The 72,089-nt window shown below is 36.7% G+C and overlaps 3 protein-coding genes and 1 long non-coding RNA gene across 5 annotated transcripts; 1 reads left to right on the plus strand and 3 right to left on the minus strand.

Annotated features, from left to right (window-relative positions):
* Window positions 1-9,984: 9,984 nt before the first annotated feature.
* On the minus strand, window positions 9,985-30,943 carry LOC107770048 (SART-1 family protein DOT2). Its single transcript, XM_075224803.1, has 13 exons — window positions 30,805-30,943; window positions 29,170-30,093; window positions 26,406-26,547; window positions 26,253-26,307; window positions 25,660-25,773; window positions 25,451-25,547; window positions 25,303-25,369; window positions 25,101-25,160; window positions 24,392-25,007; window positions 23,204-23,565; window positions 22,157-22,377; window positions 11,910-11,994; window positions 9,985-10,359 (listed from the first exon to the last, which is right to left on the minus strand). Exons 2-13 carry the CDS (start codon window positions 30,036-30,038, stop codon window positions 10,285-10,287), a joined length of 2,763 nt encoding a protein of 920 aa, XP_075080904.1. The 5' UTR covers window positions 30,039-30,093; window positions 30,805-30,943; the 3' UTR covers window positions 9,985-10,284.
* Window positions 30,944-31,866: 923 nt separating this feature from the next.
* Window positions 31,867-33,250, plus strand: LOC107770050 (uncharacterized). Its single transcript, XR_012696415.1, has 2 exons — window positions 31,867-32,078; window positions 32,780-33,250. It is a non-coding gene; the product is annotated as an uncharacterized LOC107770050 (long non-coding RNA).
* A 1,190-nt stretch (window positions 33,251-34,440) lies between these two features.
* Window positions 34,441-38,912, minus strand: LOC107770047 (thioredoxin-like 3-2, chloroplastic). Its single transcript, XM_016589308.2, has 5 exons — window positions 38,472-38,912; window positions 37,062-37,136; window positions 36,370-36,436; window positions 34,922-34,939; window positions 34,441-34,803 (listed from the first exon to the last, which is right to left on the minus strand). Exons 1-5 carry the CDS (start codon window positions 38,780-38,782, stop codon window positions 34,696-34,698), a joined length of 579 nt encoding a protein of 192 aa, XP_016444794.1. The 5' UTR covers window positions 38,783-38,912; the 3' UTR covers window positions 34,441-34,695.
* Window positions 38,913-39,891: 979 nt separating this feature from the next.
* On the minus strand, window positions 39,892-46,907 carry LOC107770046 (amino acid transporter AVT1C). Of its 2 annotated transcripts, none has more exons than XM_075224804.1 (13): window positions 46,691-46,907; window positions 45,558-45,797; window positions 44,096-44,409; window positions 43,792-44,006; window positions 43,508-43,531; window positions 43,218-43,398; window positions 42,559-42,778; window positions 42,201-42,336; window positions 42,095-42,118; window positions 41,643-41,784; window positions 41,272-41,315; window positions 41,104-41,166; window positions 39,892-40,252 (listed from the first exon to the last, which is right to left on the minus strand). In XM_075224804.1, exons 2-13 carry the CDS (start codon window positions 45,764-45,766, stop codon window positions 40,160-40,162), a joined length of 1,665 nt encoding a protein of 554 aa, XP_075080905.1. In that variant the 5' UTR covers window positions 45,767-45,797; window positions 46,691-46,907; the 3' UTR covers window positions 39,892-40,159. The 2 variants fall into 2 exon arrangements, with proteins under 2 accessions (XP_075080905.1, XP_075080906.1); XM_075224805.1 differs by lacking the exon at window positions 46,691-46,907 and adding an exon at window positions 46,515-46,653.
* Window positions 46,908-72,089: the final 25,182 nt, after the last annotated feature.

A 72,089-nucleotide genomic window follows, 5' to 3' on the forward strand; every position in this document is an offset into this window, starting at 1 on the left:
TCCTTTTGGGAGGGGTTTAAAAAAAATTAAAAATAAAATAAATAAAAAATCCTTTCCCTCTTACACGCGAGTTTGGGAGAGTGAAACTACTGTCTTTGCCACGTCACCATTTAGGGTGGTATTAAATTCACCCCAAACAAGAATAGGGGGGACATAGGTTGCCCGTAAAATTAAGGTGTGTAAATGATTTTTCATGACAAGTTGAATGGGGATCTTATGCATTTTCTCGAGGAGAAAAGGTCCCAAAATCAAGAAAAATAGCCAAAAATATGAGAAAATAGAGAAATACAAATCCTGGACTATGAGAGCTTTCACGTCACTTTTTTATTTCCCATATATATATATAGATGCATAACTTATAACTACTCCTTCCAGTCCAAAATAAGTGATTTTTTAGTTGTTTTCACACATATTAAGGAATTCACATTTTAACATTAATTAACCATATTAACCTTTACTATTTCTTCACATAAACACTCTTAACACATACTCCAACATTAATTACTCTAAGGGCAATGTAGGAAAAAAATAATTAATTCATTCTTGAAATTTGGAAAAATCACTTATTTTGGACCGTAAGAAAAAAGCCAAAAAATCACTTATTTTGGATCGGAGGAAGTACAGAATTTGAAAGGACTTTTCAGCACTAAATTTAAAACACCTCTATATATAAATAGAAACGCCATATGCATTCACCATCTTACTTTTTCACAAACCAAATTAAAATCTTGTGCAGTGTGATTGCAGAAATATACAGATACAAGGATAAATGAAGTAAGGGAATCAACGCATTAATAATCTAAGACCATTTGTATTTCCAAGGAATCATCAAAACTCTCATTATCTAGACCTCCAATTGAATATCATGGGGTAAAGGAAAAAGAAGAAAGGGAAAAAATAGTTAGAAGTTTTGCTCATAAACTACAGTTAATTTGATATATTTGTGTGTATGTAATTTTTTTTATCTTGATATCTCTTTTTTCTTCGTTGAAGCACTTTGAATTTAAGTAAGAAACAATGAAGCGAGTATTTTAAGAAAAAACTGACTTTTGAAAGTTTTGCATAATATTAGGAAGAGACTAAGGGGAGCAAAAGAAAAATAAGAACAACAAATGGAAAAGGAAAGAGAAATAGAAAAATTACTAGAAAATGGAATGGTCGGCCGAAATTGGAGCTTAATTTGAGAACGATATTTTATTTTATTATAGAAAGTACTAATAACTAAATCACATTAGTTAATAACCCAGAATATTTAAAAATTAAAATAAAAATATGCTCAAATATAAATTTATTGAACTTTTAAATAGTAATAGATCCACATAAAATAGAATAAGGGGAGTATATATTAATATACATAAAGATGGTAACAAATTCATGCAAACACATCTATCAATATATGCAAATACATTCATGGAAAGTGAAAGTATTTTTTATTTGAAGTAGGAAGATGATAAGTACGACTAAAATAATTTCAAAAGAATTGTCACGATATTTTAATAATAATATTTGCATGTAAAAAATAATTTTATAACCGCGCGAAGCGCGGCCAAATGCATTAGTTTCAAAAATAAATCTTGACAAAACCTTTTCATCTTTTTTGAAAAATGTATTACTATATCTTATTACTACTCAATATAACCTATTTTTTAGAACTAAATCACTGCTTATTAACTTTTTTCTTCGGTAGATATATTTTAGTATTTAAGAAAAGTTGAAGTACTTAAAATACTTATTATATCTCAAACTTTAAAACAATGTATATCGTCTTCGTCTTCACAAATACTAATTTGAGTCTAACCCTCATCACACTTTTTGATCGGTCAAAAGTTGGTAGACAATAACAAAGTGTATATATATTTTTTCTACAGACATGTGTTGATAATTTAATTTCGTCTCTTAATTTGCTAGCCTGGGTCCAACGGCTAAAATTCCTTTTAGTTTTTTATCTCTTAATTTTTTCATTTATTTGAAATACAATCATTTATTTGTTTGCATCTAAAAAAAATCACTTAAACTTTCCCCTTGTGTTCCAAACAAATGCTTTTTTCTTCTTCTTATTTTTGCTGAAATTGTATTCACACATTTCTCTATAATAACTTTTTTGAAGTTAAAATAGTTTTAATGTATTCGTACATATGTAAAAAGCCAGTTTTTCCTTCTTATTCAAATGGATTTTTGGTTTTTCTGTCTTTGAATAGTTAAAAATTCAAATAGAGGTGTCCTCCAAAAAAAATAAAAAATCAAAAGAGGTCAGTAATATCTATTGTGTTTCTCTTTATTACTCGTTAGAAGTTAAAATTTCAGCATGTGTTGAAAAATTCTTTTCTTCACTCAGCATAATTAATAAATATGATAGTCATGTATTGGTAAATAAAGGATCTTCTTTTAGCCACCCTTTTTTCCAGCTTGGATATTTTGGTTTACGGAATACATGACATCTCTTTTTTCTATCTGTTTTGATTTGAGATAAATAAATGTTCCATGAATATTTTTAATCTTAGAAGAGAAACCACAATAAGTCACCATTAGATTTTATAAATTCATAATTGTATATCATCCACTTGCACATAAATAGTATCCTTTAATATGAATTAATGCTTTAATTGAGATTTCTAGAATAAGTTCTGATATGATACCGTCGTATATTCTCGTATCATAAAAAATGCAAGGTTCATGTACAATTGTTCTCATTAGGAAAAACTTATTTATATAATATCAGGATCAGTCATTTGGTAAATGGATCAAATATATTGCAAGATCTTGAGATACAGAATCCAATTTATTGCATTTTATATAACTTCTATACATTTATAAATGTGTGCCTATTTGCAACTCTTTCATTTCAATCCCTTGAAAAATGAAAGTGATGTGAATTTTGTATTTATTTTTATGCTGAATAAAATGACTTTATCCTCTATTTTGTATTTTCACCATTTTCATAGATTATTTATTAGTTAAATATTACAATTTATTTGTTTGTTCTCTATTTTCCTTGAGATTATACAAAACAAAATACAAAAATCTAAAATATTTGCCTTGAACCATTCACTTACTTTAAAATTTGCATCAGACATTAGATATTAGAAATTGTCTATTAAGCATACTCCACTTTATTTGTTATTATCAGAAGCAATACCCTTTTTATCAAAAATATTTAGTGTCATAAAATAGTGGGCATTCAGTTGTCATTAAGTATTGAATGTCTAATTATACATGTCGGATCCACTTAATTTGTTATAGTTAGTGCTTTAATAGGAAAGAGAAACATGTGTATTAGAATTCAGAACTTCAATAAGTTGCAAATTGCTAGCAACGTGTAGAATAAACAGCCAGATGGGGCCCGATATTTAAACCACCAGTGTTGTCAAGTGTCAACCAATGCACAAAAATGAGCCGCAACAACAGAAATTCCTCACAGATGCCAGACAGGCATGTTGATGAAACATGCTAGTGAAGAACCTCAACTGTTGTTTCTATTATAAGAGAACATCATTAAAATTTTGGTTTAATTTATTCTTTTTTTTAGCTTGGGTTTGAAAAATAAAATTCATGAATCACAATTACAAATTCTAATTATCTATCTACAATTTGGTTGACAGACCACAACTTTAAAGAGTAAAACCAAAGTTACCAAACCACACAAATCGAAATCGAAAAGTGAAAACATCATACCAAGTATAGTTCGATACGATATGGGAACCAACTCCCCTCCATTTCCTAATGTCTCCATTTCCCCAAGTTCTCACTTAGATGCATGACATGTGTCTCATCTTACTATCAATGATTTAAATGTAATTAATTAAATTAAGCTCTTAACCATAGTTAGATAATAGATTCTCTCATTTACTTGCTCTCAAAAGATTTGGTAATCTCACAATTGGTAGCAGCAAATTTCCATATTTTTGTAAATGATTTTCCAAATATTTGGATGACGTATTGGAGATCACTATTTTATTTTCCTTCATTGTTTAAATGCTTATTATTTTAGTCTCGCGAACTCATTTCAAATTTAGAGAAATAATATGCTAAACTTTTGTTTTTCAGCTTCTCACAAATAAATATTTAAATCTCTCTAATGTTAAACAATTGACATCTAAAGCACAACATATACGAGCTATAATCAAAAAAAGAAATATTTGCACTTAAGTGAATTTAGCGAGCGCAAAATTCAGTAACTTTCTTTTCGTATATGTTGTTAAGGTTAAAAGAGATATATTCATTGGTTCTTGTCATCCACCGCCACCGTACAAGGATCAAGGGGAAAAAAGCGTATATAGTTGATGATATTTGCTTTTAAATAATTCTTTTGCATTAGATTGTGATTAATTTATAGTCTTATACTATGTATTTTTCCTTTTTCCAATTATGCAGACATGTAATCTATTTTTTTGAACAAAACCTGCTCCAGAATTGTGAGATTACTGCCAAATATTTGGAATATTACGGAAAAAAAGGAAATTTGTAGCTACAATTGTGGGCTTTGTTATAAATATATTATATTATGGATGTTCATTTAGTACTCCGTTGTAAATAATCTTCCTGAAGAAGCTTATCCATATGGGACTCCACCGTAAATATGTTTATCTATTTAGTACTCTATTGGAAATAAGCTTCCTGAAGAAGCTTATCACTTCGGTACCCAGTTATGGATAAACATTACCCTAGGTAGAAAATTATCCATACCGGGTATAATAAGCTTATCCATTCAGTACTCCGTTATGGATAAACATTGTTCTCAGTAGAAGATTATCCATATCTGGTACAGCAGCAGCTTACACAGTAGCTTGTAGTAGCAGCTTACACAACAGCTTGAGTAACATCTTACACAACAACTTCCTTTCTTCTATAAATAGAAGAGATTTCAGTTCATTATGTACATCAGTTTGAATTCGAATAATATATCAGTTTCTCTCTATACTTGTCTTTACTTTACAGTCTTTATTTTGTAACACGTTATCAACACGAGACTCTGCCATCTCGAGCAAATATTTTGAAAGTATTTGAGGTAAGAACTTTCTTTTCCTAAATAATGTCAAATCTTTCTAAACTTGAATTTGTAGCCCTGGATATATCGGGCAAAAGCTACATGTCTTGGGTGCTTGATGCTGAAATTCATCTTGATGCGATGGGTCTGACAGACACCATCAAAGACAAAAATCAGGCATCAAACCAAGACCGTGCCAAAGCAATGATATTCCTACGCCATCACCTTGATGAGGGCCTGAAAATGGAATATCTTACTGTTAAAGATCCAGTCATACTGTGGAATAATTTGAAAGATAGATATGACCACCTGAAGATGGTCGTTCTTCCACAGGCACGATATGATTGGACTCATCTAAGGCTACAAGATTTTAAATCTATCGGTGAGTATAATTCTGCTATGTTCAGAATTATTTCTCAATTGAAATTATGTGGTGATAATATTACTGATCATGATATGTTGGAGAAAACTTTCACCACTTTTCATGCCTCGAATATGCTCCTGCAGCAGCAATATCGAGAGATGGGATTCAAAAGGTATTCTGAACTTATCTCACATCTTCTTATAACTGAGCAACATAATGGGCTATTAATGGAAAATCATGAAAGTCGATCTACTGGTTCTTGTCCATTCCCTGAAGTGAATGAGACGAACTTCCACCAGGCTAAACGTGGAAAAGGTCGTGGCCCCAGTCGTGGTCATGGTCGTGATCGGGGAAGAAACTCTAATCATGGTAATAATAATGCACCAAAGAACCCTCCTTGCCACCAGCAGTGGAAAAGGAAGGAACAAAAGCATGAAGCGGTGCAAGCACCAAATGCAGAAAATGCATGTTATAGATGTGGAGAAAAAGGGCACTGGTCACGTACCTGTCGTACGCCAAAGCACCCGGTTGAGCTTTATCAAGCCTCCCTAAAGAAGACAGAGAAAAATGCTGAAGCAAATTTTATTTCTGAAGATAATTTAGACTTCATGCATTTGGATGTAACTGATTACCTTGCACTCCCAGAAGGAGAAACAAGTCATGTAATCGGTGGTGAATCTGTAGAAATGTAAATATTTTAATTTTTGTTGTTTGTAATAGATAGTATGGTTATGTAATTGTTGTACATAAAGAAAAAAAATATGATTTGATAATGATGTTTACTATAATATATCTTATTTATGTCATTTTGAAGAATATGGATAATATTATTAGATCAACTTAAACTCTAGCAGAGTTTGCAAGAAATATACAACCACCAGAAGTAGTTATATTTCATATATATCATTGTAATTATATTTTGTTAACCACCAGAAGTGGTATATGTCTATGATCACCAGAAGTGATAATTTAGGCTTTCTATGGTTACAATTGAAGATAAGCTACATAAATATTCTCTATATTAAATGCACGCCTCGATTTGCTCATGAAGTAGTAAATATTTTAAAAGAGGTTGAGGCATCACAATTTGATGTGATTAATGCGCATTCAGATAATTATGTTCGATTTCCTGAAGGATGAGAACTTTGGATAATATTAATCCATTCCCTGAAGTGAATGTGACAATATTAATAATCGGGTAAATATGAACACGCTCTTGATGTGAATATGTCACAATTCACCTTCAGAAGAGGTAATATAATTAAGAGAATATATACTCAATATTTCGTAATTTAAATTTGCTCCTGAAGAAGTAACACAATTGAAATTGCCTCATGAAGTAGGAAAATATTATGAAGAAGAGTTTTCTTGTGCTTAAACAATTGTATTACATTGTTTATTTGATTGTGATTTTCTCTCATGATACCAGAAGTGAATGAGAAATATTTGATAGTACAAAATGTATCAACAACTCCTGAAGAGCTAACTGTTTGCCTAAAGGATACATGACACCAGTAGTGCCCGATAAATATTAGATTGTGGATAATTAATGAAGGCTCTCGAAGAGCTTATATACAAATATGTCATTCATATTATATGATTATGGTCAAAACATATGTTGTAGTAAACCTGAAGTTTACTAATACAAATGGCTATCATATTAAGACTACAAATGATTGGAAGATTGATAATTTTCATGTTTCCACAATCATAGGGGGTAAAATAATATGTATGTGAGAAGTTACCCGTCTTATTCTTTAATTTGTACTATATCATGTATCACAGTAAACCAGAAGTTTACTAAAGCAAAAGTTTATGCCATAGTAAACCAGAAGTTTACTAAGAGATAACACATGACATGATAAACTTGAAGTTTTCATTTGCCATTTTTAAATGAGCTATTTGAGAATTCAAATAAGCATATACTAAAGAACTAGAAGATTCTTCAGGAATTCTCATGTGTTGCTTGTTCTCATAATGAATTGATTATACCAGCTAAAGTTGGGACTAAGACCCCTGATTCTGAAATATATAAAAGGTGAATATGGGTCCGTTCACCTATCATGTGAACCACTTATAGGTGCATATATGAGATGGTTACATGTGTAATTATTGTCAACCTGCAGTTTGGCATTTGGAATTGCTTTTCTCGATCAAGAGCATAATTTTCATATTATGAAATTAAGACAGTTCATCTTGATGATGCTGGTTTATATCCAAGCTAGTTTAGCATTGAATACCTCCTATTAATGGCTAAACCATTTCTTATGAGAACAAAACTTCATGTGTTGGTCTAAGATTTTCTGAATTGCATATAACAGCACTTGGATGCATCATATCAACAATATATGATAAGTCCTCCCTTCACAATTGGTTTAGGATCAGAAACCAAATATTGTTACTATCTTTTGTTGCGTGGTATATGATTAATTTCTCTACCATAATACACAAAGATATGTTTCCCAAAGATGATTAGGGATATATGTTAGTTTTTCTAACATTTGGGGGATGGAATAAACAGTTGAAAAATATGCTATATGAATCGAATTATCATGATCCTCACTTAGAAGATAATTCAAGTCGAATGCCAGAAGCATTTGCTGATCCAAAATTAAATATCATATCTTAGCTGCAAATGCTCCTATTAAAATTAAAATCCCTGAAGGATAGAGTTTACTGTACGCATGAAGTGTGGTAGACCAATCGGTTCCAAAGGTAACAATCCTTGAAAAATAGTAGGAGCTAATGATCAAAATGATCATAATGATGAGGAAATAAGCTCTAGAAGAGCCCACGACATAACATTTCATGAAACTCCCGAAAAAGTTACCTGAAAATAAAGAAAATGATGAAATCTCCACAAGTTATGTCGCTTCGGAACTGACACAAAATGATCGTCGATGATATATTTAATACAATATAGTGCACAATATTTTAAAAGATTGTGAGGATCGGACTAGCAGTCCAGACACTTGAAGATGTCATACCATTTAGATACAAGTCTTAACCTATATGACTTATTTGACTAAATCTATATGAAAATCCTTGAAGGATTGAAAATGCCTGAAGCATATAATTCAAAGTCATGAGAAATGTACTCGATCAAATTATAAAGATCTTTGTACGGTTTAAAACAATTTGTGCGTGTGTGGTATAACCGCCTCATTAAATATTTGCTGAAAGAAAGTTACATAAATTATGTTATTTGTCCATGTATTTTTATAAAGAAAATGTCATCAGAATTTGTTACACTTGCTGTTTATGTTGGTGACACAAATTGGAACTCCAGAAGAGCTCCAAGAGGGTCTTAAAAATGCTTTTACATGGACAAAGTGTACCCATTAAGTACACCAATGGATATTCAATCACTTGAAGTGAATAAGGATCCGTTCCAACTTCTAGAAGAGGATGAGGAGCTCCTTGGTCCTGAAATACTCTATCTCGATGTAGATGGTGCACTTATTTATCTTGCTAATGCTAACAAAAGTGGTGCAGATCGTATTGGTAATGCAGATGCAGGTTATTTATCCGATACCCATAAAGTTCGATCTCAAACCGGCAAGCAGAGAGTGAATATGATTGAGATCAGTGATTCATTCGAGAAACATGTGGGTTGGAATGTGATAAAAGACCCACAATATTATACGGAGACAATGTTTCATGCATAGCACTGTTAAAGGGAGGATTTATAAAAGGAGATAGAACGAAGAACATTTCACCAGAATTATTCTACATACATGATCTTCAGGAAAATTGTGACATTGATGTGCATCAAATTAGTTCAAGTGACAATCCAGCAGATTGTCTTTACCAACATCAATTTTTGAGAATATGGTATACAAGATTGGAATGCGGAGACTCAAATATTTGAAATAAGGTTTTCTTCAGGGGGAGTAAAATGCGCGTTGTACTCTTTTTCCCTTACTAAGGTTTTTCCCACAGGGTTTTTCTTATAAGGTTTTTAATGAGGCAACCAGCAATGCGTATTACTAAATATGTGTACTCTTTTTCCTTCACTAGGATTTTTTCCCACGTGGTTTTTCCTAGTAAGATTTTAATGATGCACATTATCTTTTAATGAACATCTAAGGGGGAGTGTTATAAATATATTATATTATGGATGTTCATTTAGTACTCCGTTGTAAATAATCTTCCTGAAGAAGCTCATCCATATGGGACTCCACCGTAAATATGTTTATCTATTTAGTACTCTATTGGAAATAAGCTTCCTGAAGAAGCTTATCACTTCGATACCCGGTTATGGATAAACATTACCCTAGGTAGAAGATTATCCATACCGGATATAATAAGCTTATCCATTCAGTACTCCTTTATGGATAAACATTGCTCTCAGTAGAAGATTATCCATATCTGATACAGTAGCAGCTTCCTTTCTTCTATAAATAGAAGAGATTTCAGTTCATTATGTACATCAGTTTGAATTCGAATAATATATCAATTTCTCTCTATACTTGTCTTTACTTTACAGTCTTTATTTTATAACAGGCTTGCCAATTTTTTTTGGGAGTAATATATGGAAAAATCTATTATCTAACTACGGTTAAGAGCTTGCTTTAATTAATTGAATTTAAACCATTGATATTAAAATGAGGCACATGTCACTCATTCAAGTGAGAACTTGGGGAAAATTTAAACCATTGATATTAAAATGAGGCAGATGTCACTCATTCAAGTGAGAACTTGGGGAAATGGAGAGGAGTTGGATCCATATGATATTGGTCTATCATTTTCAAAACTAAACCTATAATACCGAACCAAAAATCTTTCAAAATTGTACCAAACATGAACACCCCTGATTCACGGAGGTATCAATAATTGAACTTTAGTTCCGTCCGTCTGGACACAGCTTATGTACAATTACAAGAGCTTATGCATAAAAACACCAGTATATCTTTAAGCTAGGAAGTTTACACAATTAAGTTTTGGGCTTCTTTTGTGAAGTCCCCTCTCCTGGCTCAGACTTGCGCTTTATGCCCAAAAAGTGCTCAACCTGAAAGACAAAGCGATAAGAATGATAACCCGAAGAGAACTAGATGAGTGAACAAGCATAAATATAGGCTGCTCAACTGATGGTTATGTGCAAACACTAAAAGCCATAACATCAGAAATAGGATTATTAAACCATCTCAAGTCAATCGGCATGGGAGCCCTACTTTGCTTTACACTTTCAACTCTATTAGGACAATCAACTAATGCACTGTAAGATAAACGCAAAAACCAGAAGCATTTTGACTTGATTAAGGTTCATGGATGGTAAGGAAAAAGGCGCTTTTTTCAATATGTCATGGGCAAATTACACCGTTTCAGTACTAGGCTACATATTTGAAAAAGGTTTACATGGATAAACAAACCACTATTGCTAGTTGCATCAGGCGCGGAGCTAGCCTTGCGGTTGCGGGTTCGGCCGAACCCAGTAGCTTTGGTTCAAACCCTGTGTTTGTCTTGAGAAATCCATTGAATATATACAAATTAGTAATTTAGAACCCAGTAGCTTAAACTGGTTGAAAATCCGAACCCATAAACTCCAAATCCTGGCTCCGCCTCTGAGTTGCATATGTCTAAGCATTGATTAAGCGTCATAAATCATAATAAAACAGAAAAGCAATATCCTCAATAGAACACATGCGCAAGCGCATGCCACATAGCTAAGGAAAGAGACTTTTGAGTCAAATTTTTTTAAGAAGAAGACTTAGTAATCTACTTAGACCTGAAAGAAATCGTTTAGTTGGGAAACAAGTTATCCCAAAATTAATTATCCCAGGGTTGTTATCCCACCCTCCCATAGGGATAAAAATAACACTACAATCCCGGGATTAGTTATACCGCGATTTTATCCTGTGGATAAACTCGTGTCAGATTTAATCCCAAAAAATTATTCCTTATCCCTCGTACCAAACGAGCCAAGGAACAACATATACTGAGAACATTTTCCACAGCTAATTAAGGGTATTTTAACCAAAAATATAACCAAGTTCATCTGCCACTAACCAAATACTACAAAATAGGACATAACTAAGTTCATCTGCCACTAACCAAATACTACAAAACAGGATATAACTAAGTTCATCTGCCACTAACCAAATACTACAGAATAGGACTGTTCATTAGGTAACAACAGTATTCTTACTTATCGAGGGGGGAGGAAAAGCAGGTCCAGCGAAACTAAAGACGACACATTCAAGGACTATATAGCACACAAAATGGTTCAGGTGACATCTCTTCAGGAATGTTACATCCAAATCATGGAGTCCTAGATAACTAAAATTTGCTCCAGTGTTGCGAGTGTGAATCATACAACACAAATATCAACACCACATCAATTATGCTAAATCATGCTACAAGCTAGATAAAAAAGAAAAGCACAATGGTTTGCATCATGAACAAATAGCACATTAGAACACACTGAATCACAAGCACTGAGCATAGCATGAGAATCAATCCACCGCAAATATATGTATTCAGGTGACAGCTAGTGAGCTCTCAAGTAAATCAGCATCCTAGCCACTTATGTAAGTATAATCATCAGCAAAAGATACTGACCTTCTTATCACCGAGCATGGGGGTCAAACCTCCAGGCAGGTCCTTCTCAACAGTAGCAAAACCACTCCTAGGATCACTAGTTTGCCTGGCATAACAAATACTTTACAATTACAAAACCATATAGAATGTGTGGACACATAAAAAAAAAACAAGTTTGTGACATGAAAAATATGCGAGAGTCAGTTATATGTACATATATTTCAATGACATGCATAATCTCAAGGGTTGCAATCATTCAAAGTTAAACGTGATCGAGTAATCTAAAATACACATGCACAAATCTGAACACCCGTGAGATAAAACAAACAACACTGTTAATAAAGACTAATCTTCTCAAGTCATTGAATATGTGTTCTGACTTGAGAGCAAAGACAAAGGAATGCACTGAAGAAGCAAATATCATCGTTCAAATTTAAAAATAAAAAAAGGACAGCCCGGTGCACAAAGCATCCCACGTTCACGCAGAGTTCGTCCAAGTGTAACACTCCTCAAATTTATATAAGTTTCGAGACACGCTATTGTGAAAATATATATATATATATATATATATATACGCGCGCACACATACACTTAAATAATTGGATATACAATTAGAGGAATATTAATAATATATTAATAATTTTAGTGTTATTAATTATGGATAGTGGGTATTATTAATTATTAGTTAAGTTTTTTTTTTAAAAAAAAAACAAACAAAATAAAGGAAAAAAGGATAGTGCACGTGACCTACCTATGAAGTGGGTACAAAAAAAAGGAATACAAAGGGCTTAATGCCCTGAACAAAAACAGAGTCATTCTGTTTTCAAACGCAGGCCTGCGAAACGGAGGCAGCCACGCACGGAAAATTCTAGGTTCTTTACAAGTCACGAATTCTTGAACTCAGGTATATAAAATTCCCTATTGTTAATTACCGTACAGTAGTAATAGGTAAGAATTGAATAGTCAATTCCATTCTTTCTATATATCAACAATAAATTTCATGTTTAGGTGTGAAACTTTAAAATTGATTAAAATACACTGGTTGTTGTAGAATCGATTGTTTGACTGGTGTCAATTAGACTAGGGTCTACGTATTGGCTCGAGAAGTTTTGAGGTGAGTTAATATAACACTTTACTAAAGTGGTTTAACTCACAAAAGCACGCACGCAAGGTGTTTGATTAATTGCATAAAAGAGTTAATATATATTTAATTGGAGTAGTAAGTACCTATTAACTTAGAATTATTTTCTAGCTAAAGTTTAGATGATTATTTGGATATATGTGCATAAATTTCAGATTTTTATGTTATTCTTATATGCCATCTTCATGTTGAAAATTCATGAAGTATCAAGAACCTTTATAAATACTTTTGAATGTTTATTCCATTCTTATGCCATGACTTACATTTAAGGATATCAGTATGAGTATGTATAAAAGATTTAGACTTGCAAAGTCACAAGAAGAAGTTTTAGAAAGAAAAGATTTTTGGAAGTATCCTTTATTCTGAGAAGGGGTCATCGTCCAGGCCTAGGGTCCTGACCAAGGCGTTGACTTCTGAAACTACTTGTGCCAAAGTAGGGAGCACACGAGCCAAGGGTCTCGTTGCTGAGAATTTACTTAGTCATGCTAAGGTATGAGACATGAGCGCTGAGAACTCGTGGATTGGGCCTATTCGATCAGGTTGGGATCGAACCCGTGCCGATCACATGGTGACTGAGGCAGAATTAAGTCAGCATAGTTGGAACTCCCAAAGTATAAAGTGGAGTATATTTTTTTTTAGAAAGAAAAAAAAAAGAATTTCTTTTAGAATATTCAAAAACTGCTATTATGCAATTATTTAGAATTATTCTTATAAGCTTTATGTTTTACATGCATTTAGAACCTTTGCTCACAATATATATGTTATTAAAGTTTCGCCCCCTGTTGTTGAGACTCACTGAGTACAATGGATGGTACTGACGTTCTCTTTTGGGAACCTACGTTGGTCTGCGGTACAACGTAGGAACCGGATTTGCAGGCGAGCAGGCTACGAGTTAGGACTTCCTTCTCTTCCAGTGCTATTGGTGAGCTCCGTTTTTGTTCGTGGAGTATTCCTTAGAGTCATCTTTATTTAGTTATTTCTTTGTTACTTAGATAACTGGCCAGGAAATCTCATGTCCTGAGCAGTGCGTCAGTTTATCAGTAGAGGCTTCATAGACATAGTCAATGGGATAAGATTCAAATGTTTTTTATAATAACTTAGCATAAATTTAGTAGTTATTACGAATAAAGTTTTGGAGTTGATTTATTTAAATATTTACATTAATCAAAAGTATTTGGTTGGAGTATTGCCTTGTTGCATATAAAATTTGGAGTTATAATAGATTTGATAAGCAGAGATGGTTCGCTCGGTCATGTTTAGTGATCGAGTGTCGGTCCCGGCATGTTCAGAAAATAGGTCGGGGCAAACTTGGTATCAGAGCCTCAGGTTTATGGAGTCTTAGGGGTCTATGAAGCCGTGTTAGTAGAGTCTTGTTTATGGGTATGAAGCGCGCCATACTTATAAATATGAGGCTACAAGCATTTAGGAAAAATCTCATTTTTTCATACTTTAGATCGTGCAGTAGATCCTACCTCTAAGAAATTATCTAATGTATTCGTTTTTCCAAAACTCGCAGAAATGGCTCGTACTGGCAACTCTGACACCGACGCTCAGGATGCTGATCAAGAAACTATTGCTACCATTGTGGCTTAAGGTAGAACTAAGAAGGTTTAACTCAGAAAAGGAAGGGTAGATCCACAAAAGGGGTCCAAGTACCCCGAGTTGAATGTGAAGAAGGGGTGGATAATGATGAGCAAGTACCTCAGGATCCAGTACCGCCCCCAACAGCAGCTCCGGCTCAAGCAACTAGATCTCCCGAGGTGGGTCAGATGTTTAATGCTGTCAACAGTGCTATGGAGATGTTTAAAGCCTCTATGGCCAACCAGAACGAGGGAAGAGATGAGATTCCACCTTAATGAAATAGACAGAACAATTCTGAGTCCTCAAGAGTGAATGAATTTTTGAAGTTGAGTCCTCCAGTGTTCCATGGTTCTATAGTTGATGAAGATCCGATGTTGTGGCTGGAGGGTGTCATGAAAGCCCTCCGAGTAATGAAAGCATTTGATGATGAAGCTATGGAGCTAGCTGCTTACCAGCTTAGAGATGTGGCCGACACTTGGTTTGAGATGTGGGAAAAGGAAAGAGATGAAGATGATGGTCCGCCTACTTTGGGAAGAATTTGAAGAGGCCTTCACAGCTAACTTTATCCCAGGAGAGGATAGGGAAGCTAAGGCTACAGAGTTCGAACAACTCAAACAAGGGAATAAAAGTGTGCAAGAGTACTACATGGAATTCATAAGGTTAGCTAAGCATGCTCCTCACATGGTTAAGACAAAAAAAGCAAATATTCGCAAGTTTGTTGGCGGTTTAGCTTACCACATTAAGGATACAACATCAGCTGCAACAGTAGGGATGACAGCCTTCTCCTTTGTTGTGGGATTTGCCAAGCAGTTAGAAAAAGATAGACAACTAAGGAGAGAAGAAAAAGAGCATAACAAGAAAGCCCGGACAACGGGCAGGTTTAATGGTACATCCAGCGAAGGTGGAAGGGATTCCTCTAATAAGGAGTCATTAGCACCAACTCAGTCCAGTCATCAGTCAGGTGGTGTGTCTTCCTTCAGACGTACTCAGAGTTATGGAAATCAGTCTCGCCAGCATCAGAATTTTAGGACATCATCCTCACATAGCCAGAGTCATGCTGAGCAACATTCACACCAGCAAGGTCTTTGTGGAACATGTAAGCGGCAACATTCAGGTCAGTGCAAGCTCGGGTTTCATGGTTGCTACCATTGTGGAGACATTGGTCATATAAAGGCCAACGGCCCAAAGTTGCGACGTAATATCAGTGGTGGATCAACTCGTCCCTCTAGTTCCTCAGCTACTGTAGTTGCACCACCTCAGGCTCGTGGTTCTCATAACCAGACCGGGTATGGAGCAGGCAAAGGTGCAAACCGAGTTACTCAGGGAGGGGGACAACCCCGTTTGTTTGCTACACTTGATCGTCAGAGTGCAGAAGCATCTGCAGAAGTTACTACAGGTATACTTTTAATCTGCTCACATAATGCTTATGCCATAATGGATCCAGGTTCAACGTTTTCATATGTGACTCCATACTTTGCAATTAACCCCGGACTAGAACATGAACAACTTAGTGAGCCATTCCTAGTATCTACTCCAGTTAGCGAGTCAGTGAAAGTCACCAAAGTCTATAGAGGTTGTATAGTTTCAGTCCAAGGTCGCAACACCAAAGCCGATCTCATAGAGTTAGAAATGGTGGATTTCGATGTGATCATGGGTATGGACTGGTTGTCTTCCTGCTATGCCATGTTAGATTGTCATGCCAAGATAGTCAGGTTCCAATTTCCAAATGAAGAAGCCTTAGAGTGGAAGGGTAGTTCAGCATCGCTTGTAGGAAAGTTTATTTCTTATCTTAAGGCACAACGAATGATCGGTAAGAGGTGTCTCGCCTATTTGGCTCACATTATTAATCCAGAATCAGAACCACCAACTCTTCAGTCAGTGCTAGTTGTTCGAGAATTTCCAGAAGTTTTCCCAGATGACCTTCCCGGACTTCCTCCCGAAAGAATCATAGACTTCGGCATTGATCTCATGCCAGGCACTCAGCCCATATCTATACCTCCTTATAGGATAACTCCAGCAAAACTTAATGAGTTGAGAGAACAGTTGAAAGACCTTCTTGACAAGGGTTTCATCAGACCGAGTGTTTCACCGTGGGGTGCCCAGGTCCTGTTTGTCAAGAAGAAAGATGGGTCTCTCAGAATGTGTGTCAACTATCGGTAGCTGAATAAAGTTACCATTAAGAACAAATACCCACTGCCAAGAATTGATGATTTATTTGATCAACTCCAGGGTGCAAAGTACTTTTCAAAAATAGACTTGAGGTCGGGGTACCATCAGTTGAGAATCAGAAAAGAGGATATATCTAAAACAGCCTTTAGAACTCGCTACGGGCACTATGAATTTCTAGTGATGTCCTTCGGGTTGACAAATGCTCTAGCTGCATTCATAGACCTCATAAACAGAGTTTTCAAGCCATTCCTGGATACCTTTATTATTGTGTTTATAGACGATATTTTGGTGTACTCTATGAGCAAGGAAGATCATGCAGAACACCTCAGAATAGCCTTGCAAACCTTGAAGGAGAACGAGTTTTATGCCAAGTTTTCAAAATGTGAGTTCTGGTTGCAGTCAGTGACATTCTTAGGCCACGTGGTATCTAGTGAAGGAATAAAAGTAGACCCTCAGAAGACAGAAGCAGTCAAGAATTGGCCTAGGCCGACAACGCCAACCTAAATCAAGAGTTTCTTGGGGTTAGCTGGCTACTATAGAAGGTTTGTAGAGGGGTTTTCCTCACTTGCAGCTCCATTAACTAAGTTGACTCAGAAAGCAGTTAAGTTCCAATGGTCAGACGCTTGTGAGCAGAGTTTTCAAGAGTTAAAGAAGAGGCTGACCACTGCACCTGTGTTAACCTTGCCGGCAGGTTCGGGTGGGTTCACAGTGTATTGTGATGCCTCTAGAGTGGGCCTTGGTTGTGTTCTTATGCAAAATGGAAAAGTTATTGCTTATGCTTCCAGGCAGTTAAAGAATCATGAAAAGAACTACCACACACACTACTTGGAGCTTGGAGCAGTGGTGTTTGCGTTAAAGATATGGCGCCACTACCTTTATGGCGAGCATTCTGAAGTGTTTACAGATCACAAAAGCCTCCAGTACATTTTCAAGCAAAAAGAATTAAATTTGAGACATAGAAGGTGGCTCAAGCTATTGAAAGATTATGACATCAATATCCTTTATCACCCGGGTAAAGCTAATGTGGTAGCAGATGCACTTAGTAGGAAGTCAATGGGTGTCTTGGCCCATCTTGCAGTACAAAGGCGATCTTTGGGTCGAGAAATTCAAAAACTAGCAAATGATGGAATTAGATTGGATGAGACCGAAGAAGGAAATATAACTGCTTATGCCTTACCGCAATCCTCCCTTGTTGCGCATGTTAAGGCTAAGCAAGACGAAGATCCGTACTTAGTGAAATTAAAAGGAGTCAGAAGCAAAGAAATCACTGCTTTCACTCTAGGAAGTGACGGAGTTTTGAAGTTGAATGATCGATTATGTGTGCCTGATATAGATGGTCTTAGGAAGGCCATAATGGAGGAAGCTCACAGTTCGAGGTACTCTATCCACCCAGGAGCTACCAAAATGTATCTAGATTTGAAAGAGTTGTATTGGTGGAAAGGCATGAAGAAACAAGTAGCAGATCATATGGCTAAATGTTTGAATTGTCAGCAAGTCAAAACCGAGCATCAGAGGCCTGGTGGCCTAGCTCAAGATATAGAGATACCACAGTGGAAGTGGGAGATGATTAATATGGATTTTGTATTAGGTCTACCTCGCACGTACCGTAAATATGATTCAGTTTGGGTTATTGTAGACAGACTGACAAAGTCCGCGCATTTCCTACCAGTAAAGACGACAGATTCCGCAGAGCAGTATGCGCAGTTGTACATCAAAGAAATAGTCCAATCACATGGTACTCCAGTTTCAATCAAATCTGACAGAGGCCCTCAGTTCACAGTGCATTTTTGGCAAGACATTTCAGAAAAGATTAGGCACCAAGGTCAATTTAAGCACCGTTTTCCATCCACAGACCGATGGCCAGGCAGAAAGGACCATTCAGACTCTCGAAGATATGTTGCGTACGTGTGTTATAGATTTTGGAGGTAATTGGGATGATCACTTGCCACTTATAGAATTTGCTTACAATAACAGCTATTAGGCCAGCATTGGTATGGCTCCTTATGAAGCGTTGTATGGGCGGAAATGTAGGTCTCCAGTGGGTTAGTTTGAACCAGTAGAGGTGCCATTGATTGGTCCAGAGTTTGTTTGTGAGGCCTTGGGGAAAGTTCAGCTAATTAGAGAAAGACTTAAAGCGGCTCAGAGTCGTCAAAAGTCTTATTCTAACAAGAGGCATCGTGAGTTAGAGTTCATGGTTGGTGATATGGTGTTTTTGAAAGTTTCACCAATGAAAGGAGTTATGAGGTTTGGTAAGAAAGGGAAACTTAGTCCTAGATTTATCGGACCTTATGAAATTCTAGAAAATAAAGGAAACGTGGCTTATAAGTTAGCGCTACCCGTTGAGTTGTCCTCTGTTCATCCTGTCTTTCATGTGTCTATACTTAGAAAGTACATTCATGATGAATCGCATATAATACCTCCTGATACCATAAAAATTAAAGAAGGCTTGACTTATGAAGAGGTACCTATAGAAATTCTCGATAGGCAAGTAAAAAAGTTGAGAACAAAAGATTTAGCATCGGTAAAAGTTTTGTGGAGTAATCATGATTCAAAAGAGGCTACGTGGGAGGTCGAGGAAGATATGAGAAAGAAATATCCATATTTATTTGAGGAAAAAGGTATGTGAACCTAAATTTGGTTTGACATTTATATTTCATTTATTAAATACAAGTTAGCAAGTGTTTCTGTCCTTCCTAGATTATACTTAGTTGTTGTAATAATTTAGTGCCATGCCAGAGTATATTTAATTCATTGAAGTTATTTACTTTTTGTAAAGTGTTGTGCTTTAGAATTTGGTTGGTTATTATGGTACCTCCTTGCCGGAGTGTGTATAACTAGTTTATGAGCTGTGCATAGTGCCTATGAATGGTCACACACTAGTTTATGAGCTGTGTATAGTGCCTATGAATGGCCTGTTATGATGTATTGGGTTGTTGTTAGGGTATTTGTGACAGGGATATTTTCTGGATAGTCCAATTTACAAGGGAAACTTTGCCGAAATTTTTGAGAATTTAGGGAGTTAGCCAAAATTTTGAGTCCCTTGGAAGAGAGAGTAGTGCTAAGAAAACTTAAGAGGTTCAAGTACTTAAGGAATGATTGTTAGCTTAAGAATAAGGCCTTAGCAACATTCGAGGACGAATGTTTTTAAGGAGGGAAGATTGTAACACTCCTCAAATTTATAAAAGTTTCGAGACACGCTATAGTGAAAATACATATATATATATACACACACACTCTCTTAAATAATTGGATATACAATTAGAGGAATATTAATAATTTTAGTGTTATTAATTATTGATAGTGGGTATCATTAATTATTAGTTAAGTTTTTTTTAAAAAAAAAACAAAACAAACAAACAAAATAAAGGAAAAAAGGATAGTGCACGTGACCTACCCATGAAGTGGGTACAAGAAAAAAAGGAATACAAAGAAGGGCTTAATGCCCTGAACAAAAACAGAGTCATTCTATTTTCAAACGCAGGCCTGCGAAACGGAGGCAGCAACGCACGGAAAATTATAGGTTCTTTACAAGTCACGAATTCTTGAACTCAGGTATATAAAATTCCCTATTGTTAATTACCGTACAATAGTAATAGGTAAGAATTGAATAGTCTTCTCTATATCAACAATAAATTTCATGTTTGGGTGTGAAACTTTAAAATTGATTAAAATGCACTGGTTGTTGTAGAATCGATTGTTTGACCGCTATCAATTAGACTAGGGTCTACGTATTGGCTCGAGAAGTTTTAAGGTGAGTTAATATAACACTTTACTAAAGTGGTTTAACTCACAAAAGCACGCACGCAAGGTGTTTGATGAATTGCATAAAAGAGTTAATATATATTTAATTGGAGTAGTAAGTACCTAATAGCTTAGAATTATTTTCTAGCTAAAGTTTAGATGATTATTTGGATATATGTGCATAAATTCAGATTTTTGTTATTCTTATATGCCATCTTCATGTTGAAAATTCATGAAGGATCAAGAACCTTTATAAATACTTTTGAATGTTTATTCCATTCTTATGCCATGCCTTACATTTAAGGATACCAGTATGAGTATGTATAAAAGATTTAGACTTGCAGAGTCACAAGAAGAAGTTTTAGAAAGAAAAGATTTTTGGGAGTATCCTTTAGTCTGAGAAAGGGTCATCGTCCAGGCCTAGGGTCCTGACCAAGGCGTTGACTTCCTGAAACTACTTGTGCCAAAGTACGGAGCACACGAGCCGAGGGTCTCGTTGCTGAGAATTTACTTAGCCATGCTAAGGTATGAGACATGAGCGCTGAGAACCATGAAGCGAGTGGCACCTCGTGGATTGGGCCTATTCGATCAGGTTGGGATCGAACCCGGGCCGATCACACGGTGACTGAGACAGAATTAAGTCAGCATAGTTGGAACTCCCAAAGTATAAAGTGAAGTATATTTTTTTTTAGAGAAAAAGAAAAGAATTTCTTTTAGAATATTCAAAAACTGCTATTATGCAATTATTTAGAATTATTCTTATAAGCTTTATGTTTTACATGCATTTAGAACCTTTGCTCATAATGTATATGTTATTAAAGTTTCGCCCCCTGTTGTTGAGACTCACTGAGTACAATGGATGGTACTGACGTTCTCTTTTGGGAACCTACGTTGGTCTGCGGTACAGCGTAGGAACCGGTTTGCAGGCGAGCAGGCTACGAGTTAGGACTTCCTTCTCTTCCAGTGCTATTGGTGAGCTCCGCTTTTGTTCGTGGCGTATTCCTTAGAGTCATCTTTATTTAGTTATTTCTTTGTTACTTAGAGAACTGGCCAGGAAATCTCATGTCCTGAGCAGTGCGTCAGGCTTCATAGACATAGTCAATGGGGTAAGATTCAAATTTTTTTATAATAACTTAGCATAAATTTAGTAGTTATTATGAATAAAGTTTTGGAGTTGATTTATTTAAATATTTACATTAATCAAAAGTATTTGGTTGGAGTATTGCCTTGTTGCATATAAAGTTTGGAGTTATAATAGATTTGATAAGCAGAGATGGTTCGCTCGGTCATGTTTAGTGATCGAGTGTCGGTCCCGACTTGTTCAGAAAATGGGTCGTGGCACCAAGAAAGGGCCGCACCTCAAGGAGTGTAATGTAGATAATCTATACTAATGCAAGCATTAGTGGCTGCTTCCCCGGCTCAAATCCGTGATCTATAGGTCACACGGAGACAACTTTACCGTTGCTCCAAGGTTCCATTCTCAAGTTCAAATCAAAATTAATGAAAGTTTCGACCGGGGAAAAGTATAAGAATCCTTGCCTAGGCAACTGACAAGTCAACTGCATAGTTGGTAATCCACATGAAAAGACCTACTTTTTGAAGATAAAGCACATTGAATCAAGAAACTAAAACATACCCTGGTTTAACATTTCCACTGAGAACAAGATATGGTGTTTTAGATTGAGCCTGAGCTTCTCTCATCCTCTCCACAGACAGTGATGGCGTATCTGAATTTTTCATCTGTTTTATCTTCAGCTCCTCCTGGTATTGCCGCATACGCTTTTCTTGCTTCATCTTTCCTGGCCCCTTCCCATGAAATTTATGTGAAAGCAACCGAAAAGCCTCCTTTGGAGTCAGCTGAAAAAAGAGAAGCCACGTATTAGTTGAGTAAGAAATAAGGCTACATTAGCCAAAACTCACAGAACCAGATCAAATAGGTAATTCTCAGTCCCCTCGCCTTTTTTTTAGTTTTTCCGATTTGGCAAGTATCATTCCAGTCAGTTTATTATATTGAAATTAAGAGAACTCACTCTCTCTCTCTCACACACACACACACGCACACACTCAATTTCCAATCTAGTTAGGCTTTCAAAACAATTGACATAGGGGTGCACAAGTTTCACACCAATAACGGACACAGTAGTCGTACAGCAACAAGCTTACCCAATAACCTTAATTTCAAACACTTTGAGATGTGACACATATCTACTGCCATCCTTATCTTCTGCTACTCAGAAATCCCCTCCATGTCATTATATGTCCACGGAGCAGTACTATAAGACCAGTGTTGGAGTTTTATGTATGCAAAGAGATGATTACCTCAACTTTATGTTCACTTTAAAAAATAATACTGTGGGAATCACTTACCAAATGAATAAAAAAATAAATCTCGTAACCTTATCAGTAATAAGATTCACACTATTGAAAACTGTAGAACAAAGATTTCCCTCTCGAGAAGGTACAGACATCTTTGGATAGGAAAGTGTGGGACAGCAGGAAGCAAGGAGCTTTTTCAATTACAAAAAGAAGGATGGCGAGTGACAGCCTGACAGGTGCCATAGAATGTGTGAAAAAAGATATAACTGAATAAACAGAATACTAGTCCAAGGGGTTAACAGCACAAAACTACTGGTGAATAAAAATTAGAGAATCCAAAAACTGATAATCAAGTAAAAGTACTTACAATTCGCCCATACTCATCAGTCCTTTCAATGCGTATTTCTTTTTTCCCATCCTCACCACGTATGCCTACGAGCTTGCTTTTCTTCTTGTCCATGTTTCGACCACCCCATTCAATATCTTCCTTCAGTGTACCTCGTTCTTGCAAAAGTTTGAGAGCCCCTGATAAACCCTTTCCAACTGGAACTTCATGTATCGTCGCATCTGGAGTTACTTCCATTTCCTCCTCCTTTACAGAGGGTTCCTCTTCCTCGGTTTCCTTCACCTCAGTCCAACCACCATCCTCAGTCTTCATTTCTTCATCAGAGGGTTTTGGGAGCACCTCTTCCTCCATGAAGACATCATCACTACCAGGTTTTTGTTCTTCTACAAAAATCAAAGCAGCATAACGTCAGAAACATCACCCTTGAAAGCCTTTGCCGAGTTCCAGTAATGACCAAAGTGTAAGTTGCAGCTAATTGATAAAACATAAAGCAAAAATGCAACATTAACACGTGAAAAAAGCTCACATGCTTAACAGGCATGTTGTCTCATTCCAATTTTACCAGATGTTCCTGCAGCGACTAAAAACATGTGCTGTGTAGAAAATGGGAATCTCTCTTTCCTCGGAATCAATTCCAATCAGAAACGAGCATTTTTCTAAATAACTTTTTTTATGACCTCGTTTTGTTAAGAACTTATAACAAGGCTAATTCATAATGCTCTTGTCATAAAAAAATCACGCCCATAGGCAGACATGTAAGGAAAAATGAAATACCCATAAAAAACAACACTGCTTCTATTCACTAAATCGTCAATAAATTAGAGAGAAGATTAATATGCTATAACCTCTGAATATTTGCATTCTTTCTTAATCAAACATAACAGAAATAGGGATGAAAAGGAAGAGTGATTCAATTGTAAAATGTTTGTTTCAATAAAACTGGAGACTCAATTCTAATACGTTTCAGGATTTTGTTTCAATATATCTGGAGACTCAATTGTTTGAAAGATATATCTGGAGACTCAATCGTAATATGTTTTCAGAAATTAGTTCGATAATACCCTCTATATCACTCTCCATACCTCACCAGGAAAAGTGCCAGCACACAAACCTATTCCAAAACATGCAATTGAGTAAACCTTGCCACATCCCTTGAGAAAATAAAATGCCAATTAGCACAAGAAGTCGAACAAAACTAAAAGTTCTTACCTTCATCAAGCTGAAGACCCCAGACAAACTCTTCCATCTCTGTGAAGACAACCTTGTTCTCTTGTGGCTCTCCAGATACAGAACTTGGATTATCCATGGTTGAATCATTTGCACGGGAAATGGCAAGTGAAGCAATGGACTCTGGAAAGGTTTTGGCGAGGCCCTCTTGCTTTTTCAAAGCAAGCTTTCTGGCTCTTTCTAAGGATTTTCTAAGCTCCTCCTCATCATCATCAAATACAATATCATCTTCCTCTCTCTGGTTGTTATTAGTCTTCTCGGGTCGAAGTGCTTTAGATGCCTCTTCAGCCTTGGCATAAGCAGCCTGGTAAGACTTGCTCTTTGTCTCTGCCTCTGCTCTCTCCATTTCCTCCCTAAGGGCCTGCCTTGTCTTATTGTTGCGAGAACCAAGATCACCAACACCCAATCCAGAGGATCTGGCCTCCGCTTCAAGGGCATCTAGGTCCATCTTCTCTTTCTTCCTCAGTGATTTCTTCTTCTTGGGCTTCTTAAATTGAAGCATCTCCTCTTGAGTGTAGTAGTCAGACAATAATTTCCCAGAAGAATTGAGATCTTCAGCCAGAGTTTTTGAGGAAGACCCCTGAATCCTTTTCCGGAGCTGGCAATCAAAAAAAGGTAACTTCATTTAACAAACATACTCCGACATACACTCCAAAAACCATTCATGATTAAATAGATAAAAATTAGTTACCTCCTCCAGTTTCTTCTCTGCATCAACACTGAATCCTCCAGTTGCATCAAGAGTAACACCCTAAAAGAAAAGCTAGGGTAAGAAAGAAAGATTGGATGTACAATTCCGCACTTCTCAAACTGAGGACAAAGTGCTTTAAAAAAAGTTTCAGATAAACAATATTATCTAAGAAGTAAAGAGAAAAGGAAACAAAGAGTTCAACCTCCTCTTCAGTCGGGTCATCATATTGTGGTAATATTTTCCTTTCAAAACCAGGGTCGTCATTGAACCTAAATCCAATAAGAAAGAGATAAATTAGTCATTCAAAACTTGTGTACAAAGCAAGTGTATACAGCAATATTAAATCGTACTTGTCATCGTAGATCCCTGTTTTCTTTTTTGCAGCCTTGTAAGCGTCATCCCTCTTCTTCTGTTCTCCAATTTCCACATTTTCAAGCACATCAACCTCTGGGGTATACAATTCAAGTCACTACAAAATCCGAATCCACAGATACTGAAGACCGAAAGAAGAGACAAAAGAAGAAAGGGAAAACACGAACAATATAACTTGATTGGTTACCTTGATTAATATCATCACCAGCAAGTATGCTCTGATCTTTGAGTGTCAAGACAACTGCCCCACCTTCAACTACTTTGTCAAGCCCATGCAGTACTTTCATCCCACCTAGCTCTTCTGTAGAGATATACAGACAAACTTCAGAGCATTCTTCAACTATTTTCTCAGAGAATATAATATAGCTAAATTTAATTTCCGTCCACAACTGCACAAAAAGCACATCATATTTCACGAAAGGATAATCTTGGCTACTTTCATTTCCCCAATGATGACTTTAAAACTTTTATTTCACATGCTACACCAGTTTGATTAGAGTTGGATGACAAAGGGGACCTCACCAACAATTTTCGTATCATAGGCAGGAGTAGAAGTGAAATCAAACAGACTACGAATGAAAAGCGCAGAAAAGGGAAGATTAGGACCCAAGAAGAAAGGTAAAAACCTGCACAAGACAAATGCACTAAACATATTACTCATTTCCTTGGAGTTCCGAAGACTAAGCAATATATAATGACCTCGATTGACTTCAGATGATCTCCTACCACAATTGATTAGAAAGATTAACCAACAGATATATTTAGAAAGAGGAGCCATACTTGCAGCTAGCCGAGCTTTCTCCTCGTCATCGCTTTCTTCGTCATTCATTTTGTCCTGCAAAAATGATACCATAATAAATCATGAAGACCTGAGGTCACATCAATCCAATTTCTACAGAGAAAGAATCACAGGCACATCAGCAGACAACCTACCTGCTCTTCAAAAATCTTTGAAAGCTGCAACGCTCTCTCTTTCTCAGCATTCCTTTTCTCCTCAATCTTACGGCTCTTGCTAACCCATGTCATCACCTCAGAAGCACCTTCTGATTTTTTCTTCAACCTCTCTTCCTTCATCCTGCAGTCATAAACATTTCTTCAGATTATGGCTATCAAGTTAACAAAATCACTCGTCAAACTACATCCAGATTTTACTGTGTGAATACACCCTTCTAGAATGCCGTGCAGCTAGAAAGTAGCAACCAATTGTGCACATACAGTTAACCTTATTAAATTACCAAAAAGGCACTGTAGACATCATAGAAGCCGCATATCATAGCTACAAACCATGTGCATGCTTAGGATAGATGATAAAACAATATTAGGAGCAAAATAAATACATATGGATAACCACAAACAGAATGGTGACAATCACAGATTAAATTATTTAATTGGCACCATCATCTTCACCTCTCTCTGTCTCTGGTTTGTGTCTCATTAAACTTACATAGTTAATGTTAATAACATCAGCACCACCACATGGGTGAATATCATCATTATCAATCAGGATAATTGTTATCATGCATATCATCATTTTCTTTAGTATCTAATTCAACAGGGTAGAATCAAAGTGGATCGTGTTATTTATTTAATTTAAACCTTTTATGTTCTTAATTAGAACAGACTGCAATTAATGGCTTTTGGAAATGTTATGTTTGCTTTAACAGCTTATCATCTAGTCTCATAGTAGTCTTACCTACACTCTCTCTTTCTCAATCCCCTTCCCCCTCAGTTAATTGATTTTGAAATGTTATTTTTAAATTTTTAATACTATAAGCTACCATCAAGTATCAAACTAGTTTAGTAATTTTACCTGAGCTTTTTCTGGTTTCCAGTTTTTTCCCAATTTTAGTCAGTTACTCCATCTTCATGGAAAAGAAGAAACCAAGGGGTACTATATGATTCAACTGATGAATAAGTCTTGACTTCTAACTCCATTCATTTATTTTTAATAACTACTTCTAAGCCCAATCATATGATTTAGGATTTCCATTATTTGGTCTGACCAAGTGGGCAAGGATATCAAAAGAAATAGTACAAATTAGAGAGAACTAAAATGGCAGTAAACTATAACGCTCCTCCTATCCACGGTCATATTTGGTCTCCTTTGGGACAAGGACTTCTAGAAAATATCTGGGAAGGCCCAAAATAAAGGACTCAGCCATAGCTGTTGGTAGCCTCTTTTTTTTTAGTCTCTAGAGAATTCTAAGGTTCTTGCTTGGTATGTTTATACTGGAGATAAAAAATGAACTACAACAAGGGCTCCGACCGTACTAGTGTCACATGGCCATAGCTCAACTATTGATTTTTCGCATTTCCAATGCATGGTTCCTGATCAGGGTACCTCAATGCATTACACGAATCCTATTTGGCATCTATGCTGTCAACGAGAGAGTCAGATATCCTTCAAATCTATGGCAGACTCCTTATGAAAGGGGTAAGATCAGAGCAACCAGTATGATTTCTATCCACAACACCAAATAATGATGATAGCACCCTCTACCTGATAAGAGTAGGCTTAGACAAAATAAAGCTCCATGATTCCTACATAAAATATCTGAAAACTGTATATTATTTGTTCATTTCTTAGACCTCTTATGCACCATCTTTTTCTTAATTTCCTAGCTAAGTAGCTTTTTAATACAATAGTTACTCAATAAAAGGGGGCTGCAGCAGCCTATAATTTCAGAGGTTTTCTTCACCAGCCCACTGTTTCTAAATAACTTTACCGGAAGAGGGGGGTTTGGGGGAGGGGGGGGGGATTTTCCAAGCCACCAAGACAAGAACAACTAAACCTCAGTCCCTACTAACCACGTTACTCCATTTAAATCATCTCATACCAATATGATGCAAACACAAATAAATAGTACTAGAAGTTCTGTATATTTTCTAAACGTATACATCTCTAAAAGATTAAACCCCTCCTAGAAAGTATAAGACCTAAAGTAAAAGTGCTAACGTCTAAAACATATTCTTAACTAAAATGTACAATCAAGTACTATTCCCTTACTTGTTGAACTCCATGCCTTTTTCTTAAATGCTTCATGAAGTAGGGAAAAGAAGGAAAGAGAAGGGAAAACAGAAAATGTTTCGACCTTCCATTCGATTGACATAGCTCTGTCAGAAGGGAGCGACCGGTGTGGATACTTCATGTACTCAAAATACACTAAGAATTAACAAAAAGGATTTACACATATTGGTTCAGAATACTTTCACTCGTGTCAAATATGTAATGTTACTAATGTACCATGGCTAAGTCAATGCCCTTGCTCAATTTGACAAAAGAAAGAGAAGGAAAGTGGAAAAGAGAATAAGTTTCTTCCTGAGTCTACCATTTCTCCTACTTCTCTCCTATTTACCCTACTTTTACTTGTTCTTCCCTTTCCTTCCCTTCCTTTCCGAAGGTGTCAAGCATTGTATTAATGTTGTATTCAGAAGCATAGAAGGACACAGGAGCAGTAAACAGTTTGAGATGTAAACTTTCTTAACACTTGCATCATTTCTAATAAAAAGCTTCTAATCCATATTTTTAAAAAGAGAGAGAGAGAGAGAGAAGACTGATACAGACAAATTAATTGCTAAGTTTTTAATCTTAAGTAGACAATAAACAAGAGATACCATTAACAGCAAGGACATACTTAGAAACCTAAGTAGCTTTGACACACTTAAATATGGAACCAATAGATAAAAGATTACTTACTTCAGAATGCGTTCCTCCAGTTCTGAAGCAGAAGATTGTGATCCAGCTGTTTCAACTGCATTATTTCGTGCCCTATCGTCATCCTCATAAGAAACAATTTCTTGCTTGGCCACATCCTGATAATCAGAATCTTCATCATCAACTCTTTGCACATCATCCTTCCGCCTGTCCTTACTCCTATCATGACCCTCGTCTCGCTGCCTACGGTTGCCTCTATCTTTGTCTCTTGACCTCTCCTTATCCTCATCAGCTTCCCTCCCCTTCTCTTTAGTTCTCTCTCTTCCCTTTTCCTTGTCAACTGCATCTCTACCTCTTTCCCTGTCATGTTCCCTTTCTTTTTCCTTTTCCCTATCTCTGTGCTTCTCCCTTTCCTTCTCCTTGACCCTCTCCTTTTCTTTATCCTTCTCCTTGTCCTTGCCCTTGTCCTTCCCCCTCTCCTTCTCTCTCACCCGCTCAGTATCCCTTTCCAACTCCCGGTCTCGCTCCTTTTCTTTTCCACGATCTCTACGGTCTTTATCTCTTTCCCTGTCTTTATCTTTATACTTGTCCCTATCGCTATCTTTCTCCCTAATCTTCTCCCTAGTCTTATCCCTTTCACGCTGATCTTTATCCTCCTTCCTCCTATCTCGAGTTGACGACCTATCTTTCTCCAAGTCTTTACTCTCACGATCTCTTTTATATTCTTTCTCTTCTCTTCGGCTGCTACTTTTCCTATCCTTGCTTCGATGCTTACTTGAATCTTTAGATTTATCATGCCCACTTTCTTCCAAATCATAGTGCCCATCTTCCCACCTCTCCTTATCCGGAGAGTCATCATGATCCCTCATTTCAACACTTCTTTCACGCCCATCGATCTCCATCATTCCCATCAGAAAAAGGATACACCGTATAAGTAATTTCACTACCAACAAGTTTTAAAAATCCCTGAGATGAAGTTAAGTGAACACCACATATAAGTATACTCACATAGGCAAAGGAAAAATAAGGAGAAAAAACATCAAAGAAAGCATCTACTTTTACAAAAAAAAAAAAAAAAAAAATGTTGATAGCAAGAGAATGGAACTGGAGATTATGTTGTTATCATCCCAACTGCTCAATCAAAAACCATTTATACTGTATACCTTTCTAATAATAGCAATTTTGAGCACCCAATAGTGTGGTCTAGTAGTAAAAGAATCAAGAGGTTTCAGGTTCAAATCTCAATTGAGGCAAGAGTACTAGGTGTTTCTTCTCATCTGCACAGTTCCGAGAAGGGTAAAGTTACCCGGTATATGTGCTGGTGGGAGGTAGCAGGTGCTCATGGAGTAGTCAAGGCACGTGCAAGCTGGCCCGTACACCACCATTATTAAAGAAAACTAACAATTTAGGAAAAAGTAATACTTAACTAATATACCAAAGGTGAATTATTTATTAATTGTGTCGTACAAATTATATTTAGAAAGCAAATAAGGATGCATAATAGCTCGCAAAATTCACGAATAAATATCTCAAAATCAAAGTTGAAGCTTACTATGAAGACCAATTCACAATTAGTATTATACCCTAAAAATTGTCGGAAAATTAGGGGTTTTTCTTTATAGGTGAATCTTCAGATAAGGAGAACAGGAAATAGGATAAACGATAGGAGGAACTTACGGTTCAATTTCACCGGAGAAGATATCGACGGAGTTTGCCGCAGAGATATCGGTGTACCAGTGAGCTTAGCAATGGAGGGCGTCAAAGTTCAGTCGAGGAGGAAATTTTTGGAGTGATTTGAAATTGAGGACCAAAGCCAAATTTGGGCTGAATTTTGAGTCGATTAGAGATGAAAAAACCAACTTGAAGGGATATGGGCTTTGTTTAAAATTGCAGTTCCCTGGCCTCATTCTAAAGACCAAATATATGTTGGATTTGGAAAAAGAGATCTTTACACAAGTAGCCACTCATATTTATTATTTACTTTTTCTAGCCATATATAGAGATTATACATTCATTATACATAATTATAGACATATAATACATAAATTATGTATATATTATACTTCCACTGACTATTTTTAGTTTAAGCGGTTGGGTGGGCAGCTATTTGGGTTAATTCTTCTTGGAAAAAATATTGTAGTAATTACACCAAATAGTCATTCTAAAGGGCTACTATTTAGGAATTAACCAATGTGTCCTGAATTTAAGTTTTTCAATTCAATTTTTCGGGACACAAATATCATGAATTGTCCTGAAATTAGGATTTTTAGTTTAAATTTCAGGATAAAATAAGCATTGCTAATTTCTAAATAACATCCCTAAGAATGATTATTTGTGCACTTCTCCCAAAAATGTTGATACTTCTCAAAACACGGCTTGTTTAATTTTCATTCGGACAATTATTTTTACATGGCAGGAAGTAGGAAAAGATAACAGGGGGAAAATTGATGATGATAACATGATAAATTAAATAGGTAAATAGTTACCTTTTCATTATTACAATTAGGGGTGGGCATAAAATCCGAAAAATCGAATTTCGAACCGGACCGAATTAATTCGGTATTTCGGTTTCGTTTTTTTCCGGTATTTCGGTATTAAAATTTTGAAATTTCGGTATACCGAAAATCCGATCTTTAAAAGACATTTTCTTAATTATTACTGTCCACCCAGCCCATCGCCCCAGCCCCAAACGCCCAAGCCCATCTTAATTCTTATACCCAAGCCCAATCCTAAACTCTAGAGGTTAGCTGGTTACTGGTTAGTGGATAGGGCATTAGCATTTAGCAATTTAGATTACAGTACAGTTGAGCGGCGATTTGGCAATTTCCGACTTCCTGGCGATTTCCGACTTCCGAGCTCCGACTTCTCACTCCTCAGTCCTCACTCCTCACAAATTCCGGGCAAACGAAGATGTTGTTGTTGCGAACTTGCGATAGTTTCAATTTTCAAAGGTATGTTTCTACTTTCTAGCGATGGAAATGAATTTGATGAAGATTTCTAGCGATGTTCTTTAGCGAAGATTAATTTTATATTCGAAACTCATTTTTTTATTAAGTGTTTGATTAGGTATAAAGTAGGTTGACATATGAGAATCCTATAAGGTATAGTAGTAGAACAGGGAATGAAGATAGTAGTTTCGTGAAATTTCTTTAGCAGTAAGCGTTGGCAGTTGTGTATAGATATTGATTGAAGTAACTGATACAGGAAAATGATTCTGTAACCTAATTTATGTAGCCCGTTGCACAAACTGTAGTAATTGTATCTTACTAGAGCTAACTGGATAGAAACTGTACTAATTTCGGTTGTTGTTGCTCTCTGTTCTTTAGTAATGGACATAGTACTCTGATTAATTTTGGATAGATCATATTGTAATTTGTATTTGACAGCATAAAGATAAATGAAGATGATTACAAAAAGATTTTGTTTTCTCTTTCTATTTTGTTAAAATCTTCTTTAGACTTGGTGGAATCTTCAACTTTATTTAGACTGATATATGACTATATTTTAATCGGCGGGCTAATGGACTCGATATTGTGTTATTGTTAGCATCTTTTAAAAGAACTGCTAGTGTTACTGTTAGCATCTTTTAGCTGCTGCAAGACCTCAAACTTGTTGAATGTTGTGTATTTGTGTTTATGGTTTGGCTGTTCAGGTGTTCTTGGCATTGGCAGTGTGTAAATATAATTGGCACAGTGCAATTGGTTGTTCAGGTGTTCCTGATGTTGCTGCTGCATCTTAGTTACAATTGCAACTTGGCAGTATGTAAATGTTTGGTTGTTCAGGTGTTCTGCAGATGGTTTGGCTGTTCAGGTGTTCTGCAGATGCTTGTTACATGTTGTGCAGGTGTTCTGAATGCTAGTCATCTCTTTTAAAGAATGACAAGAATAATTCTGGTTTTTCTTGTTTGGCTACAGATCTATTAGCTTGGCTGCAGATGATTGTTACATGTCCTGAAGCCTTAAGTCTAATTATGTTGTGTGCCTGTGTCTGTTTAAGACTGAAGGCACAACTGCATTTGTTACTAATTGTAATTTTCATTCACAACTGCATGCCTAAATTCAAGCTGATCTTCCCTCCTATAACAGTGTAAACAATCTAGTAAGTAAATTTTTTTCCTCATCCCTATAACATAATAGTATGCAGGCAGGCTATTAAAGATCAGAAAACTAATAAGGTAATGAGAACTAACAGGTCCAAGCAGGCAAGAATGCACGCCCAGTTACAGACCACAAAAATAACCAAAAGGTGCTATATTTGGCATTTTCCTTTTAAGGACTAAGATTTCTTCAACTGGTTGTGTTTTTTCAAGAAGCGACTTTGCTTTCTTAATGTAAAGTCTTGACACGTCTATATGAAAAAGCAGCTTAATATTGAAGCAATATCGAAATTTAATATTGAAGCAGAAATTTCAGTAGTTGACGCGCCAATATTTTAAATATTACTCATTAATGTATCAAACCGAAACCGTGCCGAACCAAAATAAGAAATACCGAACCGTACCGAAATATTTTGGTACGGTATTTGGTATACACAATTGATAAACCGAATACCGAAATACCGAACCGAAATTCTTAAATACCGAACCGAAATACCGAATGCCCACCCCTAATTACAATTAGGCTATACATCATTTAGGTGTAAGGTTCAAATTTCACCAAGGGTTTTTCTCTTTGTCTATACAACAACAACCCAGTATAATCTCACTTAGTAGAGAGACTATTTCCAAATAAAAACTCGACATATTTCTCTCAAAGAACTTCCCACCTTGCTTTTGGGGAGACTCGAACTCACAACCTCTTGATTGGAAGTAGAGTTTGCTTACCATCAGCGCAACCCCTCTTCTTCCATTATTCATTGGTCTATCTATATTAAAAATCCCTCCTTTGGAAAAGGTTTAAAATAAATTTGATGTTATTTTCCTTTCTTTGCGAGGCTAAACCAATTTTGAGATTTTATATACTCCATCATTTTACCGAGGATTTTTCATTTTTTAAAATTCTTTCGTGGGGTTAAGTGTTTCTGATTTGTGATTAGTAAGAGAAAAAATAAAAAGGAAAGGTCTTTGATGGGAATTGAACAGTGCACCTAGGTGGTGCAGGGGTGAAATTGCGTAGAACAAGCTATCATGCCAGATGCTGTATATTATACCATGTTTAATAGAAGTCAAAATCTATAGGATAAGGGTTCAAGAACAGCAATAACAACAACTACGCCTGAATATACATGTTTAATAGAAGTTAAAATCTATATTATAAGGGTTCAAGAACAGCAATAACAACAACTACGCCTCTGTCCGTCCCAAACAAGTTGGAGTAAGCAATATGAATCCTTATTAACAATTCATGTCAAGAAATGTACAGGATACATGGAAAAAAAAAAAATAAACACCTTTGCTATAATGTTGAGACAAAAAGTCAGTATCTGTGTATGGTTATCCTTTCAAAAGTACATGTGAAGAATAACAATTTATTGAATGGCATCTTGAAAATTTGTACAGAACTGGGAATAATATGAGATCAGAACAAAACAGGATACATGAATTCTGCAAGTTTTGGATATGCCTTCAAGTTATAAATTATTTTCTTCATTTTCTATCATATCGCGAACCTCAGTAACGACTAAATATGCTTTGTGGCCTCCAATTACTTCCGCTTGTTTATTTCCGTCCCTCCATAACTGCACATAAGCAACATTCATACTATCATTTAACCATGAAGATGATAAGAAGCATTTGAAGCTAAAACCATACGAGTAAAGTTAGCTTTCGAGCAGCTAAACAAAATGAGTTTGTTACCTGTATGGTCGGCATTTTCTGTTCATGTTTTGTTGCCACAGAGATTTGGACACATGAAAACATCATTAAATGAAGAGAATAAATTCAAGACACAGTATTGCACGTAACTAATCAAATAACTCCAATGACACAACAGTACCACTTTATACAAATGAAAGACAATGTTTTCTTAGTGAAAAGATCTGCTTTTAGCAAGTAAAGGATTTATACATCTTAATATCTTATGACAGCTGCATGCTAGCTGTATATATTGAGTGGAGTCTAAATTGTGGGGTGAAAATCATATCTTTTGCTCTCTGCCACATTGCCCGAAAACAGATGGCCTAGTTGAAGCTTATGGGTTTGGAATTCTAATCTTTTTAAGCTACTGGGTTCTAAATTTATTTGTATATTTTCAATGGATTTCTTAGACGAATACAGACAAATATAGGGTTTGGATCAAAGCTATTGAGTTCGGCCGAACCTGCAACCGAAATGCTAGCTCCGCCCTGCCTAGTTTAACCATCACGAGGTAAAGCTATCTTCTACTTATTTCTAATTTCAGAAATCGTGTGCATGTAAACATTTTTCTAAACATGCTGTATCAACTTTTACAGTCAAACTACGCCCTATCGTCCTATTTATGGTTTTCTAGCCATTGTTTGCTAATTCACCTAAAGGTACTGCATCTCCTAGTACATGTAAAATAGGTACCTCTTATCTAATTAAACTGTAATTTATTATTACTTCTGAAAAGATTATTGGATTAGGTATTCGGCCAGACAGATAACACGAATTTGGATGCAACGCATCTGGAAAAATTCTACTTGGGTCTGGACTTTAAGGCCAAGAAATCACATCCAGCTTCAGCATCTAAGCTCAATTAAAAGCTATAGGATTTAGCCGCAAGGGGGTAGATTTTAGCAATCGAGGAATTGCGGTAACACTCCTAAGAACCAAGGTTCGAATATCAACAAATGCAACACCACGTCGGTCTAAGCCTTAGCCAAAGAGTTAACCAGATACCTAGGTGAGAGGAGCAGGTACTTGATGAATTGATTGAAGTGCACATTATCTGGCTAGGACACCATCATTATTAAAAAGAATAACTACGTACAATCCATTGACAGTCTAGAAAGAAAAAAGATTTTTTTATGCTTTCGTAAGGGAATGCTGCAAACTGGCTAGTTGCAAAGATGGTGTCTCAAACAGCCTGAGGAGTTTGAGTAAATTTTTATATGCTTTACAAGTTTAGTAGTCAATATTCCTGAGCCGAGGGTCTATTGGAAACAGCCTCTCTACCTTCCCAGGGTAGGGGAACGTCACGTCTGCGTACAACACTACCCTCTCCAGATCCCACTTGTGGGATCCCACTGGGTTTATGGTTGTTGTTGTAAGTTTAGTAGTCAATAATTACATAGCAAAAAGACATCAACCATTTGGTAGATTTAGGGGAAAGGAAACCTTACAGTTATTCCTGCACGAACCACAAGCTTGTGTGGAACATTATTGACATCAACACAGTAAAAGCGTGTTCTGTAAAATCAAGATAGCAGAAGATTCAGATCAGTACCCAAATTCAACTAAAGCTATTCAATCGCAAGAAAGTGATGCACAATGCATACCAAGTACACACAAGATACTTCATCCGCAAACAAGCAGTTAAGCATGAGCAATTACTGCCTTAACTAAAAATTGATCCTTGAAATTCTAGTTTTAGAAGTAATATAAATAGCCACCGTCCTCATCCAAATTTATGAACTCGAGTAATTTAAGTGTCCTCAATCCTTCCCTGCTATCTGAATCACCGGGACTTATTTGATAACATGAGAACTGTTCACCAATTTATTATTGAGTCTTTCAGGAAGCAATAAAAGAACTACAAGAGAAAAATTCAGAGCACGTAATCCTTCTCAAAAATATTCACAGAAACTAGCAATAAATGTCACAAAAATCCAAAGTTTTGAAATATCTCATATGACAGATAGCGACAAGTTTGAAGAGTAGTGCGGAAGTTGATCAGCAAAAAGTTTGAAGAGGAGCACAAAAGCTAATCGCAAATCGTGCAGGAACAAATTGCAAAAAAAGTACACTTTAGGCCTAGATAAAGCCTTTTTAATGCAAGGTGCTATATCTGAAGGGAGATGCAAGAGAGCACAACCTTGGGAAGTAGTCAGCAGCTAATTTTTCCAATTTTGGTTTCAAGTATATGCATTTGCGACACCAGGTTGCCATCCTGCAGATTCAAAAAGATTCAAAATTACATCAACTTAATACCAGCTTCTTTCTTGATAATATTTCATATATTACATATAAATAACCTTTTCCAGAAGAATAACTGATACAACATCTATATGCTAAGCCACAGACTTATTTAAGACTAAGGTGTTTCAATCTTTTGCAGGGCCACAAAAGTGGAAACTATTCTAGGTTTCCCAATACATGCATCAGTAGAAAAAGATTGTGACTCCTAGAAGCAAAATGGAACACCTTCCTCTTCTAAAGGGCAGCCCGGTGCACTAACCTCCCGCTATGTGGGGGGAAGGACCACAAGGGTCTATTGTATGCAGCCTTACCCTACATTTCTGCAAGAGACTGTTTCCACGGCTTGAACCCGTGAGTCCGTGACCTCCTGGTCACATTGTACATGGAATAAGGATCAGAGACTAAATATGAGAATTCAAACCATTCACTTCTACCCTGCTATGCTAAAGTTACGAGAGGCACATGGAAACTACAAATGAAACTCTTGCATCTGCCTAGGAATGTAAATGGGTATTAAATTTCAAACATGTAACCTGTACAAGAAACTCTTGCATCTGCATAGTGTAGAACATTGTAAGACACTATACATAATTGAGCCCTCTAATTGCATGTAATCTCTCAATATTTGGAACTTTTCATGTGTACTTCCTATATATTAGCACTTCTTATTGAGTTATTTGTTTCACATTTTCAGAAATTTCATTCCATCACTTGGTTGACTTATACTCGAGCCATCCCCATAACTACTGTTCTACCAATATAACATGCCAAAATACCAAATTATAACAAAAAAAAACACACAGGGGCGAAGCTACATAGCCCTAAGGATGGTCAATTGACCACCCTTCGACGAAAAATTATATAGGTAAAATATTAGATTTTTAGAGGTATATAACATATATTACCCTTTTTTTCTACTTCTTTCAAGTTTGTAGATGAAATTCGTGGCTTCTCTACTGTAAAACACATCCTTTACACAACGCCAACTTCAAATACTAATAAAACAGCATAAAACCCCAAAATACCAGCATGAAGTTCTAGTTAAGCTCCACTCCATATTTCCATTCAAAAATAAAAGGCCAACATGAGAAAATAAAACCAATTTACTCTGCTTTTTACAAAAGACAACTGCAAAATTAATTACAAACCAAAAAAGGCAAAAAAAAAACTTTATAACCCTTTTATTTTTTTTCCAATTAGATAATAACCCTTTATTTCTTTCATATGTTCCAACAAGAAAATAATGTTCTTGCGCTATTTTTTCCATATGAAAGACATGAATCACAAATACGAATAATTCACGTACCATAGAATTACAACGGATTCATCAATTTGCTGGGCTTCAGAAATGACCCGATCAAATTGAGCTTCACTAGAAATAGGTTGTAGCTCAACTGAAGCTGGTGAATTATCAAGATCTTGTACAGAACTTTCTTCACGGTTATTTTCCAAAACCTCAGCTCTAGCTCTGAATTTTAAATGAATTTTTGAACAATTTACAGATATTGGGAAGACATGCATTAATTTTAGACATTTGAAGTTTGATATGTAGGATTGGTTTGATTTCTTGGGATATAATTGTTGAATAACTGGAGAGAATTGTGTAGAGCTAGACATTGGGTTGACCTGCTGTTGGTTATGAATTACGAGTCACATCACAGGGGCAATTGGCAGTGTAGTTGAAGAAGGGGAGAGGAGTTAAGCGTGCATTGCACGTGCAACGTTGGCGTCTTTGGCAGGCATGCGATGTCCCATTTAGGGGTCCTTTTTCGTTATTAAGCGACCTGAAGCTTGAACCGATATGTCTAATTATGCATTGGATCGCTTCATTCCTAGAACTTGAATCTGGGACGTCTGTTTATGTATTTGCTTTGGTTGACTCTAAATGTACTTATTTTTATGTGTTTTTACTTTATATTGCAATTCAGTATTACAAATTTTAGAATTTGCTCCATGAGCTCGTTGTAATGTCTTTGATTATGCCAGATTTTCTTCTAAAGAATAAACAAGTATATTATGACATTGAGATTAGTTTTACTAATATTAGCTGTATGAATGCGCCTAGTGGTGCTGAAGAGGCTTTTATTTTTGGATAAAAGATGATATATAAGCGTTATTGATTTTCTATGCTCTTAGCGTTGTTAGAATCCAAGATTAGAAGGAAAAATTCAATAGACATTCCAATATCCATTTCCTAAGATAGATAAGAGTTCGGCTAAAATAATAGTCATGATACCCCTCCTCCCCGTCTACGGGTATTCGCCTCCAAAGTCTCTCTTATAATAGGTTGGAAAACTCCGTATTAAGAAGAAGATTTGGAAAAAATCACCAATCTTACAGAAGCCAAAAGCCACAAATGAGTAGCTATACAAATCAAAATTTCAAAAGCCAAAAGAAAGATTTGAAGAAAAGAAAGAAGTTGGCTGAAACGAGTCAACTTTTCATACTTTTTGCTAACTCGATTTTAATACTAAGTAAGCTCCCATCAAATAAGTAAGAAAATTCAATTACAATGTAAAGAGAGAGCGTACGAGAGTTAGAAAAAGGAACTTGGAAGGAACATATTACCAATTCTAACTTTTGAATAACTAATAAATTTCAAGGGTAGATCTTATTATTATATCAAAATAAATATTCTTTCAATCATTTTCGATGAAACCAAAAAAATGAAAAAAATTCTAAAAGAATAAAACCTCAAGACTCAATTAGAGTGTAAGAACAGAAAATGAAGCAATAAACATATTCTCTATATATGGCCATATGTTTTGAGTAACAGGCAATCAAATCACATAATATTTCTTCCCTAAACGACAATAAGAATAAAGATTGCGGGACAAAGATAAAAAAAATGATTGTATCAAAATCACAAGCTTGAGACTTATTCAGAAAAGGAGAACACTCTGAGAACCATACTACATAGTATAAAATAGAATTTTGTATAATAATAGACTTGAAAATATCTGCAGCCATTGTTTGTATTACCAAAATTTTAACTCATAAACTTTGGATGATTTTGGAGAGAGCTGAATAGGACCCAATAACTGCTGATATGACACCAATTATGATAATAAGTATACATGCTGATACCTGCATAAAAGAGGCAGTGTTATCAAAAGCGAAAAGCGCAAAAAAGCTTTAAGGTCTGCTGGGGCTTTAAGCGCAACGCGCTAAGAAAGCGTGGGCTTCGGTGAAAAAAGGCGCAAAAGGAGAAGCAATACAAATATGTATTGGCTAGTCAAAGACTAATAATTATAAGCATGAATTAAAAATATATGAACAAAGAAATTGAAAAAAAAAAGATTACGATAAAGTGAAATATCAATTGTCTAGTGTTGCCTCTTTAGAATTACGCTCATTAGCAAGGAAAAGTATGCCTTAGAGCTTTGAGGGCGACACTGAAGCGTCGACTAAGCAACGCAAACCGCTCAACATGTGTTGCACCTCGCTTCAAGGCTTAAGCACGCTTAATGCGTGCCTTTGACAACACTGAGAAAAGGATAAAAGAACAAGTTCCATCACCAAGGACGGTAATGCTAACAACGTGGATGATGAATTAGGAGACATATAGTTTACATAAATGTACATATCAGAGGCAGATTTAGGGCGGGTTCAGTGGTTCGACTAAACCCATTACTTTTGACTCAAACTATATATGTACATATGCAAAAAGATTCAGAATATGTGTGTGTGTTTCTATATATATAAAGATGTTTATATTTTATAACATACAAAGAACAATTGGGAAATAATGTCGTTTTTAACACAAGGTTTATACATAATGTAATTCAAATTAATTCGACTATATAAGCTGATGAGTCGATTGAGTTTTGACTAAAACTTGATAATTACCGTGTTTTTCACCTAAACTAACAATTAAAACAAAGTATACGCGCGCTATCTTTGTCCTATCTGATAACAGAGGGAAACATCTGTTGTACCTGAATTGGACTTGTTTTTCCTTTCAATATTCTCAAGAAGCAAGCACAAGGTAGGATCAATGTCTGGAATAATAGAAAGATCATATATTAGTACAAATCTATAAATACAAAAAACGGAAACAGAAAACCTATTTAACAAAAAACATAAACTGGTAGAAAAGGACTCACAACTAGCATTGTAAATAATGATCCAATCAATGCCATCACAAATCCTGCAGGTTAAAGTAAAAAGTCTTTTAAGGCAATGAATGTTACATAGGTAAGTTTAATATCACAGTTCTGTTGATATTTTTGGGAGCAAGATCGCTCCTAAAGCGTTAAAGGGGATTAATAACATAATATTGTTAATGTACTTTTATGAAAGCTTACAACAACAACAAACCCAGCGTAATCCCACATGTAGGGTCTGGGGAGAGTTAGTATGTATGCAGACCTTACCGCCACCTTGAGAAAGTAGAGAGGTTGTTTCTGGTAGACCCTCGGCTCAGAAAAGATACAAAGGCAAAAATGATAAAGATAATTATAGCAACTTAACTTACCAAAAAAAGGAACTTTAAGCGCCACAAGTAATGTGGATATCACAAGTGCAGTTCTAATAAGGACTCCGTACATGTGAGATTTGGCGTGGTTCGATGGTATCAACTCCTCCAAACTCATAGCAACAGGGGCCATGGTTAAAGCATATGTGTTTCTAGTTAAGGAAGATATTCTACCTTTGCCAAAATTATCTTAAAAGGAAATTTTCTAAAGTTCCCGCTATGAGCGGGGTCCGGGGAAGGGCCGGACCACAAGGGTTTATTGTACGCAACCTTACCCTGCATTTCTGCAAGAGGCCGGCTCGAACCCATGACCTCCTGGTCACATGGAAACAACTTTACCAGTTACGCCAAGGCTCCCCTTCCCTTATCCTCAGTTTGACGTCTTATTTTAATAACATATTTGAAGTAGTGCAATGCAGTGAAAAGAATAAAATCATGGAGTCCAGAAAAGGATATTTTGTGAATGGATTAACAATCTGCAAAAGAAGCAGAAAATTGTCATCACATGTTCAAGTAGTTGTATCAAGGAGAGAACATAATCGATCAGGTTTTACTTACGGTTGTCCAAAAAGCAATTTTGGAGGCAACTAAATTTGTGGGCAAGTTTAGAGTAAACTGGGATTCAGCTGAGTCGCCAAACATCATGTATCCCATCACAGCTGCTCCAGCATACAACACAGTCACAATACCGAAACTGCATCCAAATTATATCCATGTTAACAAAAATAAGGAAACAATATGATGCAAAAAAATTCAACAAATATTAAATTCCCAACGCATAATTTCAAAAATACAATGTGTTCAGGCTAAGAGTTTCATCATTTGAAACCGACATGTTTGACTATTGGGTCCACCTCGGATTATCTACACGAACAAAGTTTAACGTACATGCATTAGTTTCCGCAAAACTAAATACCTGGTTAAGAGGACAGCAGGGAATTGACTGCGTTTCTCCAATGATGTATATATATTGGGAAAAACTGCATGTCCGGAGTAACAGTATCCATAAAGTCCGATAGCAACAGGGAGACTAGAAACATTCAGTACAGTATGTTCGCTTTGAGAGCCAACATGATCCACTAAGCCAAGCCAGTACAAGCAAATGACGACCATTACAGAAGCAATAACTCCTCCAGCTGAAAATTATACACATCCATTTCAGAATTCTCATTGTCCAACACTTGTTTTCTGTTTTTAGTTTTCATTGTCCAACAGTCGATACAGGAAAATGCCAAAACTTTAGTAGTATCATAAGAGAAGCTCACAAGAACTAGACAATTTTTTCAGTGTGTGTGTGAAGGGGAGCCTTGGGTAACTGGTAAAGTTGTTGCCGTGTGACCAGGAGGTCACGGGTTCAAGCCGTGGAAACAGCCTCTTGCAGAAATGCACGGTAAGACTGCGTACAATAGACCTTTGTGGTCCGGCCATTCCCCGAACCTCGCGCATAGTGGGAGCTTAGTGCACCGGGCTGCCCTTTTTTTTGTGTGTGCGCGCGCGCACGCATAGAAATGCTATCAGCCACCACTTTTGGCTATACAGATATGAAGCTCTTCTTATAGGAAGTTAGCCACTTACCTGAGATGCAACTAAGAACTGTGAGATCGCGCAACCAAACGGTAGGAAGAACAGCTAAGGTGGTTATCAAAGCAAAGAGATGCCGTGCATCTAATTGAAACCCTCCCAAATTTAAATGTGCATTTGGAAATAAAGCCGACAGGTTATCGCCCTCCAAAATTATGTATTCAACACAACAGGACTGCAAGTGAAGGACAACAGTAATGAAGCACATATCAGGATGAGGCACACATTTAGAAATTAAAAGGACAAAGGATGTTACGGACGACGTGCAGGCAACATAAACTTACATATAATTCCACGTATAATATTATCTGCATCCACAAATACATAGAACAAGAAAGAAGCAGTATCAGAAATCGGTGATGATTGCATACATTTGCTTAAAGTGTTAAATATGTAGCTAGTCTAAGATTATCTACGTATCAGGAATCGTTGATGATTGGCCAAAAAGTTAAAATATGTTCCACAGCGATTCCTCAGCATTCTTTACCTACAAAATTTATCATCTTTATATCTCTGTTATCAAGCGTTGGTTGAAGTGCAAAGACAACTGAAAGCCAAAAGGACATACCGATATGATAATTCTTCCCACTGTACCAAAGGCTGCCTGACCAATATCCGGATAAGTCTCGAGCCCTGGTTGGCTGTCCAAGCAGTATCTGAGGAGAATGCCAGTATAGTAAGATAGCACACCGAAGATGAATAATATAGAAAGCCCTGCCCATCCACCTTCCTTCACAGCATAAGGAGTAGAAAGGATTCCTACTCCACATAGAACATTAATACCTGTATGAAAATTAAAAAAAGCATTTGTAAAAACTATGTTGCTCACCAACCGTTTGATTGGAACATAAAACTGTGTACAGAATACTAACCATTTAGCACGCCTTGGCCATAGGAACTTTGACGGGAAACTGGAAATTCATGTGCAACCGATTTCTCATCAGGAAATTTCTTAATAGCAGACCTCCTTGACGGAAGAGGAGGCAACAAAGTATGAGAGCTACGTCGCTCATGTGGTGCTTGCTCGTCTCCTATGAGAGGTTTATGAAGAGAGGGTAACACTTCAGGAGTGTGTCTCCTTGTAAGTGATGAGGCAAGGAACGAGCTGCCTAAACGTGTTAATGAAGGTGTCCCCAGGAAAGTAAGACTTGGAGACGGTACACTACTATATATATCCATAGATTGCCTGAAACAAGTGTTTCGCAAAGATTAGAGGTGGGATATATAAGTAAGACATTGCAAACTAGACAAAACTCATTTGAGACATGAAGCACTCGGGAGAAAAGCTTTGCATCGTCATCGGAGATTACAGGGGCTAACAACAGCAAATGATCCATCGGTTGTTAACCACAAAACAACACACAAAAGCACTTTTTACGCGCATCAGGAATCATATTGAATAATTTGTGGAGGAAAATCTAACATAGTGAAGAGATTCGTTATCTTCTTCTTTCATAATTCCCATGTTAATGCCAGTGATAAGAACTACATGAAGTTCCAGCGAAGCTAAATTTCCCTCAACCTTTTCCTTCCCCATTTCAACACCCTCTCCTTCTCGCATTGATGACTAAATATGTCGGTTTCTTAATCTCATTCAGGTTCACCAAGCAATGCTGGCCATTCAATTTTTTTTTTGAGTTGGAAACTCTTTAATTAAAAATGCTCCTGAAGTAAGATAATATTATAAACTCATAACCAGAATGATTAGAAGCATATGCTCAGCTCATGTTTTTATTCAAAATTTGAAACCAGAAGACAATACAACAACAACAACAAACCCAGCGGTAATCCCATAAGTGGGGTCTGGGAAGGGTAATGTGTACGCACCTTACCCCTACACTGGGAAAGTACAGAGGTTGTTTCCAATAGACCCTCGGCTCAAGAATGAAACAAAAAAACAATGAATTAAACAATTATCATTACAAGTAAACATTCTCCTATCAGAGCTGAAAGCGCAAAGCTGAAAACTACATGTAAACAGGAAGAGGAGCAAAAGTGAAATCTAACAAGTAATCATTCAAGAAATGGAACTATTGATTGAACTCCAATGAGCTATGAAAACTTCAAAAGATTCATCTCCCAATGCAGTTCATAGTGGAAAAATAATCAATCAATGAACAGAGAAACCCAATTTTGCTGCCAAACAACAGCAGCAGTTACTTTTCAACAAGTTGAGGTCGCTGTATGAATCCTCATTGACCATGCCACTCAAATAAGACTAATACCATACAAAATAAAAAAATAAAAAATACTAAAAGTTAAACCCCAAATTGATACACATATCTATTCTAACTCAATCTATTGAAAGAGGCAAAGTGAAAAAAATATGAATACCTGTAACTTTGAGGCCAAGCAGGAGGGTTGAAAGAACTCGGTTTGCTGTCCGGGAAATCGTTTTCATTGTTATCATCATTAGAGTAATTGGAAGAATCAGAGTCATTTCCATCTTCATTTTCAGGTTTATCCAATTGCTTCTCCTCCTGATGATCATCGTCGTCGTCGCTCTCAATGTAGAAACTATGTTCAGAGACAGAATTCTTCATCTTATGTCTCCTTTCAACCCCTCAAAAAACTCTGCATACCACAAATTCTCCTCAGATTCCCATTTAGAGTACAGAATCAAACTTTAAAATGGAAACCAATGAATCAACTGAAAAATGGAATCTTTCTATATATATTATATATATAAAAGCTTTTGGATTCCCTTGACATAAGGAAAGATTCTAATACAATAATGGTTCAAAATTTGCTTAAGATCACATGTTCAAATTCAAGGTGTAAGGCATTTCATGTTAGTCATACACTTTAAAATTTGTAATGAAGAAATTAACGGATACCCCATAAAAAGGATAGGTCAAGATTCAAAAAGCAAGAATCTTTTTTATTCACAATAAAAAATGCCTTGAAATTTGGACCACAACGAAAAAAAACATATAATAAGACGGAGAAAAAAAAAGATAAAATCTTTTCCTGAAATCATGGAGCAAAATTAGTGGTTATGTCAAAGATCTTTGAAAAAAGTTCAACTTTCCAAAGACAATTCCCTATTATTTAGACACCCAATTGCAAAAAAAAAAGAAAAAAAAAAAAAAGAAAACACACACACACACGCACAAATTTGCAGATTCAAGAATCAACAGTAAATACAACTGAGACTTTTTCACTTTCTCCCTATGTGGAGTATGATTTGAGGAAATTTTAGAGTTTATAAAGAGACAACCAGAAACCAATATCTAATCATAAAACCATGAAAGGATGAGGTGGAGCTTAATCAAAGGTCTCGGTTCGAACCGTATTGTGGAAAAATATTTGATAGGAGGCTTGCTCCGAATGGAGCGTTTCGCAGCGATAAAGTTGGGCTCCAGCATGGGTACCGCAACACGAGGGTGAGAAACCAAAAAAATATCTAATCATAAAGAACACAGTGCACAAAGTTACTATAATTAGAAAAGAAAAAAGTTTCTTACTTTATAGTCCAAGAGGAATTCTGAGATATGAATGTCAAAAGAGTTGCTCAAAAGGTTCAAAAATTCAGGAGGCTTTTCCACTGCAACTAACAAAAAGTTTCAGCAGCAGACACTCAGATTTATGTGATAAGTATTTATTGAAATTATAGGGAGACAGAAGGAGTAATAAAAGTAGGCTAATAATGTTGTGCTGTGCTATGCTGATGTTTGAATTGTTAAATTGTTGTTTTCTGAGTTTTTGAATACTTATAATAATAGTCCGTTTGGCCAAGCTTCTAAATCAGCTTATTTTGAGAAGTGTTTTTCTCAAAAGTACTTTTTAAAAAAGTGTAAGGAGCAGTTTGTGTTTGATTAATTAATTTGAAAAGTACTTTTGAGCAGTAATTAGTGTTTGACCAAACTTTTGAAAACTGCTTCTAAGTATATTTTTCTCAAAAGTGCTTCTCAGAAAAGTGCTTTTGGAGAGAAACTATTTTTTTCTGCTCCTCCAAAACTGCTTCCGTTTCTCCTCAAAAGCACTTTTTTTCCTTCCAAAAATTTGGCCAAACACCTCAATTTTTGGCCAAAAATACTTTTGGCCCCAAAAAAACTTGGCCAAACAAGCTATAAGTATGTTCAAAGATGATGACACAGAGTATAGATTGCACATGACTAATAAGTATTGCGTCTTATCTTTCATGTTATCAAGAAAACAAAGAGAATTAATTACGTGTTAAAAATCCTAACCTATATTTAGTCGCGGAGCCAGAATTTTTTTTGAGGGAATTTAATATACAATAATTTAAATACATAAAAAAAAAGTTAAGAGAGTTCGAACATCTACTATTTATATACAAAAAAAGACCTTGTATATTAGGCGAAAGAGGTTTGGCCCTTGCTGCCCCCTAGCTCCACCCCTTGCTAGGTTGATTTGTTTGTATGCACGTAGGACAGATGGGAAGAAATCACTTGCATCCATTGGAATTTGAATCGAAGACCTCTAGGCGGCACCTTTATTCTTGCCTATATTGATTATTTATGTTTTAAATAGGAATTTAAGTTATATATTTGTGCTATTTAATCAATTGTAAAGGTTATAATAACAATAATAAACTCAATGTAATTTCACAAGGCGAGGAATCACCTGTAAAGGTTATTATGCTAGCTATAATTCTAGTTCTCATATCAAATTTTATATGATAGTTATTTGTTGTTGTTAATTTAACCTGGCCGTGTAAATTCTTCTACTTTATGCGCACATGACTAAATTGATGTCGGAGAATAAGCTCTTCTCTTATGAAAGAATATTCGTATTTTTACAGTATTGTAGCAGCTGATCACGGTAATGACTAATGCCAATACAAATATCTGTAGCTCGTAGCTATTGAAGTATAAACTAGGGGTGTTCGTCGGTCGGTACGGTACGGTATTTAGATATGTCGGTTCGATATTTTCGGTATTCAGTTTCTTAAAATCCTATACCAATACCGTACGCACCTAATTAAATTCGGTATGATTCGGTTTTTCTCCTTTCGATTTATTCGGTTCGGTAACTTCGGTTTATTCGGTTTGAATACTAACTAGTGCATAGAGCCATACACTCTAATATTTTAATTAAAGTACAAAAATACAGAATTAAAAATATTTGTTAACAAAACTTTTGTCCAAAACTAGCAAATATCGATCCAAATAGAAAAAAAGTACATAAAAGAATATTTGATCATTAGAAATGTCTTGTTACTTGTTTAGAGTTAATTGATGAACTTTGAGAATAAAGGAAAGTAAAATTTTAGATTTTTTTATATTTATATTATAATTGATAATATGTGTTTTGTGTAATATAAAATATATTTCGGTATGGTATCGGTATTTTGGTATTTTATTTTAAAATACCAAATACCATACCTAATATCAATTTTTTAAAAAACTTAAACCAAATACCATACCAAAATACCGTATACCAAATATTAAAATTTTCGGTTTCGGTACGGTAATTCGGTATTTACCAAATTATGCCCAGCCCTAGTATAAACCATACACTAAGGGGTCGTTTGGTTTGAATACGGCTTATGCCCGGATAAGTTATGCTGTGATAAGTTATGCTGCGATTAGTTATCCTAGTAATATTTTTTACCCAATGTTTGGTATGTTGTATTAAAAATGACAATTGCATAATTTCTAATAAGAAGGTATAAGTTATCCCGATACTAATTTTAATCCCGCGATAACTTATACCGGGTTTGTAACCAAACAAAGTATTAAGGTGATATTAATTTTTATACCAGCACTATATCTACTTATACCTCATAGCAAACGACTCATAGGGGTTCGTTTGGTACAAAGGATAAGGGATAATTAATCTTGGGAGTTAAATTTAAGATGAATTTTATCCTATATTTGGTTAGGATAAAATGGTAGTATAACTAATCTCGGAATTGTAGTGTTTTTTATCCTTATAGGAGGGTGAAATAACTAATCTCAGGACACTAATCCCGGGATAATTAATCATGAGATAACTTATTTCCCAACCAAACGAACCCTAAGGAGTCGTTTGGTACAATAGTGAGATATCTCAGGATATCCCATGGGTTGTGATATTCCATGGAATTAGTTATCTCATCTTTTATATAGGATAACTAATCTCACCATTTTAGTGTAAAAGTTATCTCAAAATTAACTAATACCCAAACAAAACATGAGATAAAGCGGGATTATTTTTCTTATTTCATATACCAAACAACTCTATGAAGACAAGTTTTACTTAGTACTCTCTTGTTTATATTTTATGTGATCATACTCCATTATTTAACTGTGTAGAGATAGTATAAATTATTGGATAGATGGGTGGGGTTTTTTATTTGAAAAAATCTCAAGTGGCTATCTATTTTAACACAAGTTGAATTATTTAGTTAGAAGAGAATGACAATTAATCCAAAATAGTGAATTTGCTAGCCTTTTATTTTTGGAGATTTATAAATTAAATTGTAACATGCAACTTTAAGCCGCAGTTTTGCCTCACTGTAACCAACATGACAACCAAGTGCTATAATACTTACATTTTTAAAAAGATATTAGGACAAATTTGACTTATCAACGGTGGGAATATAATTAAGATAATTCTTCCTCTTTAAAACCTTATATATCTAGTGGGAAAAAACAAATTGTTAATCTATTGTCGGTTATGATTTCTATTTTTTATATTTTATTGTAGTATTATCATTGAGTTCGCTGAGAGCAAAAATGGCACCCTTTAAAAAATATGTTAGACTTAATTAAAAAACTAGAAATATGTTTTCATTAACAGTAGCATTAAACAACTTAATTTTAGATTATGAGGGTCCCACAATTTAATTTTCAGTGTAAATTTACACATAGAATTCTTAAATTTATCGACAAACATATTAGAATTTTAAAAACTACGTAGCAGAAGTACTATAGACTTATAGTTAAAAAATTCAAAATATTTTAAAAACATTGTAAAAAAAATATTTTTGATTTTTTTAATAATAATAGTATCACATAAAATAAAATCAAAATGGTATAAAATTTTGTTCAATATTCAGAAAAGGAAAATAATTTGGGAGGTGACAAAACTATATGACAATCGCAGAGATCAGAAATATAGTGCAAAACATATGGACAACTTGTTTAAAATGGGGCCCATGATGACTTGGACAAGCTGCATTAGTCCAAATCAAACACAGTCGTCCTCATACCCTATGTCCCAACATGTGGGGTATATATATATATATAAAGTATTCTCAATATTTTTCCGAAGCTCGAATAATTTAGATTCGTGCCAAAAAATTATATTTTGGGAAAAAAATGTGTTCTAATAAAGGCCTCTGGAATCCAAGTCTTTGGATTAAAGATTAAGGGACATTTACTATCCACTATAACCTTTGGTGGTCTAACATGTACGGATATATTTACACTAAAATTTAAGTTTTGTGCATAAAATTTTACATTAATTTTACTATCAAATTAAATCGATATGCAACAATATTTAACTTTTCACAATAAGTATATATGGCGATATAAAAGATAGAGCAATAACTTGTTATCAGAGGCTGAGCTACGTTGAAATAAGGGGTTTAACTGAATTTTATTTGCCACAAAATTATACTGTGCAAATAAGGCAAAAAATGAACCCATCTGCTATATATGAATTATTGAATTCCCTTAAAATGAGGGAAAAAAATTCTAGTGTACGACTCAAAAATTACTTTAGATCACATATTCAAATCACAGTTGTGACATTTTAATTTTTTTGTTAAATCCCCTTGGTATCAATTTCTAACTCCACTTATATCACGTTAAATTACTATAATATTATAATCTTTTTTACTTTGTCGATATAAAAAAAAACTATTGATGAAACTGTAAATAAATTATTATTCGTGTTGATATAATCGTGTATAATTTAATAATGCAATGTCATGTTACCTGTCACGGCAGACGACTTTGACCTATCATCTAAGTTTGAGATCTGGGAATATTTTAATGAACAACTCACGAAAAAAAAATCAGAGCATTATTATTAATTAATTAATTTTTTGACCATTTTTTACACATACTAAAGAATTCATTTTAATCATTAATTAATAATAAAATTGGTCATATTAATCTAAATTTATTTATTGAAAATATAATAAATACTCCAAGACTCTTTACTCCAAGGGTAACTTTGGAAAAAAGAAGTTATTCCTTCTTGATATCTGAAAAATTAAATATTGTGGACCATAAAAAAGGCCAAAAAATTAATTAAAGTTGATCAAAAGAGATTATTATTATTTAAATGTTTCGCAAATTGTTGGTCTATTTCAGCAGATCTTCGAATCCCAAATGTCAGAAATTGGAAATTTGAATGATTAATTTTCTTTATCGACTCTCCGCATCCACGTACAAATGGACAATTATTATCGTTTGATGTCTAGATTCATCTTATTGTCGTGTAGAAAAAGAAGTAGTACTACCGAAATTTAGTTGTTCTCATTTATTGTACTCCACGTTGTATCCTGTCCAAATTCATTACTCATCCCTTTGTAAGATCAAACATAAAAATCAACTAGATCTTGACCCTATAATAAAATTAAAAGAAAAACGACAAATTTATTCTGTTATTGGATCTTAGCCTCTTAGGGATTACTATGGGTAGGTGGAACAAGTTCTTTGTCACATCACAAGTCCTGTTTTATCATGTTTGTTTCTAAAATTTGAAACTCTCCAATATTATCTTTTTGAACTCTCATCTAAAGATATGAATAACTTCACTATGATACAATATTTTTTTCCTATTACATAGGAGAATTAGACGAGAAAAATGAAGGTAAATTTAAAATAGTGAGAATTCATAGGGCGCGTGAACTCATGTTCCTTTCCCTAGATCAATAATAATAATAATAATATGCCCAGTATATTCACAGTGCGGGATCTGAAAAAAATAATGTGTATGCCGACCTTACCATTAACACACAGAGATAAATAAGGTATCTCTGATGGACCCTTATGTCACGTCCTTAGTTGTTAACTAAGTATACGTGTGACACTTAACAACTCGCTCACGATCTTGCACAACTTGCTCACGTTCTTGCTATGCCAAGTCAGTCTTACTACCTTCAAGATCGCTAAGAGAATGGAAGAAAGAACAGAAGAGAATTGTTCAAGGAATCTTTGTATTAGAAAGAACTTAAATTGTTTTCTTGGTGAATTACAAATGAGTGTCCCCCTTTATATACTAGTCTCCTAGGGGCTAGTGTGTAAATATTAATTATTATACAAGTCCTTGATATTTACAAGATAAGGGCTTTCTCTAGAATTCTCTACAAGCCTAGAAGATTCCAAGGACTTTCTTAGCAAATCCATAACAATCTAGGTTCTTCCTAAGGAAATGTCCATACCTCTCTAGAATCTTCTCACAAATGCTAGACTTCTTCTTATGTAAGCTTCCACATGACATTAATATATGCCAAATGGCGCCTATGTGGCATGATGATATAGCGGGTCATCACACTCTCCCCCACCCAATATTGCGACAACCGCGGCACAATGCTGCTGCATAAACTCTCGGATCTTATCTTTGAATTGCCACAAGTCTTCATATCGTTCCCACGTGGCCTCCTCCGGTGATTGCCCTTTCTAATGGACGAGGAACATAGCAGTGGCTTTTTGCCCTTGTTTTTGCCTGGCCTGGTAATCTATAATAGCCTCAATCTCCCGATCATGCGAGGCGGTGATAATCATTGGCGCTCGACTTGATAGGCCCCTACTCGGATCATCCTTATCTTCATGATATGGCTTAAGCAAGCTGGCATGAAGACAGGGTAGATCTTAAGATACGATGGCATGTCAAGCTTGTATGAGATCTTGCCTACCTTGGCGACGATCTTAAATGGCCCCTCGTACTTGCGAATCAGATTTTGATGCATGCCCCGTAATGCCTTGAACTGTCTTGGGTTGAACTTCACCATGATCATATCCCCAACTCTATAGTCTGTGGGACGTCGTTTACGGTCCGCAAACTTCTTCATCTTCTTAGCTGCCTTATCCAAGTAGGACTTAGCAATGTCGAGCTGTTTCTCCCATCCTTTGGCTATATGATAAGCCCTCAAACTCTTTCCCCCGAATGCGGCTGGTAAGGAATGTGGAGTTTGTGGTTGTTGGCCTGTGGCTAGCTCAAATGGTGTTCGTCCCGTGGACTCACTCCGCTGCAAGTTATAAGAGAATTGGGCGATGTCTAGGAGCCTTGCCCAATCTTTCTGATGCGCACTTACATAATGCCTCAAGTAGCATTCTAGTAAGGCATTGACTCATTCTGTTTGTCCATCCGTCTGTGGGTGGAAACTAGTAGAAAAGTGTAGCTCCGTACCAAGTATATCAAACAACTCTCTCCAAAAGTTTCCAGTAAAGCGAGGGTCTCAATCACTGATTATATGCCTTGGTAAGCCCCAATACTTTACCACGTTCTTAAAGAATAGCTTGGCGGCTTCCTTGGCTGTGTAACCTGGTAAGGCGGGCATGAAGGTGGAATATTTGGAAAATCTATCCACGACCACCATAATAGTACCATAACCGTCGGACCTTGGTAGGCAAGTGATAAAGTCCATAGTCGCGCTCTCCCATGGACGCTCTGCAACTGGTAGTGGCTCCAAAAGTCCTACGGGCTGTTGTTGCTCAACCTTGTCCTACTGATATACAAGACAAGTCTGCATATAACATTCTATATCATCTCGCATGCGTGGCCAATAGTAGACTAACTCAACCAAGGCCCTGGTGTTGGCCTGGATGACCAGCCCGCATTGTATCATGACTCTCCCTTATGATCCGCCGTCTAATGTCTCCAAACTTAGGCACATAGACCCGCCGACCCGTGGTAAGCAATATGTCGTCTTCTACCCAAAAACGTCTCGTCTTGCCCTGGTTGGCTAACTCAATAAGTTGTTTGGCTGCTGGATCATGTTGCATGCCTTCTTCTATAGCCTCTCGAATATCCCATCTCGCTGAAGTGATTGCAGCAAGCTCGGCTTTCTGGCTCAAGGCATCGGCTACAATGTTACCTTTGCTAGGCTTATACTCCAGCGCATAATCAAACTCGGCCAAGAAATCCTGCCACCTAGCTTGCTTTGGTGTGAGCTTCTTCTGTGTCTGAAAGTAGCTAGTAGCCACATTATCAGTCTTGACCACGAACCTCGACCCGAGCAGATAATGTCTCCATGTATGAAGGCAATGCACAATGGCAGTCATTTCCTTCTCTTGTACCGTGTAATGCCGCCCCGTCTCATTTAACTTGCGGCTCTCAAATGCTATGGGATGCTTATCCTGCATCAGGACATCCCAATGGCAAAGTCTGAAGCATCTGTGTGCACCTCAAAGTCTTGGCAAAGTCAGGTAATGCCAAGACTGGCTCCTCTATTACAGCTGCCTTAAGGCCTTCAAACGCCTTTTGACAATGCTCCGTCCAAACCCATGGCTTGTTCTTCTTTAGCAACTCAGTCAATGGTGCGGCCTTTGCTGAGTATCTACTGATGAACCGATGATAGTAATTAACAAGGCCAAGGAAGGATCTCAACTCAGTTAAGTTTATAGGTGCCTCCCACTCCTGGATAACACGTACCTTATCCTCATCCATGCATAGCTCGCCATTGCTAATGACATGGCCTAAGAAGTGCACCTTTGATTGTGCAAACTCGCACTTCTCTCTCTTGATGTATAGCTCGTTTTCCCGCAAGACTTGGAAAACCTTCCTTAAGTGCTCCATGTGTTCCTCCAAGGTGTTGTTGTATATGACTATGTCATCTAGGTAGACTACCACGAACTGATCAAGGTAGGGATGAAAAATCTTGTTCATAAGGGTGCAAAATATGGCCGGTGCATTGGTTAAGCCGAAGGGCATCACCAACCACTCAAAGTCTTTATATCTCGTCACACATGCTGTCTTTGGCTCATTCCCTTCCGCAATGTGAACCGGGTAGTAGCCCTTTCGAAGATCTACCTTGGTAAAGTACTTGGCTTGCCCAACTCTATCAAACAAGTCAACAATGAGCGGGATTGGGTACTTATTCTTCACGGTGACCTTATTAAGTGATCGGTAGTCTATGCACAAACGCAACGATCCATCCTTCTTCTTCTGGAGCAATACTGGTGCGCCAAAAGGTGCCTTTGATGGGCGAATGTGACCAGCATTTAGCAGCTCCTTCAATTGTTTCCTGAGCTCCTCTAGCTCAGGAGGTGCCATACGATATGTGGCAAATGTGGGTGGCTTAGCCCCTGGCTCCAACTCAATCTTGTGATCCACCTCTCGCTTGGGCGGCAAGTGCTTAGGCAACTCCTCGGGCATGACATCTTTGTTTTCCTTAAAGCAACTTCTCTATGCAAGGCGACACTGTCTCTTGAAATTTTTTGTCTTGCTCTAGAATTGCAATGGTTGCCACGAACGTTGGCTCCCCCTTATTAATCCCCTTGACAACCTGCATAGCTGAGAGTTGTGCTTGGATCTGTCCGTGTGGCATAGTCACTGTAGGTACCATGCAAGCTCCTTGTCGCTCCATAACTAAGAGACGTTGGAGGTAGGGGTCGATTAAAGTATGACAATGTCTAAAGAACTCTTGCCCCAGTATGATGTCAAAGATATCCATTGCGGTTACAATAAAGTTTGTCATACATTTACAAGTTCCCAATTTGACACCAACTCCATAAGCCACCCCATGAGCATTTTGTATCTCGGCATTCACGGTCTTGGTGCGAGAGTTGGTTGAAGCAAGCTTCAATTCTAGTCTCTTTGCGGCAGCCTCAGTCATGAAATTATGAGTTGCTCTAGTATCCACCATTGCACGAGCGAGCTTGTTGTTGATGGTGAGATCCACGTACTGATTGCCATTCTCGGTAGGTTGGATAGCTTGCTTTGTGACAGCACCACATAATCCGATCATACCCAACTGGGCAGTTCCCGGACTCTCTCCTTGTGGTTGCTCCTTTCGCTCACGTACCATGGCACTTAGGCTCTTGAGGTCAGGATAATTCCTGAAGCCATGTGGCCCTCTGCATATAGAGCATCCTTTCTTCTCGACCTGCGCCTTCTTCTCGGCATAGCCCTGACGACCACTGGACTTTTTGAAATCTTGAGTCTTGGAGTATTGTTGTTGTATCTCCTTGACTTTGCCACGGTCTCCTCCACCTTTGGCATTGTTAACCTTTGACTCCTTGACACTGCCTTTGTCGTGCTTGTCATGCCTGAAATCCTTTAATGATTCAGCCTCCACTATGGATTGGTCTATATCAGTGACTTGTCGGCGTTGCAACTCCTGCTTAGCCTAATTTTGCAACCTGTCCATGAAATGGAACAACAAGTCATCATTGGTCAGGTTGGGGATTTGAAGCATAAGGGTAGTGAACTCCTTGACATAGTTACGTATGCTCCCTATTTGATTCAATTCTCTAAGTTGCGCCTTGCCTCGTACGAGACATTGTTTGGAAAGAACTGTCGATTGAACTCCGCTTTGAACCGATCCTATGTGCTAATAGTACATAGACCTTTATCCACATTGACCATCTTCCTTCTCCACCATAGCATGGCAGTCTCTGAGAGTACAATACCAAAGTGTTGATCTTGGCCTCGTCGTCCCTCACTTTGCCGTGCTTGAAGTAGTTCTCCAAGTGCCAAAGGAAATTTTCCACTTCTTGTGCATCACAAACACCTTTAAACATCAGGGGTTTGGGAGCCTCGATCTTGGCCTCCCTCATTACCACAACATTGCTGGCTATCTCGGTCACACCAGTATTGACATGCTCCTCGAGTGACTCTATCTTTGCCTTCATAACATCGATAGTACTCAAAGCCTCCATGAGTCTGCACTCTAAGGCAGTGATGGTTTACCTTAGTTCCATCTCAGTCTGTTTACATCCCTCCAAGTCATTTCGAATACTCTCAATCTCTTCAAGAGTGTGCCCCTCAAGAACGTTAAGGGTGCCCTCCACCTTCCCCAAGCATTGGCCAAAGATCTCCACGACGTCCATCCTCGCGTTCATCTTCATCACCCACTCTTTACCGAGCGAAACGTCCTTTGGAAGGACCTCCACTTCATCCTCGCTCAGCTTAGTGACAGATGGTTCTTGGGATGTAAGCTCTTCGTTCGACACAACCTCAAGTGGCACCTCTTGGCTCCTGTTGGTGGCACTTCTCTTTTTGCTACGACCGCTCTTGCCAGCAACATCTTGGATGACGTTGGCTTGGGTGTTGACAGCGTTAATTTCTCTGCCGTTCGCATTCCCTTAGTTGAAACTTTCGCTCTGATACCACGTTGTCACGTCTTTAGTTGTTAACTAAGTACACGTGCGACACTTGATAACTCGCTCACGATCTTGCACAACTTGCTCATGTTCTTGCTATGCCAAGTCAGCCTTACTACCTTCAAGATCGCTAAGAAAATGGAAGAAAGAACACAAGAGAATTGTTTAAGGAAGCTTTGTATTAGAGAGAACTTGAATTATTTGCTCCATGAATTATAAATGAATGGACCCCTTTATATACTAGTCTTCTAGGGGCTAGTATGTAAATATTAATTATTATACAAGTCCTTGATATTTACAAGATAAGGGCTTTCTCTAAAATTCTCTACAAGCCTAGAAGATTCCAAGAACTTTCTTAGCAAATCCATAATGATCTAGGTTCTTCCTAAGGAAATGTCCATACCTCTCTAGAATCTTCTCACAAATGCTAGACTTCTTCTTATGTAAGCTTCCACAGGGCATTAATATATGCCAAATGGTGCCTATGTGGCATGATGACATGGCGGGTCATCACACTTAGCTCAAATTCGCTAGTATCTTGCTCCTCCATAGCTATATCTGATGAAATTGTAAATGAAAGACGTGAATTGTAGAAAAATTCTTTCTTTTGATGATCTTTCTCAATGATTTGTACAAGTATATATACAGTAAAAATAAAGAAAAGAATATTCCTATGTATTCCTATTTGTCCACATGTCTAATTTTTACTTGTTATTGTATAACAAACTAACTACCTATGAAGATAAATACAAGAATAATATTTACAACTTAAATTATTCTAAGTCCCCACGTGTACAATTTGTTTATCTAGACTCTTCATAGGTTCTGCCACATGGGCGCTCATAATTTAATACATCAAGTCAATAATGAAAGGTGGTGATTAATTTAGTCCACAAGATATACTTTTTCCTTGTAAAGTCCGAAAACACTTAGCTTCCTTGTCTGAAACGTGAGCTTTGCTTTCTCTGTTCTTCATCTTCATTTTATTATCTTCTGCATTTATGTTTCTCTGAAAATCACCACCATTCTTCACCAAATTAGAAAACCTTACACCAACATCCCCCTCAAGTTGGAGGGTGGAGGAACAACCCCCAACTTGCCCAAAGCAGATCGATGGTTAGGTCCAGAAAGGGGTTTTGTGAATACATCCGCAATTTGAACAATTAAAGGAACAAAAGACAAAGAGATGAGCCTTGAACCTTTCAACTGAACCATCCTGCTTGTATTTTACCTTATAGACCCATTTACATGCTAAGGCTTTCTTGTCTTTAGGCAGTTCCACACCCTCCCAAGTTGTTAGATTCCAAAGCTACAAATTCTTTTTTACTTTGCTTCTTGCCAGCATGGGTTTAAGGAAGCTTGAGAATATGTGGTAGGTTCAGAAACATAGGAAATTCCATTTAAAAGAGACTGATTAGAAGGAGTTAGAGCAGAAAATGGCAACACAGTAGGAGACACAGGTTAAGAAAAACAATTTGGAGTGAGGTCAGTCAAGAAAACTGTATTACAAACATTATCAGACAAATAATTTGGAAGATGATGTTCTCTAGTTGATCTTGTAAGTACGGGTTCTGAAGTAAGAGGGGGAAAACTAAAGGGATAGGTGTAGGAACCTGTTATAAATGTCCTAAGGAAGGATGAGATGTAGAGGCCACTGGTGATATGGGTGTCTTAGATTTAGAAGGGGTGTGTAGAGGGAAACCTGAAGAGTACTGGGGTGTCCTGGAGAGTGTTGGAGTATCAGGAGGATAAGAGTTTTGAATGGTAGAAGGTAAGGAAGTTGGAAGTGTATGAAGATTCACTGGATGTGCAGGTACATGTGCCAAGGTTTTAGTAGGGAAAATGTGAATTGGAGAACTAGTAGAAGAAAAAGGGAATACAATCTCATGAAACACCACATCTCTGGAAACAAAAATTTTCTTAGTTTCCAAGTTGAGCAATTTATAGCCCTTTTCCCCAAAAGGATACCCCAAAAATATGCACTTGATAGCCCTAGGATCCAACTTGGATCTATGTACTAGCAGGGTAGAAGCATAACAGAGGCATTCAAAACTTTTTAGATAGTCATAAGAGGGAGGTTTTCCATAGAGTACTTCATAGGGAGTTTTCATTCTCAGTATCTTAGAAGGGAACCTATTTATTAAAAAAATGGCCGTTAACAAGAATTCTTCCCAAAATTGAACTGGTAAATTTGACTGGTAAAGAAGAGCTCTACATATTTCAAGTATGTGCCTATGTTTTCTCTCAACAACACCATTTTGTTGGTGAGAGGAGACACAACTAGTTTGATATACAATACCCTGTGAAGAAAGAAACTGTGAGGTTTGGTGACTGTTTCCAAGTTCTAAAGCATTATCAGATCTGATGACTTTTATTTTGGATTGAAACTATCTTTCTATCATGCTAATAAACTGTTTAAGAATTGTGAAAGCATTGGACTTAGTACTAAGAAGAAAAGTCCAAGTCCCTCTGTTATAATCATCTACTATGGTCAAAAAATACATGAACCCATCATGAGTCTGTGTTTATAAGACCCCCAAGTATCCACATGAATTAGATCAAAGATTTTCTTAGAAGAAATGGAAATAGTGGGAAAAGGGTAATTTAGTTTGTCTAGCTTTAGCACAAACATCACAAGGCAAAATATCAGGAGAACTATTAGAACAAGAGATAGAAGGAATATTTCTCCTATTAGAAAATGGGATATGATCCAATCTGTTGTGCCAAAGGCTTACATCAGTAATAACATCTCCTAAAAATAAACTAGAATTTGAAAATTGATTGCTAACAATATTCTTGGAAAGAGAACTATTAGTGACCCTATTACTACGATTAACTTCACCTCTAGGCTTGACTTGACTTGAGGTGGTCTGATTGTATGCAACAGATATAATCCCTGATTTAGCTTACCAAGCACCTGTGATGACCTTTTAGGTCATCACTTGTTTTAGAAATGATTCTGCATTCTAGGGTCTTAAAAACCTCTTTCAATATCACCTCGATTTGCGTGCGCAGTCCGGGCACGTAGCTGAAAAGCCATTATGTGAAAAATGTTGAATTTTGACTTTAAAATGAATTAATTTGACTTCGGTCAATATTTTGGGTAAACGGACGCGGACCCGTAATTTGACGGTCCCGAAGGGTCCGTAGGAAAATATGGGATTGGGCGTATGCCCGGAATCGAATTTCGAGGTCCCAAGCCTGAGAAATGAATTTTTAAAGAAAATTATTTTCTGAAATTATTTATGAGTTTTGGAAATGAAAAGTGTTTAAAACTTGATGGTATTGAGACCGTATTTTAGTTCCGACGCCCGGTACAGGTCTTATATGTGATTTAAGATAAGTTTGTGAGGTTTGATAAGAAACGGACTTGAAACGACGTGAATCAGATCGTTTTTGAAAAAAGTGGAAAATTTGAAGTTCTTAAGAAATTTCATGACTTTGATGCTAAATTCATAGTTGTTAATGTTATTTTAGTGATTTGAATGCACAAGCGAGTCTGTATAATGTTTTTAGTTTGGTGTGCATGTTTTGTTTGGAGCCCCGAGGGCTCGGGTGAGTTTTGAATAGGCCACAGATTAAAATTTTAACTTAGGGAATTGCTGGTATGCTACAGGCTTGCAGGCTTCGCATTCTCGCAAATGCGAGCTCGCAAATGCGAGATGTGGTCTGGCTGCCTTCTTCGCAAATGCGAAGTGACTGTCGCAAATGCGACAACTGCCTGGAATCCCCCTTGGTCGCAAATGCGAGACTTCAGTCGCAAATGCGACATTGCATTCGCAAATGCGAACTTAGCAGAAGTCCGGGTTCGCAATTGCGAACCCTGGTCGCAATTCCCATATCTGCAACCTGCAATTTTATAATTTAGCCAAAAATCTTTATTTTTCACGCTCTTTCAAAACCAAAACACTCTTGGGCGATTTTTCAAAGACAACTCTTCTTCTAAATCGATTGTAGGTCAATTTTAACTCGTTTCCTTCAATCATTAACATCTTTTCACATGATTTCAACTCAAAATCAATGATTTTCGTGGGGGAAATTGGGTGTTTTGAGTAGAACCTAGGTTTTTCCCTCGATTTGAGGTCCGATTTCAAAACAAATTATATATGTGGGTTCGTAAGGGAATGGGTAATCGAGTTTTGGTTCGAACCTCGAGTTTTGACCATGTGGACTCGGGGGCGATTTTTGACTTTTTGGTTAAAACTTTGGGAAACTTATTTTCATGCATTGGAATGTATTCATTTAACATTTATTGATGTAATTAAGTAACTTGTGGCTAAATACGAGCGAATTGGTGGTGGAATCAAGAGGTAAAGCGATAGTAAAGGTTTGAATTATGTTCGTGCCATCGAGGTAAGTGTTTGGTCTAACCTTAGCTTGAGGGATTAGGAGTCGTGTCTTATTTGCTACGTGTTAATTGTGTACGACGTATAGGGATGGTGACGAGTATCTATACGTTGGTGTCAAACATGCCCGTGAGTCTTGTATTGTAATTATTATAACTCCATTGTGGTTTATTGCGCTTCACATGTTATTATCATTATTGTTCCCTTGCCAGGATGTTATTATCATTACTGTTCCCTTGCCGGGATATTATTATCATTATTGTTCCCTTGCCGGATGTTATTATCATATTATTGTTCCCTTGCCGGAATGTTTGTTTTGATATTATTGTTCCCTTGTCAGGACCATTTTGTGATTGGGGTTGATAAAAGAAATGGGAGCGGGCTGCACGCCTCAACAAGATATGTGAAATGGGAGCCGGTTGCACGCCTGCAACAAGATATGTGAAATGGGAGCGGGTTGCACGCCTGCAACGAGATACATGAAATGGGATAGGATTGCATGTCTGCAACGAGATATGTGAAATGAGAGCGGGTTGCATGCCTGCAACGAGATATATAAAATGGATGCGAGTTGCATGCCAACGAGATATGTGAAATGAGAGCGGGTTGTACGCCTGCAACGAGATATATGAAATGGGAGTGGGTTGCACGCCTGCAACGAGATATGTGAAATGGGATCGGGTTGCATGCCTGCAACGAGATATATGAAATGGGATCGGGTTGCACGCCTGCAACGAGATACATGAAATGGGATCGAGTTGCACTCCTGCAACGAGATGTGAAATGAAGGTGAACTCTGCATTTGTTTTCCCTATCCATGTTAGTAATTGGATTTTGGTTTCTTTATATTCTCTTGATATTCTGTTGTTATATATTATTCCCCGAAGCATGTTTTCCCTGCCCAATTTTAATTGCAATTATCTGCTTTTATTTCTGTTGTTTATGATATAACTGCACAGGTTTATTTGGTAGTCTGGTCCTAGCCTCGTCACATCCTATCTTTCCTTTATCCTGTTTCCTTTACTCATTTCAGAAACAGTGTGTATTTTATCTTTCAGACTTTGTATGTAGTATTCTTAGACCGTCTGTGAAGCTGTGACACCAAATTCTGGGTAGAGTTGTATTTAGACTTCCGCAACTTGTATTAAGATTAATTATCAAATTTTATCTCCCGCTTAATTATTTTCGCTATTGACATGATATCTACTCATCACTGATAAAGGTTTAAAACTGGAAAAGGTTAAGTAATTAGAATAATTTGGCTTGCCTAGCTTTCATCAGTAGGCGCCATCACAGCTCTCGAGAGTGGAAAATCCGGGTCGTGATAACACCACTGGCCTCTTCATTGAAGGGGTATTGCAAAGTAGCACCAAGAGAGGTAAATGCCAGGATAGAATTGAATTGTTTGCATAACTTGTGAACAGATAATAGATTGAATTTGAAAGTTGGAACAAATAAGACATGTGTAAGTGTGAAACCAGGCATGATGGTCACACATCCTGATTGTCTGACCAAAACTCTAGGAGAATTAGGGAGAGTAAGTGAGTAACAAACAAGGGTCTAGGAAGATCTGTAACATTAAACAAAAGGCTCAGATCTGAGATCATGTGTTTTGTAGCTCCTGAGTCTAAAATTCAAGAAACAGAGTTTAAAGATAGAAGAAATGAAGTAGAATGAGAATAGACACAGGTATACCAGCGCAATTCGCAGCTGCAATGTCCTCAAAAACTTGCTCCCCCTGTGTGCCAATTTTGACATGCTGAAGTAGCTGATAGAGACTGTGAAATTGATCCTGGGTCATAGTCTTATCTACTCTATTCACTCCCCGTCCTCCATTGTCATCAGTGCTAATTACATCATTTCTCTTGGCTCCAAGTGCAATTTTTTTGTTCTTAGTAAATTTAAAATCAGTTGGAAACCCAATAAGCTTGAGCAATTTTCGACTGTGTGATTCAATTTCTTACAGTAAGAACAAAACTGAGCATTCTTCCTTCCATCTCCATATCCCTGAGTATTTTTCTTTAGATCTGCATATCCCTTCTTATCATAATTGAATTTTTGACCACCATATTGTTGTTTTACAGTTAAGAAGGCAACTTCTCCAGGGTGTTGTGAGATCTGGACCTCCCTTTCTCATCCTGATAAGAAGAGAGTAAGCATGGTTCACAAAGGGTAGAGGTGAAAGCATCAACAGAATACTTCTTGGTCCAAAATAGGAGTCATTCAGTCCCATAAGGAATTGGAGAAGCCGACCATCCTGTTGAGATTTGAAGGTGTTGGCCTTGTCACCACAATGGCAGTCACAAGTACAGTGTTGACATGTATCTAAGTTGTCAAGATTATCCCAGAGCCTCTTCAGCTTAGTATAGTACCCTGCAATGTCCAAGTTCCCTTGAGCTAGCTCACTGATTTGTTTTTGTAGGTGATAGACCTGAGGACCATTGCTTTGGCCAAACCTTTCCTCAAGCTCATTCCAGATCTGCTGAGAAATCTTAGAGTAGAGTACACTCTCTGCTATCTCTTTGGAGAGTGCATCCAACAACCAAGATATCACCATGTCGTTGCAGCGAGCCCATGATTTGAAGGAATCAGAGGAAGTTTTAGGTTGAGAAATGGAGCCATCAATGAAGCCAACTTTATTTTTGGCTAATAAAGCAATAAGTATCTCTCTGCGCCAGCCTCCATACCCTTTTCCATCGAAAACAGTGTTCACAAGCAGCATTCCTAGTGAATCTGAGGGATGGAGATAAAAGGAATGACTGGGGTCAATAGCAGTTTTTCCAGCATCAGTCCCAGCAAGATCTGTGACTTGGGCTATGCTTGAAGAAGAAATAGATTTGTCATCCATTGAAAAGGAAATATAAAGGTCTCAAAAAAATGAAGAAGAGGAAAGCAAGAGCTAAAAGAGTCGTGCTCTAAAGCTCTGATACCATGATGAAATTGTAAACGGAAGACGTGAATTGTAGAAAAATTCTTTCTTCTGATGATCTTTCTCAATGATTTGTACAAGTATATATACAGTTTAAAATAAAGAAAAGAATATTCCTATGTATTCCTCTTTGTCCACCTGTCTAATTTCTCCTTGTTATTGTATAACAAACTAACTACCTATGAAGATAAATACAAGAATAATATTTACAGCTTAAATTATTCTAAATCCCCACGTGTATAATTTATTTATCTAGAGTCTTCATAGGTTCTGTCACATGAACGCTCATGATTTAATCCATCAAGTCAATAAGGAAAGATGGTGATTAATTTAGTCTACAAGATATACTCTTTCCTTGTAAAGTCCGAAAACACTTAGCTTCCTTGTCTGAAACGTGAGCTTTGCTTTCTCTGTTCTACATCTTCATTTTATCATCTTCTGCATTTATGTTTCTCTAAAAATCATCACCATTTTTCACCAAATTAGAAAATCTTACACCAACAATATCACTATTAGACCTAGCTCCTATGAGCTTTACAAAGGAAGGTGAATCCTATGTGTCCTTGATGAGTTACAACTCAAGAAAGGAAAGGCATTAATAAATGTTGTATTATTATCCTAATCATTTATAGTAATATTATATATTTTTTAAAAAATACTTATATATGTGTGTGCATCCAAGCTCAAAGTATTATATGATACAATTGTTATCGGGTGCACCTCTCTAAGTAAGATTGTGAGTGCATGTGTTGTGTCAATCTCGTTGTTCTTTTTCCCCTAGAACTAGACGCCCACGGGAGATGGACATGTCTTGGGTCACTTTTTATCACCATAAAGTTCAACATATCCCAATATTTTCAACACAAATTATAAATATAGAGGTAAGAAATTTTTTATTTAAAAAATTAATTTTGAACTTATAATTCCAAAAGTATAATGTGTGCAATAGTAAGAACTAAATGTTGAACCTGTAAAATTTATATTTTGGATTTATCTCTTTATAATAGTGCATCCATTTGCCCAAAATTTTGAATCAGCCTCTCACTCCAAATCAAGATATATAACACTACGATGAAAATAAATAAATATATAACACTACTTTTTCTTTAGAAGTTCTACTAAATTCCGTGTGTTTTACTTAATTGCGTATATTCAAATGACACTACTAATTCTTCTTTGGCAATTATACTAAATCTGTTTGTTGACGTGGACATTTCGCAGACTTAAATTATCGCAAAATCTAGCTATCCAATTACCATTTCAAACAGTGATAGTTTCGTTCTCAATTTATTACTAATAGATATGATTTGTATAATTTTTCAATATTATAATATGTCTCCACAACATGTAATGGAAATTTTAGTCTTGTTGAACTTCTCAGGAAGAGAAATCGGGCAAGAAGTGTTTTAAAATGGAATTTTATAGTCTAAGTAATGATTAATAATTCAAGTACTGAAAAACCTTCCACCACATTCAAGATAAGTACTAGGAAAACAGAAAAAACAAAACAGGCAGAAGTAGAGGTCTCTAAATAATTGAAACTTTGGCACACATCACATCCTTGTTACATCACTTTTGTTAATTGTTTCAAAGGTTACATTATAGTTTTAATGAACTACTAATCTTAATATTGTTTGTCCTATTAATAAATGAATTAGTTCGATAAAGAAAAGATTAAGCGAATTGCTTAAAATTAAAAAAATTACATTATAAGTAATACATTCGGTCTGAAGGTGAAGGAGAAAAAAAAAAGCACAATGAATTCAATAGATAGAATGCATGCCTCTAATGATAATTCCTTTATTATTTTTTATCCGGTGTCCAATATTTATATTTGGATCCGATTAAATTCGAATTCACACCGAAAAATCCTACATTAAGGATAAAGCGCTCCTTTTGCTAGCCAATCATAAAAGAAGACAAGCTTACGCAACATCAAACCAGATAGCTTAGCTAGGTTTTTCACTCTAAATTGAAGCAATTAGGTAGCTTAAGATTTGGAATAATTATAAAAATTAGAAGAATTTATCCAAATAGCCGTCCAATTAATGTCTTAAACTAAAAATAGCCGACGAATGTATAATATATAGATTATATATACCAATTAGAAAAAGTAAACATTAAATCTGGCCGGCTATTTGTAGAACAATCCATCGTCTCACTATCTTTTTCTGCATGCCCTACTTTGAAAGATTGAACTAATATGAGATTGGTTATTTGCAATCCGCGACCTCAAGGTTATGAGACTCGAGCTATCAACTGCTTTACCCTGTGCTGAAGATAAGAATTGTAACTCAATGATTAAATAATTTAAAGGCATGTTAGCTGTCAATATGGCAGCACCTTTGCATGCTTAAAGTTTGAGATGTGTAAATATTTTAATAAATTATATTTTATCAGAATTCGAAAAGTGCTTCATAATTTGTTGGAATAAATTAGCAGATCCGCATATTCATTGGTCAGAACATGGAACTTTGGACGATTGATTATTTTATTTTCTCTTTCTATTCTCTTCGTCGACAATTAATATGTTTAGATTTTGTATCCCATGTAGTTTCACGTCCGAATTCATTATTCATATTGAGTCATTCCCATTTAAAGAGCAATATTCTGGCTTGAAAAATCAAGTCAATCAGATCTTGACCTATGATAAGATTAATTGAAAAATAAGAAATTAATGGGTAGGTAGAACCCCCTTCTATTAGTTAATTTCAAATAATCAGTAACGTTAGTTTTTGTACAGTAAAAGAACAACTTACACCCGTTCAATAACCAGATCAATAAATGCATGACATATATTTTTTATGTATACAACTTCTTGTTAGTTTTCTCTATTCAAAACTAGAAAATTAGATCGAAGACGTTAGTTTAAGAAAATAAAAAACAGAAAATGACCTTAGTGTTTGTAAGAAAGTTTCTAGATACGAAAAATTAACTGCGATTATAAAAACATATGAAATTTTCTTATTGATGAATCTTTGTCGGTACAATTATGTTTGCTCTCTTGATTCTTCTTTCTGAATTATTCTTCATTACTCGAGGGCTTAAGCAACGTATTTCTCAAACATAACATAATGCAGACTTTTGGGATATATTTGATCCCCATAAAAAGAAATAATGTCTTTTTATCATTTCAGCGACTTTGAAAAAGACTATATTTGATCTCTGAATATTTTATGAACGAAATTTCCTTACTTAAGTGGACATAGTCAGCAATGTTAGTTTTTCTGTAGTAAAAGAACTACTTACACACATTTATTGATAACCAGAATAAATTAAATGCATGACATGTGTTTTTATGTGAACAATTTCTTCCTATGTCAAGGATATTGTTTATTCTTACCTCAATTTAACATTTAATTACACTAAATATGTTATTTGGTTTTGTGTACGGTCAAAGTCGGGCTCGCTCTTTGTGTGACTAATCGAGACTGGAATATGATAGGTCAAGGTTCGACCTCATATTATATCGAACCATGGTGCAAAGTTATATCATCGAGTTCGTGACCCAGAGACCGATCAAGATAGAGACCGAGCAAGATCAAGGGAAACTTAACTAGCCAAATAACGGAAAGTCGAAATATCCGCAATCGGGCCAGGATCACGGCGGAAATCCCGACACGTATCAAGAAGAGGCCGATTAATTAGCTAATCATGAGATTTCTTACCTCATATAGAACTGTATCAAAAGTAGGACTCCCCTACTATATCAAGGGGGTCTGATCATTTGTAAAATACATCAATTTTACGTAACATAAAGCAATATATTGTCATTTTCTAGCTACAATTATCTTGTTACTCTGTTCATACGTCAGTTGAAACATCTTTGGTCAAGGGTGATCGAACTCGAGAGTCAAGGCTATCCGATTCGTGTAGTATGCATTTATTTCTTTTATCGTCAATTTTGATATTAATTTGTCTTCTTGATTTGTGCCAAGTTATATCACGTATCCTTAAAACCGCGTACAAATTCAATTGTTATCCGTTTTTAGGGTAAACAGTTTGACGCCCACTGTGGGGCTAAGGATAATAGTGGTTACCTGGTACAAACTTTCGTAAGACACACTATTTTACACTTGTTCTTTGAAGTATCTTTGATTACAGGACTAAAAAATGTCAAACTCTTAGTCAGCACCTCTACATATTGACAATGATTTCGGCAACCACGACGAAAATGATAACATAGCACCAGGGAACAATGTACCCCGGTTGACCTCGATGGAGTTTCGGCTGTAGATCCAATCGACGTCAGTTCACATGTAGCCATCAACGAAAATTTGGCCGTCCATCCCAAAGGCGACATCCGTGGGGATGCTCGATCAGCCGCTCAAAGAGCACGTGGTGGTGAAGATGGAGGAATCAGCTTGCAGGTGATCTTCAAAATGTTGCAGGCTCAGCAGACATCAATAGCCTAGCTCCAAAACTAGAATCACCCACCGAGCAGGGTCGAGCTCGAGCCGTCCCAGGAAGTTGTACACAGGGTCGAATGGGTTTCAAGAAAATCGAGCGAGAAAGAATCAGAGACCAATCCTGCAATCATGAAGATGCTCGAAGAACTGACAAAGTGAATTGAGTCAGGGGAAAAGAAGATCAAGGCAAACGACAAAAAGGTGAAAACTTACAACTCCAGGGTCGATCAAATCCCCCGGGCACTGCCAATATTGAAGGGATTGGATTCCAAAAAGTTCATACAAAAACCTTTTCCCCCGAGCGCGGCTCCGAAGCCAATCCCCAAGAAGTACCACATGCCCGAGATTCCTAAGTATAATGGAACGACGGATCCGAACGAGCACGTCACCTCTTACACATGTGCTATCAAAGGGAACGATCTAGAGGATGACGAGATCGAATCTGTCTTGCTAAAGAAATTCAGGGAGACCTTGTCAACGGGATCTATGATATGGTACCATGATTTACCACCTAATTCTATTGACTCATTTACTATGCTTGAATATTCTTTCGTAAAGGCACACGCCGGGGCCATCAAGGTCAAAACCAGGAAGTCAGACCTTTTCAAGGTAAGGCAGAAAGACAACGAGATACTTAGGGAATTCATGTCTCGATTCCAAATGGAATGGATGGACTTGCCACCGGTCGCTGATGATTGGGTTGATCAAGCTTTCACTCAAGTACTTAATGTTCGAAGCTCAGTGGCTTCACAACAGTTGAAGTAGAATTTGATAGAATACCCAGTTGTTACTTGGGTCGATGTGCATAATCGGTATCAATCAGAGATCAGGGACGAGGACGATAAACTTAGGGCTCCTTCTGGGTCCGTTTATCCTATCAGACCCGATATAATCAAGAGGGATATTGATAGAGAACCGAGGTCGATATCAGCCGTATAATAGAGATCGTATGAGCAGTAGATCTAGGCGAAATTCTGCACGAAATGAAAGGAGAAATGATCGGGGTAAAAGCTCTAGAGGGATTATGATAAAGAACAGCTTCGACAGACCCATCGGACCCAAAGAGGCACCAATATTATTAGAGTACAACTTTAATGTTGATGCGACTACCATCGTATCGGATATCGGACGCATCAAAGATACCAAATGGCCTCGACCTTTACAAACCGATCCAACACAAAGGGATCCCAACCAAACATGCAAATATCATAGCACACATGGCCACAGAACGGAGGATTGTCGACAATTGAGAGAAAAAGTAGCCCAGTTATTCAACAACGGGCACATTCGAGAATTCCTGAGTGACCGAGCTAAAAGTCATTTCAGAAACGGGGATTCCAATAAACAAAATGAACAAGACGATCCCAAATACGTCATTCATATGATCATCAGAGGGGTCGATATTCCCCAAGGTCTGATGATAAAGCGCACCAAAGTATCAATCACAAAGGAAAAACAAACTCGAGATTACATACCAGAAGGAACTTTATCTTTCAACGATGATGATGCAGAAGGAATTATGCAACCCTATAATGATGCACTGGTAATTTCTATACTCATGAATAAAACTCAAGTTAAATGTGTGCTAATTGATCCAAGTAGCTCCGCCAACATCATTGGATCGAGGGTCGTAGAGCAACTCGGCCTACAAGACCAAATCGTACCCGCGACCCGAGTATTAAATGGATTCAACATGGCTTGTGAAACTACTAAGGGAGAAATAACGTTGCTGGTGCCATCTAGGAGACCAAGTTTTACGTTATCGAAGGGGACATCGGGTACAATGCCCTGTTCCGGAGGCCATAGATCCATAACATGAGGGATATGCCCTCCACCCTTCACCCGGTATTAAAATTTCCAACTCCAGAAGGGATAAAGACGTTTTATGGGGAGCAACCCGCCGCAAAGCAAATGTTTGCTGTCGATGAAGTAATTCTGATATCAACAGTCTCATCGACAAAGGACTCAGGTTCGAAAGCAAAACAGGAAGCCAAATAGCAATTATCGATGCTAGCCTTGACCCAATCGAACAAGCAAGCGATTGACGAAGACGAGGATTACGGGGTTTCTCGATCCTTTATAGCTCCCGATGATTTCGATGCTACTAAATCAACGGTCGAAGAGCTGGAGCAGGTCGTGCTGATTGAACGTCTGCCCGATTGAAAGGTTTACTTGGGCACGAGGTTAATTCCCGAGCTCAGGAAAAAGCTCTATCAATTTCTTATAGCTAATATCGATTGTTTTGCTTTGTACCATCTCGATATGACAGAGATCCCATCGGAGATCACTACTCACAAGTTGAGCTTTTACCCGAAGATTCATCCGATAAAGCAGAAAAGGAAACCCTAGTCCGAGATCAAGCATGCCTTCGTCAAGGATGATGTAACTAAACTCCTTAAAATAGGGTCCATCTGGGAGGTCAAATACCCGAAATGGTTAGCAAACGTAGTAGTAGTCCCTAAAAAGGGGACAAACTATGAATGTGTATATATTATAAAGATTTAAATAAGGCATGCCCTAAAGACTCTTTCCCTTTGCTAACATCAATCGCATGATCGATGCCACGGCCGGCCACGAGATCCTCAGTTTTTTCGATGCCTATTCTGGGTACAACTAAATACGGATGAACCCGGATGACCAAGAAAAGACCTCTTTCATCACTAAGTATGGTACATACTGCTATAACGTAATGCCATTACGATTAAAAAATGTCGGTGCCACTTACCAATGACTAGTAAACCAAATGTTCAAAGAAAAAAAATAGGGAAAACCATGGAAGTTTATATTGACGATATGTTAGTTAAGTCCCTATGAGTAGAGTACCATTTAAAGTATTTGCAGGAAACCTTCAGTATATTGAAAAAGTACAACATGAAGTTGAATCCAGAAAAGTGCACGTTCGAGGTCGGATTCGGTAAATTTCTCAGGTTCATGGTATCCACCGAGGGATC

This window comes from Nicotiana tabacum, chromosome 11 (genome assembly GCF_000715075.1).
Source record: "Nicotiana tabacum cultivar K326 chromosome 11, ASM71507v2, whole genome shotgun sequence".
Classification (NCBI taxonomy): domain Eukaryota; kingdom Viridiplantae; phylum Streptophyta; class Magnoliopsida; order Solanales; family Solanaceae; genus Nicotiana; species Nicotiana tabacum.

Coding starts and splice junctions, on each gene's coding strand:
- LOC107770048 (XM_075224803.1), bottom strand. CDS start 30,038: ATGGGAATGATGGAGATCGATGGGCGTGAAAGAAGTGTTGAAATGAGG. Junction 25,370..25,450: donor ACAGGGATCTACGATGACAA/GTACGATTTAAT, acceptor TATTGGATTTAG/GTTCAATGACGACCCTGGTT. Junction 25,008..25,100: donor CAGAGAAGAAACTGGAGGAG/GTAACTAATTTT, acceptor TTTGATTGCCAG/CTCCGGAAAAGGATTCAGGG.
- LOC107770047 (XM_016589308.2), bottom strand. CDS start 38,782: ATGTCTAGCTCTACACAATTCTCTCCAGTTATTCAACAATTATATCCC. Junction 37,137..38,471: donor GAATCCGTTGTAATTCTATG/GTACGTGAATTA, acceptor TTGAATCTGCAG/GATGGCAACCTGGTGTCGCA. Junction 36,437..37,061: donor GCTGCTGACTACTTCCCAAG/GTTGTGCTCTCT, acceptor TTGATTTTACAG/AACACGCTTTTACTGTGTTG.
- LOC107770046 (XM_075224804.1), bottom strand. CDS start 45,766: ATGAAGAATTCTGTCTCTGAACATAGTTTCTACATTGAGAGCGACGAC. Junction 42,119..42,200: donor AAATTGCTTTTTGGACAACC/GTAAGTAAAACC, acceptor CTTCTTTTGCAG/ATTGTTAATCCATTCACAAA. Junction 40,253..41,103: donor GAAAAACAAGTCCAATTCAG/GTACAACAGATG, acceptor TCTTTTATGCAG/GTATCAGCATGTATACTTAT.